Source organism: Xenopus laevis, chromosome 2S, assembly GCF_017654675.1.
Source record: "Xenopus laevis strain J_2021 chromosome 2S, Xenopus_laevis_v10.1, whole genome shotgun sequence".
Taxonomy (NCBI): Eukaryota; Metazoa; Chordata; class Amphibia; order Anura; family Pipidae; genus Xenopus; species Xenopus laevis.
This window is the reverse complement of record NC_054374.1, coordinates 1,064,972-1,137,060: the sequence shown is the minus strand read 5'-3', so window position 1 is coordinate 1,137,060 and position 72,089 is coordinate 1,064,972. Positions and strand designations below refer to the sequence as shown.

At 38.5% G+C, this 72,089-nt stretch overlaps 3 protein-coding genes across 4 annotated transcripts; 2 read left to right on the top strand and 1 right to left on the bottom strand.

The window, feature by feature from the left end:
• Nucleotides 1-24,874: 24,874 nt before the first annotated feature.
• asmt.S (acetylserotonin O-methyltransferase S homeolog) lies at nucleotides 24,875-45,340 on the bottom strand. Its single transcript, XM_018248701.2, has 8 exons — nucleotides 45,240-45,340; nucleotides 43,497-43,671; nucleotides 38,055-38,184; nucleotides 35,984-36,052; nucleotides 32,804-32,922; nucleotides 29,795-29,935; nucleotides 25,977-26,099; nucleotides 24,875-25,403 (listed from the first exon to the last, which is right to left on the bottom strand). Exons 1-8 carry the CDS (start codon nucleotides 45,309-45,311, stop codon nucleotides 25,192-25,194), a joined length of 1,041 nt encoding a protein of 346 aa, XP_018104190.1. The 5' UTR covers nucleotides 45,312-45,340; the 3' UTR covers nucleotides 24,875-25,191.
• Nucleotides 45,341-47,166: 1,826 nt separating this feature from the next.
• Nucleotides 47,167-56,418, top strand: akap17a.S (A-kinase anchoring protein 17A S homeolog). Its single transcript, XM_018248766.2, has 5 exons — nucleotides 47,167-47,321; nucleotides 48,926-49,700; nucleotides 53,206-53,354; nucleotides 54,708-54,936; nucleotides 55,159-56,418. The coding sequence occupies exons 1-5, from the start codon at nucleotides 47,263-47,265 to the stop codon at nucleotides 55,951-55,953; spliced, it is 2,007 nt and encodes a 668-aa protein (XP_018104255.1). The 5' UTR covers nucleotides 47,167-47,262; the 3' UTR covers nucleotides 55,954-56,418.
• A 7,128-nt stretch (nucleotides 56,419-63,546) lies between these two features.
• On the top strand, nucleotides 63,547-71,016 carry LOC108709070 (P2Y purinoceptor 8-like). 2 transcript variants are annotated; one of them, XM_041583310.1, is made up of 3 exons: nucleotides 63,547-64,085; nucleotides 65,042-65,109; nucleotides 69,387-71,016. In XM_041583310.1, the coding sequence occupies exon 3, from the start codon at nucleotides 69,423-69,425 to the stop codon at nucleotides 70,443-70,445; it is 1,023 nt and encodes a 340-aa protein (XP_041439244.1). In that variant the 5' UTR covers nucleotides 63,547-64,085; nucleotides 65,042-65,109; nucleotides 69,387-69,422; the 3' UTR covers nucleotides 70,446-71,016. The 2 variants fall into 2 exon arrangements, with proteins under 2 accessions (XP_041439244.1, XP_018104189.2); XM_018248700.2 differs by lacking the exon at nucleotides 63,547-64,085 and having other exon boundaries at nucleotides 64,911-65,109.
• Nucleotides 71,017-72,089: the final 1,073 nt, after the last annotated feature.

Genomic DNA, 72,089 nt, shown 5'->3' with positions numbered 1-72,089 from the left:
TGGGACATAGATCTTTATAAATATTATCAGTGGTCAAAGCATGCTGGGAGCTGTACCGCAGCAACATTTACGTTGTATTATAGTAATATTACTTGATGAAACGTTTTCTCAGCTCTCCAGTGGCTAGAATAAAATGCAAAATAAGAATTCCAAATAATCCATTGAAATATGACAAAAAAACAGCACAATGTCCTTCCTTTTAAAGGTCTGATTACAGTGTATTACCACAAAGCCAAATATACATAATAATGTCCAGATATAATATAAAAGCCAGATGACAATGTCCCAGTAAGCAACATTATCTTTGGTGAATTCTCTTGCACCAATAATTATGTTTTCATAGAGGACTTGGGATGTAGAAGGAAAGATTTATGGAGGGATTAAATCCCAAATAATATTGGCCTAATTCATTATCATTAGGTAGACAGGACAGCCATACCCTAGCACAATGCTGTTTTCTTCTATCCGTACCAGGCAGAAACCTGTAGCCTTTTCTTTCATAATTATGTAAGTTCGTTTCCAGCAAGCGAAGAGGGATTTTATTGTCAGAGCCAGAGATAAACAGAATTATCTGACTGACAATGGCACAGAGTTAAAGTGAAGGAAGTCAGTAAGGATGGCTGGTAGTAGCAAACTATAATAGATAAGAAATAAGCATAGCAGACATCCAAGACTTCTAATGGAATACGATAATTAGTGGAGAGGAAATCTAGAAATATAGATATTTGGGGCTATGTAATATCAGAATTAATGTTTGCTACAATTCTTATCACCTATAGCAGCCAATTCACAGGTAGTATTTACTTTGCTTTGGGGGAATGACAAAAGTAAAATGCTATAAAAGTGGGAACCCATGATGGGTGTTTAAAGGACAAGGAAAGCTAACATACATCAGGTCCTTGGCAGCATCTTTTTAAACTACCTGCAAATCTTAAGTGTGTTTCCAAGACTGATCAATACTTTCACGATGGCTCTGTTACCATAAGTTTATGTGAGCGTGCGGGGGGGTTACGAGCAGGGGGTGTATGTGCACGCCAGGAGTCCAGTGGGGGGTTTGCAGTTATGGTGGGGGTCAGAGTGGGCTCCTGAGACAGCAGCCCTTGTGAGCCCCCCCCCCAGTCAGACCGTGTAGATGGATTCTTATTGTGAACAATAAAGTGCAGATAAAATTGGCACATGTGCCGTTCTGGGGAAAGTGATGTTGTGGCCAAGATGGCAGGTACAAAGGATTGTTATTGTCCAGAAGTTTGGGTGCCACAAGTTCAAATAAAAAAAAAGTAGTGGAGAACTATCTATAAACAGTGATTTGTGTCAGTACTTTGTTCTACATTAAAATTGATTATAGTGTTCGTGAATGTGAGAGGGACCTTCAATTTTTAAAGCTTTATCGTCATGGCATGTACAATCACCTGATGCATTTCATGCCTCCTTCTGACCCTTCAGTGCTTCCATGCTTTGAATTTTGATTACTAAACTTTGTGACATGGAGGACCAACTTTGTATAGATGGTTTGATGAGCTTCAGTGTAAAGCCAGTGGGTATCCAAAGAACAGTACAACCATCAGTGGGGAGAGCCCATGATAAAAACATGTGAGTTTTGTATATTATACCTTCAACTAAAAGCCCCATAGGGGCAGGGATCAATGTTAATGATGTAGTGTGTCTATAAAGAGCCTTACAATGTCAGCTCTAAGTAAATAAAGAACAATTATAGTAATAATTGAATCAAGAGATCAAGTAGATGGAAGAATTAAATATTTCAGATGAGAAAACCCTCTGATGGTCTTATCATTACTTTAAATCAGGGATCCCCAACTATCTTTTACCCATGAGCCACATTCAATTGTAAAAAGAGTTTGGGAGAAACACAAGAATGAATAATGTTCCTAGGGGGTGCCAAATAAGGCTGTAATTGGCTATTGGTAGCCCCTATGTGCACTAGCAGCCTACAGGAGGCTCTGTTTGGCAGTACACATGGTTTTTATGCAGCCAAAATGTTCCTCCAAGCCACATATTGGCCACTGGGAGCCACAGCCAAGGGGTTGGTGAGCAACATGTTGTTTGTAAGGCACTGTTTGTAGAACACTGATTTAAAGCAAAATTACTCCAGAGCAGAGGCAAAATGGGGGGAATTCACAAATGGGTGAATTTTCCCAGTGAACGCTACGCAATACTTCGAGCCACTTCGGCAGGTGCTTGTTTTTTTATTTTTGTCAAGAGAACGAAATCCCCTGCAGCAGTTTTCTGTATTTTCTGTATTTTTAATGCTCAAAGTGATTCAGCCTGCAAGACGCCTGGAATAGACACATATTTCTACTGCCTTTGTGATATTTAGCAGCTTGACAGAAAATACAAAAGGTATGTGTGTGTGTGTGTGTGTGTGTGTGTGTGTGTGTGTGTATGTGTGTGTGTGTGGACAGGGAAAGTAAATGGTCACAGTAACTCTACATTTTGCCAAAAAGGACACAGCTTGAGCCAGGGACTCCTGCAAGGTTTGTATTTGTTAATGGTAGGTGTGAGAGAAAAAGGAAGACTCAAAAGAAGAAGACAGAGACTCAAAAGCCTCTCAGATGCCAACAATTATCAAGTCCCACTGTAAGGTCAAAATTCCTTTGCAGCTAGCAACATTAACAGGGGTGGGGGTGACTATTGTGTCTATGTGAATCTTTTTCTATGAAAAGTTCTACAATACGTTTTTTAAATTGAAAAACAAACACAAGATAGCAGCTGAAAAGGAAGCCTCCAAATCTGGATTTTTTGCCTCAGGACAAGTCTCCACTGAGAATCATTTGGCTCCAGTACAAGAACTCAAACAAACTGTTCAGCTATGTCAGCTTCATGTAAAATGTTTACTTGCTTCAAATGACAATATCTTTTTGCCAAGTGTAAACTGGAATATATAGTTCAATCCACGGAGGAATGTTTAGCTTGGCTGAATAGAATGCATCACATTTGCTTTTGATTAATTTGCATAACAAAGTAAACAACTGTTTTTCAATGTTTCAAGAACCCCAAACCTATTCTTCTTCTTGTCAATTTTATGATATAAACCACCTGCTCCTATAAGGACTGGGTTCATATTTAGGCAACCTAAACCTGAATCCAAAATTACTGACCAACTGCTGCAATCTATAAGGGCCTGTCAAAAAAGTCAAAAAAGTGCCAAAAACATTGGAATATAGCCGCCAGCTCACATATCAAGTCCAAAAATATATTCCAAAGCATTTTATCAAAGTTTAAAAAATTATTCTTTATACAGCATAAATATTAAAAATAGGCATACAGACCAATTGATGTTCCGCCTTACGCGTTTCGTACCCACCGGCACTTATTCACTATAAATACGTGCCGGTGGGTACGAAACACGTTTTTTGGACTTGATAAACCTAAACCTGAAGTTCAGAATCCCGGTCTCCTTCCTTAATTCCATCACAATCTCTTTGCAGATTCTACCATAAACTAAATAAACTGCTTTCACTCACCCGTAGGGTTGTTTTCTCTCATATTCATTCTACCGTGTAACTAGGGTTGCCACCTGGAAAGCCCTGTTTTTGGAAGGGTTGTCCGGGTCAAGACTTTCTGCCCAGTGTTCCAAAGTCTCCAAATCTGGAGAAGATTCTCCCTGATTGGCACAGCTTTTGGCCAGTCACCATGTCACAACCCCACCCCCTGTTGTCATTGCATAAAAATGACTCTGGAATTATGGGGAAAGTGCTGGAATGTGGGTCAAATACAAGGTCAGTTGTTAGAAATTGCACCTCAGACCTGGGAAAGTGTAGAGCACAACAGCAAAGTCATTGAATGCTTCAAACAAGTATTTTTTATAATAAATCTCAAATGATTGTGGTGAAAAAAATGGTGAAAGAAAAGTTACAATCATGTTTTTGGGGGGCTACAATCTACTTGAATCTCAAAAGAAACACGATCTTGACTATTTATAAATAAAACCCCTTATTGTCAGTGTATGACACCCTTAACTATGGGGCCTATTTATTAAACCTTGAATTTTTCTGGTCGAGTTTTTAAAGGGAAAAAACTCAGATTTTTAGAGGAAAAAATAAAACGAGAATTTTTGAAGATTAATTATGCTCCAAAGCTGCTAAATCCATAAATACTCCGGTCTAAATCAAGTAAATGTCAATGGCAGATGTCTTTTTAATAATTTTAAGATTTTTCTTGCCTTCTCTAACATCCAAGAACTAAAGGTGGCCATACACGGGCCGATAAAAGCTGCCAACAGACCGTGTCGGCAGCTTATTGGCCTGTGTATGGGGCCCCCCGACGGGCTTCACCGATCGAGATCTGGCCGAAAGTCGGGCAGATCTCGATCGGATGGGACAAAAAATCCCGTCGGATCGCGGCCGCATCTATTCGTTGATGCGGTCCCGCGATCCGACAGCCCATTGGTATTCGTTAGGTGGGCATATCGGGGAGAGATCCGCTCATTTGACAACATCGCCAAACGAGCGGATCTCTCAGTGTATGGCCACCTTAAAGCTTAATTTAGTCTGTCCTGCAATGTTCATAAAAACAAACAGCTGGCTGAAATGATGTCTTCTAAGGAATCTTTATCTAAAATATATATATAAATAAAGAAACCAACTAAAAACAGCTGCTTTCTGCTTCAAGTCTTTGTGTATTGCTGTTTAGAGCTTTAATTGGCGGCATATGTAATGTACAGGCAGTAGTTAATATCTGCAGATGGAAGCAGCACTGTGCAGGTGTGAACTGACGTTTTGCAAGATAGGCCACTTCTTTCTGAATGTTCCCATTTGCTACTGTAGGTGTTGTGCCAAATAACATAACAATTCTATCAAATCGTTAGCTGTAGATATAACAAACTGTGCAGACCAATGTTCTTATCTGAACTCAGCACCCCAACTCCTGAGCCATTGAATGTTCCTGATTCTGCAAAAGAAGCTTCCTCTGCAATTGAATAAAAGTGTCAACATATTTCTGAAATTCAATTTAGATTAGGGGCCGTGGTTAAATAATACGAGGGCAGATGACCATTTGTAAAGTGCAAGTCAAGCGTAATTGAACTTGGCTGTAGGGTTTTCTTTTATTACATACTGTTAATTAAAGCAATTTCTCTCCTTTATTGGCATCTGTGATTTGAACATTTCTTTTCTAAAATTTTAAGCATCCGACAGACTATTGCTCTCCATCAGTTCTAATGCACCGTATTCTTTGTTTCCACGTTTTCTTTGTACGGCTATTTTGTAAGTTTCAAGACTGGTTTTTATAAAAAGCCTTGTCCTGTATTCAGTTACTAGGGGGTAACCGTATCCTCCATTCACTGTGCGCCGAGCAAAGCTATATACCTACATAACGGGTGTGCGAGGGTCTACTCCAATTGTCCTGTATTGTGTCATTGACATAAATGTTAAATCAAAGGCAAATTATGTTATTTGTCAACGACAGAACAGCCTTGTCCCTTGCCTTTTCCAGTTACTTCGGGATGAATGGCGATGGAGATTCATTATCTGCTCCACCATTTCTCCCCTTTGATTTAGAGAATTTGGAAAGGCAAATTATTAATCCATTATTTACATTTTTATTGTAAATTGTGTTTTTATTTAGTATGAAAACATAACCAGTTCTTTTCTATTGAAATCTCAAGGTCATGCTTTATTTTCAACCCAAAAAGTGCACAGTGCAGAAAAAAAAAGAAAAACAACGTGTGCAGTGCAGGGTGCAATCAGTAAACCTGCCTAAAAAAGGAAGGGCTCCCAAAACATCTCCCAAAAAACTTGAGCCCAAAAGATAGGAAATTTAAAGTCTTTAGTCTCTCCTTTGCCAAGGCTAAGAATGGACCCTTTATCCCCAGGCTCGCAGCTAGGGAGGATCCATTTCTCCAAGGGGTTGGCCGAGGCATTGCTCAAGGAACTGGCATAGGTTCAAGGTGGACAAGAACCTGAGGGCCACACAGTCCTCCTCTAGGTCTCTGGGGCAGAGATACTTACAGAACACAGCACTGGTTCATACAATTATAATAAGTCAAAACAGAATGTTCTAGCACACTTAGAAAATTTACCCAGCTGCTTATCGTATCAAAATGAAATCATGCATTAAATAATGTTTCTCTTTAAGACTTTAAGAACATTGCTAATGATGCCCTATGTTATAACACATTCTAATATCCAAGACATTTTTGATACATGAGTACAGCCAAGGTATTAGAACATTCTAATCAGAAAGGCATCAGAAAGCCAAAAGCATGATTGCTGGTGGAATTGCCAACATATCCAGATGGCATCAGACACTATTCAAGTTGTTCAGCACAGAAACAATGGCTGTGCATGATGCTTCTCAAAAGGAATAACAGTAACAGAAGTAAAACAAATGAAACCATTGTTATCTATTGACAAGAGTATGGACACCCTCTTCATATCACTCACATCTTCTCTGTCTCAGTTTTTTGTTCTCATTACATTTAATGGGCTTTGTAAATGTTTTCTCTAATATGGTAACAGAATAAAAGACAACCCCCTATCAGTTAGTATAGATGTGTTTGCATTTTATTAGTTTATGAGTTCAACTTGATTTTTTTCCCATTGTGTGTCTCAGATGTGAGTACAAATTTAATTGCCAATGAAATATCACCCAGACTAAAATCAAGAGTCTCCTAGGGGAGCAGGCTCTGGAGTGTTGCCTAGTACTTGCATACAGATCCTTCTCATTGTGGTAAAGTGAACATTCTGGTATTTAGTTTACCCTGCAAGCCACTTTGTACAGTAGGTAGATGCTTTTACAGGAGTCGGCCATGGTGGCCCGATGTGAACAACATTTAGAGGGAGAAGACCCTATCCTCATTTCATGCATTGCAGACTGAATTCTGGGAGGAAAAACCAAGCTGTACTTCCCTTTCCATGCAATGTCCTATAGAGTAAAATGCACTCACTATGTTTTAAACCAAAGCCAGAGCAGTCCCTGATTACATCACAACTATAGACTAGTGCTGACTTTGTGAGGACCCATAACTGGAGTAGTTTAATATCTGAGAATTGCTGAGAAGCAATAGAGGTCATGTATAAACAGAACCACAAATCTGGCTTGTGAATGGACACTAAGGGGCCCATTTACTTAGCTCGAGTGAAGGAATAGAGGGAAAAAAACGTCGAATTTTGAATTTTTTTTTTGGCTACTTCGACCATCGAATGGGCTACTTCGACCTTTGACTACGACTTCGACTTCGAATCAAATGTCTCGAACTAAAAATCGTTCGACTATTTGACCATTCGATAGTCGAAGTACTGTCTCTTTAAGAAAAAACTTCGACCCCCTAGATCGCCACCTAAAAGCTACCGAAGTCAATGTTAGCCTATAGGGTCGAACAAAAATCGTTCGATCGATGGATTAAAATCCTTCAAATCGAACGTTTCAAAGGATTTAATCGTTAGGTCGAACGATTTTTCGTTCGCTCGTTCAATCAAACAAATAGCGCTAAATCCTTCGACTTCGCTATTGGAAGTCAAAGGACTTAAATTCGACAGTCGAATATAGAGGGTTAATTAACCCTCGATATTTGACCTTAAGTAAATTTGCCCCTAACACTTATTGATGCTATTGGATTAAGGCTTGTGCATCCAAACACTCAAAAACCATTAAGTTCGTCCTGCCCCTTCTGATAAACCATGGGTAATGGAGCCATTTAAGACTGAGAAACCCTGGAGATACCTACACCCTGAATGTGATATTAATGTATGTGTTCCCACAGCAGGTTGTATCAATAGGCACAGTAGACTTGCGCACAATGTGAACATGAACCACTCATAAATGTCATTTTAAGTCTGGCTGATGGAGATGACGCCAGCCAATTTGCAAGCACATACATGCGCAGTTGAGTTTGATTTAATGCATCAGGTTCAATTGTAGTGGGTGCAGTTCCCCACTCAGCTGCAGAGGAATTATAGGAAGAAACATTATAGGAAAAATATGCAACAAATGCAATTTGTACACTGCACTTGCAGTTATAAATAACCATTTATATGTGTTACTTGTATGTATAAGATCTGACTAGAACTGTGTCTAGTAGGACACAAGTATGATATTCTGATTAGTATCTTTCATGGGCCTTACGGCTCCAGTAGTGGAGGAGTCCGGACCAAGGAGGAAGCTTTAGGATTAAAGTCCGATTTGCGGGTAGCCATAAGATCAAGAAGTAGCATGGTCAGGATTCAGGTAGAAGTTCAGTAGGCAGGTAGCAAGGATCAATGTCAGGTCAAAGCAAGAGGTCAAAAGTCCAAGAATCAATATATCGGGAATTTAAGAATACCCAGGAACACTAATGAGCGTGACCTATAATCGGGCATTGAACCCGTGACCTGGGCAATCTTTTATTTCAAATTTTTGCACCAGATGCGACGCAATGACGTCACACGTCTGTGCGCCAACGTCAATTGTCGTAACCACGTAGTGGCTATGGGCGTCGCTATCTTAGATACAGTGCCGAAGAGCACTCTGACAGTTTCATCCCTGGCTGTGGTTTAAATGTTAGAGGATGTGTATCAGACATATTAAATTAGTAAGAGGTAGTCGCAGGAATAACTACAATACACAATCTTTATTCTAAAAATGCAAAGTTATTATAATGTGCTCCAGGAGTATACTATACTTAACTTAGTTCCAGGAGTATACTATACTTAACTTAGCTCCAGGAGTATACTATACTTAACTTAGCTCCAAGAGTATACTATACTTAACTTAGCTCCAGGAGTATACTATACTTAACTTAGCTCCTCAAGTATACTACTTAACTTAGCTCCAGGAGTATACTATACTTAACTTAGCTCCAGGAGTATACTATACTTAACTTAGCTCCTCCAGTATACTACTTAACTTAGCTCCAGGAGTATACTATACTTAGCAACACAAAGCACTAGTAAAGTTCTAGTAAGAGGTGACCTTAGACCTTTAACCTGAATGAATAAAGAAGGAATTGCCTCTACCCCCACTTGTTGCTTCTCTCCCAGAATGATCCCCTAAGTCTTCAGACTAGTCACTTTATATTACCATTTCGCCTCAGCTCTCTGCAGTGAAGAAGCTTTACCTTGTGTATTATCAGTAACTACCCAGATATTGCTTTTAGTCATAATGTCAGAATAATTAATGAAAGAAGTTACGTTCAGGACCCCAAGGTATTCCACGTATATTGCAAGTCAAATGAGAACATCTTTAACTAATCACAACTCATTCTATCCTGTCTCCTGTTTTCTATCCAAGCACAAAGAGGAGGCATCAAATGTGACTTTTCATTTATGCTATGAAGTATGGTCTCCAGTGTTTTAGCAGAACCAGAATGAATCCCCCTATTACCGTACAGGTATTATTATAAACGTTTTCTTTATAGAACAAGATGTGTCTTGCATAAAGCCAAATCATGAAGAAGCAGCAAGCACTCAATGATCCACAGACATAGTAAAAGAACTGCAGACTTTATTTTGAGCAAATACAGGATATAAAAGAGCCTTATGCATTTCATGCACTAAGGCACATAATCATAGGCTAAGCCAAAGCCTGCTGTTTCTTTATGGTATTATTCCTTTAACGTGAGTTGTAGGCCTGGTGCACCCAGACTTTGCATGTTAACTGGTGAGATCCTCTACTTGTGTGGCTATAAGTTCACATCTATAGTTTTAAGGATGAGAAAATGAATTTAGAGTAAACGTATCTGGCCTGTACGAAGCAGTTACTGTGACCTACTTCTCTTTTTATAATCAGAGTGTTGTCATCAAGTGTTTATCATAAAACCTCCCATTACCCATAAGAAAAGAATTCTTAATTTTTAGAATGTATCTGTGTAATAATAAAACAGAATCTTGTACTTATGGGTAACCAAACTGCATACGTTTGTGTTGGTGGCAAAATAATCCTTTTGGGGTTTTTGTTTACGTTCTTAGAGGAATGGCCTCCTAAATAACAGTAAAATCTTAAAATCCCATATTCAGAAAATCCCAGGTTCATCGTATTCTGAATAATGGATCTCCTGTATGGATCCCACCTCGCTTTCTTGCAATCAATTTTGAACTTCTGCTCTCGCCTAAGAGGGAACCAGGGGTTCATTTCCTGGAAAAATCGATATCATGTCTGTCTGAGAGATACACAATCCTTCTGATAACATTCCAAGCCCTTTACTCCTCTGGTCCTCATTAAAGTTTTCCCTGTACCTTCCTGGTCATTTTTCCCCTCCTTTCAGAGCCACTGTTATTTCTTTCTTACTGCTCCTCCCTCTGGAATTCTGTCCCTGAATTTCTCTGTCGGGAACATTCTCCGATCCCATTTTGAAAGAAAAACGATCTACACTTTGGAGCACTAGAGCATTAACTGTCCAGTCTTGGAAATTAAGGACAAATACCAAAACCTTCAGATTTGTGCCTGTATGTTATCCAGCCACTTAGATTGTAAGCTTTATGGGACAAGGACTTTCTACTGCATCTCTTAACACAAGTCACCAAATCTATGTAATTATACTGATTTACTCATTTATTATACAGCCTTCCCTGTTTGTTCTTTTCTATACTGTAAAATTACAGCTCTGTGTATTCTCTACAGTTTAAATAAAAAGTATAATTTCAGGTTAATAAACTTGTTGAAAATTTGAGAATCGCAATAATTTTTACAACTCTGCTGGATTCCAAGTCATTGGTTTTAGTAACATAACTTATGGCAATATTGTATTTCAGTAGGAGGATGTAACTACATGGTGGCTATGGGCACTTTATGACCCCATCCCTTTCCTTAAGTCTACATTCTTAATGTGATAGTGTCATAATTATCACTAAGTGATAGTGTCCAATAAACTGTAATAGTCTAGTAGTGTAGTTAATCTTTGATACACAGTGTTTCTTCAGATTATGTCTCTGAACAGGCTGTGAGTAGCATTTTCTTCCATATTTTTGATTGAAAGGCATTATTTAGGGTGCAGTTTCTTTCAAATGATGTTCCATTTGGGGTAATTTACTAATCTATACAGTGATGGACTACGTTTTCTACCTAAGGACTCTTTCTTTACTTAAGGAATCTTTTCCACCCAAGGATTTCTATGAGAGACAATGTATCGTTATGTGGAACCATACTGTATGAATAGGCAATTTATCTGCTGCAGTGCAAATCTGATGAACACAACATCTTAGAAAACATTATATTAAAAAGGCATTTGGCAGGGATGACATGGACACAATTTAAAGCAAATAATACATCCAATTCTGTTGGCAGAAAACCTGAAGTACCCACCAACACTGAAATGCATAATTGGATTTTAGTTGAGGGACAGTCTGTTCAGATAAGAATCCCATAGAGCCACAAAGCACTTGTCTGGCCATTTCTGTTTAGTGCCCATAATATCAATAAAGTGAGCACAGTATGTACCCACCATTCTACTGAGACTCATTACAGGGAGATGCAAAAACATTCAATACCCTTTCATCAGGGCGAATAAAAGACAAACCATATGTTGATTAAATTATTTATAATTAATAGTCTTCAAAGCAGAACGTTACAATGGCTTTTTACTAAATCGGTAAGTATGTAGGTTTATTCATATTTTTCCGTTGAACAAAGGCTTTTAGGGGACAGAGATGGGATTGTCAAAAAGTAGTTGCCGTATACAGTAGTTAGTCCATTCTAAATGGCTTCTATTTCTGCGCTCAGAGTCCGAATGGACCCCAATTAACCAGGCTTGCACCCCACTCTGACAAACTCTATGCTTCTCCCCACCCCTGATTGTGGCCACAAGAGGTATGATAGGTGCACAACACATGGGGGAGGCGAGGGGAGATATAGGCTGGATGTGAGTGGGATGGGGGGGCGGACACACTAGTCCGACAATATCTGCACAAGTTTTATTAGTGTTTATTAGGGATGTAGCGAACTGTTCGCCGGCGAACTTGTTCGCGCGAACTTCGACCGTTCGCGTCCGCCGAATGTTCGCGAACGTCGCGCGACGTTCACATTTTGAGTTCGCGTTCGATTCGAATACAAATCGTTCGACCATTCGACCATTCGAATTCCTTCGACCGCTAAAAATCGAACGATTTCCATTCGTTCGAACGATTGTAAGCATTCGATCGAATGAAAAGCATTCGATCGAATGCTTCGATCGTTCGATTCGAACGATTTTAGCGGATGTTCGAAGTTCGCAAACTGTTCGCGAACGTTCGCATTTTTTGCCGGTGTTCGCGAACGGCGTTCGCGAACACCAAATCGGCAGTTCGCTACATCCCTAGTGTTTATTAATGTCTGGGCAAACTTAGTGCATTGTATTACATATGTCTTCAATTTTGTGTCTTTTATTTGTTACTTTGGTTACAGCCATTTCATTTCAGGGGGTTGTTTATCAAAATTTGAAAATGTCTTTGTATTTTCTAAAAACCACCAAATCCTCATGGACTTCCGACCTATTTATCATTACATTTTCACAAAAATGTCACAGAAGCTGCAACTTTTCAGATTTGATGAACTTTTAATTTTTTATTTGGACTTTTAACACCATTGGAGTTTAATAAATCTAAAAAAAATTTAGTTTTTATTTCCTACGAAAGAATTGTGTTTTTCCCCTTTAAAAGTCCAACCAGAAAAATTCAGGCTTAAATAAAATATCCCCCTTAATGTCCACATAAAATACACAGATGAAGCAAACTTTGCTTTGACATCACACAAATTTACTTTGACATCACACTGATACAACATGTTGCAGCATTGATTTCAGTGGAAAGAGAGATCTGAATGGAGTGGAATGGTGGGACATTATAAGTGATGTAAGCCAAACAACAAGAGAACGTTTGCTTCATCTGTTAGTAAAATGAGTAAGTTCCACAAGTGCCCTCGTACATCTCTGTACAAGTCTTTGGAATCTTCCTTCTTATATTTTGGTACTTTAATAGGCAGATTTATCAAGGGTCAAGTGAGAATTCAAATATAAAAAATTTCGAACTAATTTTTGTGTATTTCGACTAGGGAATAGTCCAAATTTGATTCAAATTTGAAAAAAATACAAAAATTTGAATATCGAAATTTATCATGTACGTTCTCTTTAAAAATTTGACTTTGACCATTTGCCATCTAAAACCTGCCGAATTGCCATTTTAGCCTATGGGGTACCTCCTAGAACTTATTTGGAGTCAATTGGTGGACTTTGAAAAATCGAAGATTGGATGTGCTGTTACTTGGATTGATAAGATTCACCCGAAAAAAAAAATATATTTTTGTTTTGATAAATTTCGGTTGTTCTTTCTTTTAATCGAATTTCAAAGTGATGGGAGTTCCCATCACTTCGAAATTCGTCCCTTGATAAATCTGCCCCTAAGTATCAGGCCATTACCCATAGTTAAATTAAAGCTCTCCGCATCCTTTTACAAGTTTTTGAATCTCAATGACTCTTCTGCAATTAGTTTTGCCTTTCGTAGGGCATTTTCCTCATAACTTTTAATGAATCAATTATCAAATAAATGAAACAGTTGTTTGCCAGATCTGTTTATGGATATGTCATCTTAGTGAAGTCCATAAAATAAGTTCATTTTCATTAAGATGAGAAAAAGTCATTCCATGCACACGTTTTAAAAGTAGAAACCCAAGAGCACCCAAATAATGCTCAGTTCTTCAAGACTTTTCAGCACCAATAGAAAAGCTGTTTGTTACCAATAAGTTTAGTGTCTTTGGGGCTAATTTTCTACCTTAGGCCTCATTTGGCAGGCGATTTGCAAACGGTGTCCAAAACACTCCCCTGTCTTAGTATTTGGGCACAAACTAGACTATTGGGTTTGTTTAATGTTTAGATGATTTTATTGGACACCTAAGATATGATCCAAATTTCAGAAAAATACAATATCCAGAAAACCACAGGTTCAGAGAATTCTGGAGAACAGGTCCCATACCTATATGTATCTACTGGGTTATTAGTCAAGGGTTCAACCAAATATAAGTCGTTCTTACGCCAGCAAAAATTTCCATTTTTTGATTAATTGTCTATGAATGAGGTTGAAAATCCTGAATGTGCTTGAGACAATTCCAAGCTTTTGCTTGGTGGGTTTTTTTTGGTGGCTTTTCTTATTTCTTTTTTTTTTTTTTTAGTAAATTTCAATAGTTTAGAAAATGCTGTTAAGTTTTTTTCACCAGTTTTTTTTCTCAAATTAAGAAAAAACACAAACTCGATAAATTTGCCCCATGGTGTCACGTTTCTATAACCGAGTCTAGATTTATATGGAGAAGGAGGCAATGGTCCAATAGTCATTGTTTAATCCATGTATATGACTGGAAATAATTTTATTTTTAAATGGAAATAGTTAGCTTTAGCCAAGAATTTATTTTTCTGCAATGAATATGAATTGAGCTCATTTCCTGATATGGTTATTTTTCCCCAGATATTTTTCTTGAGAAGAACCTTTTTTTAGATATAGCTCAATGAGTCTATCACAGTGTCAATTTTGGACCAACACCTAGAGGCTTATTTATCAGCATTCTCATTTTAGTGGTTTTAGAGGTTTTGGAAACCACGACTAAACTCAAACTCTAAAACTGTCAAGGATTAGGTAGGGGGAGCTGTGGAGACTGAAGGGAAAGGGCGAGTCCTTGAGGCAGGAGCTGTATGTGCATAGGGAACACTTGAAGGGAAAGCAGGAACAGGTTGATGAGGGCGAAGAGTCAGTCTGGATCAGGTGCAGAACAGGACGGAGAGGGCGAAGATCAGGACTGGACTAGGCAGGAAGAAGAGGGCGACGACTCAACAGGAACAGACTGGACGGGGCAGGAGTGGAACCGGAACAGACTGGATGGGACAGGACGGTGCGGGCGTAGATCAGATCAAACTGGGGATAGAGTGCAGAGGGAGACTGGAGCGGATAGCAAGACAGGACTGGAGCGGATAGCAAGACAGGAGCAGAAGGAGATTAGAGTGGATAGCAAGAGAGGACTGGAGCAGGATAGCAAGAGAGGACTGGGTACAAGGCAGGGTCAGAAAGCAAGAATCAGGAACAGGCGAGACAAGGTCGGTACAAGGTGAAGTCAGGGCAAGGTACAAGGTGGAACAGAAGCAGAAATCAGGAACAAGCAAGGCAGGGTCAGGTCAAGGTTGGGAAGGTACAAGATAGGGTAAAGCAAGACAAGACAAGGACAGGCAGAAAAGGCAAGGAGGAATAATAAGGGAAAATGGGCAAGAGCTAGAACTACCTAGTTAGGGGCGCTGCCGCAGTACTAGGAAAACCATGCAATGCTCTGGCAAGGAGTGGTCTAAGTGCTGCCCTTAAATAGGGAAGAGTCAGCCCTGATTGGCTGATTAAACTAGGCAGCAGCTGGGTTGGGGCTGTAGATGCCATACAGGCTGCAGCTGAGCTGGGGCTGGAGAGGCCAATCAGGCAGCAGCTGGGCTGGGACTGCAGAGACCAGGTTACACATAGTGAGCAACCCTACAGGCTGCTCACCTGGCCAAATGGTTAAGGTATCGAGCCAGAAACAAAACGGTCCCCGGCTCGAATCCCAGCAATACCTGACAAAAACCACATGTCATGGTGTTTATTACGATTTTAATATAAAAAGCGCAAATGAAAAAAGAGCTGAAAAACAAAAAAAAACCTCTATAAATTTGAGTTTTTAAGACACCTTCTAGCAAAAAAAAGCCTCTAAAAGTCTGAATTGATTTAAGCTGGTCCAAAAATATCAGCGCAGCTCCCATTGACTTCTATAGGACCTCAACAACTTTTACTTGGAAAAGTTTGGTATTAGATGTTTTCATGACTTCTATATTTAATAAATATAGAATTTTTAGAACTTTTTAAAAATATAGGAAAAGCAATTAATTTTTTGAGATTCGTGAAAAAAAAAGGAAATTTGGTTGTTAGTAAATGGGCCCCCTGGTTTGTTTCTTTATATTCTCGCCATGTATGTAACATTGTGCCCTTATCTCTAGGGATGGGGATCAGAGTGTGCTGGGCCCCTCTGAAGATTTTTTTGCAGGGGGGGCCCAGCACACTCGTTACGCCAGTGTTCTTGGGCTGAGACATAGATTCTTGTTGCTATTGTTGTGCTTCTTTCCCTTTCACACTGTGTAATATAAGTTAAAGTGATATTAGTTATTGAATTTAGGGCAAATTGTTATTTTTATCATCCCCTTCTTTGACAACAACCCCATGTTTGTTAACAAGACTCATATTGTATAGAAGCATTGAATTTCTCATCACGTATTAAAAAGCTGTATTCTGCTATTACTCAAAATATGGATCCCTCATATCTCATATGTGATTTTATCAGCAAAATAGAATTGTCCTTTATGTCAAGATATGAATGTTTTTGTTTCAATGCGCATACTGTGGGTTTATAATGTCCTTTCAGTGTATGAGCAAAACAGTCCGATATGTAACACAGACGCAGAGGAAAATCTTCCACCATCTGGAAATCCAACAACCCAACCATATTTTACCTAGAGCAGAAATTCTTCACTTTATTCTAAATCTTTAAATATAATCTTGCCTTGACCATCACCCCTACTTTTTTTAAAGAAAGGTGCTTAAAGGAAAAGGAAAGGCTAAAAGTAAGTAAGCTTTATCAGAAAGGTCTATATAAATACACCAGTAACCCTCTCAAAGTAATGCTGCTCTGAGTCCTCTGTCAAAATAAACAGCACATTTCTTTCCTTCTATTGTGTACTCATGGGCTTCTGTATCAGACTTCCTGTTTTCAGTTTAAACCTCCAGGGCTAGGGCTTGAGCATGCTCAGTTTGTTCCTCTCTCCCTCCTCCCCTCCCTGCTGTAATCTGAGCTCAGAGCTATAAGTGAGTAGGGAGAGACTCAGGCAGGAAGTGATGTCACACCAAGCCAATATGGCAACTGCTATTCTAAACAAACAGAGAGTTTCTAGAGCTATTTACTCAGGTATGGTAAAACATTCTACAGAATAAATATAGCATTCTAGCTTGCACAATTGAGGCTAATCTATTGACAATAAACTGTCTCCGTAGCTTTCCTTATACTTTAAAGAGGATTTAAACTATGCATAAAACTGTTCCCCCTAGCTCTCTAAAGTAGATGACTGAAAATATAGATGCAAGAGAATTCACCAATGAGAACACAGCTAACTAGACCTTAATCAGTTAGACAGTAGTAGGGAGGACACACTGCAGTCTAGTTGTACTTTGTTTGAAGATTCCAGCTCCATTCCCTAACCCTAACTCTTGTTTTTACAGTTTAGAGTTTTGAAGATTTGAATAAATAAGTTTTTCTTTTGAGTTTGGTGAGTTTTTAAGATTCAAAAGAAAACTTGAACATTTTGGAATTAGATTTTTGACAAATGGGCCTCCCAGTGTAAAAGCGACTTTTCTCTGTACGTCACATAAAGGAGACTATTGCTGAGAATCTTTAGCTTGATGGTTGACTCACATCTAACTTGGCAGCCACAATAAAGAAATAAAGTCATTGCTATTGAAAAAAAATAAGACAAAAACTCGTTTATAAATAAAATATACATTTATTTTACATTCACATTCATATTATGTGGGTCAAAGAAATGTCACACAGAAACCCTCCAACAATCATGGTATCATATAAAATATATTGTGTAGTCATTTCTCCTAGCCCATTAAGCAATAAATGTACTGGAAAGGACAAGCGTAAGTGTGGCTTTACATCATCTGTTTTAGAAAGAAATGGCAGCCATTCATGGTAGGGGCTTAGCAACCTTCCAAGAGCATTTAGCAGCACGCTGAAATGGTTTATGGGCAAGTTAATAAACATTCCTTTCCAGATTTGGAAAACCAAATAAATGGTAGAATCTAGGCTAATTGCTCAGACATTTGTGTTTATTTCCTTCTGCCCGACACATTTAGTACCCACTGATCTTTATTATGCAAATTATATATATATGGGAATACATTATTATTATTATTATTATTATTATTCATTATTCATATAATATAACAAATTCAATTATGTTTTAGTTACATCCTTTTAGAGTTTTTTTTAATTGACCACCTCAGACTGTGTTGATTAATATATTTCCATTTGAGAGGCAGCGATTGGCTTGGCTGTATACATGCACATATTTCAACCAATGGAGTGTCAGTGGGCAGAATGGGTGACATATTTATAACGATGATAAAGCACAAAGTCTATAATGATGCACAATGGCTGCTTTTAGATTGTAAACCTAAGAAATGTCAGCATTTAAACATTGCTATTGTATAGTTCTGTAGAATTTGTTTTTGGCTGTATAAATACAGACAAATACGGGAGTCCTCTGTACTCTGCATCAATATATTTGCGACATTTTGTGCCTTCAGCTGCCAACAAAATGCCCTCCCCAGTGGTGTAACTAGATATTACTGGGCAGCACAGCAAATATCTATTGAATTTAGGGCAAATTGTTATTTTTATCATCCCCTTCTTTGACAACAACCCCATGTTTGTTAACAAGACTCATATTGTATAGAAGCATTGAATTTCTCATCACGTATTAAAAAGCTGTATTCTGCTATTACTCAAAATATGGATCCCTCATATCTCATATGTGATTTTATCAGCAAAATAGAATTGTCCTTTATGTCAAGATATGAATGTTTTTGTTTCAATGCGCATACTGTGGGTTTATAATGTCCTTTCAGTGTATGAGCAAAACAGTCCGATATGTAACACAGACGCAGAGGAAAATCTTCCACCATCTGGAAATCCAACAACCCAACCATATTTTACCTAGAGCAGAAATTCTTCACTTTATTCTAAATCTTTAAATATAATCTTGCCTTGACCATCACCCCTACTTTTTTTAAAGAAAGGTGCTTAAAGGAAAAGGAAAGGCTAAAAGTAAGTAAGCTTTATCAGAAAGGTCTATATAAATACACCAGTAACCCTCTCAAAGTAATGCTGCTCTGAGTCCTCTGTCAAAATAAACAGCACATTTCTTTCCTTCTATTGTGTACTCATGGGCTTCTGTATCAGACTTCCTGTTTTCAGTTTAAACCTCCAGGGCTAGGGCTTGAGCATGCTCAGTTTGTTCCTCTCTCCCTCCTCCCCTCCCTGCTGTAATCTGAGCTCAGAGCTATAAGTGAGTAGGGAGAGACTCAGGCAGGAAGTGATGTCACACCAAGCCAATATGGCAACTGCTATTCTAAACAAACAGAGAGTTTCTAGAGCTATTTACTCAGGTATGGTAAAACATTCTACAGAATAAATATAGCATTCTAGCTTGCACAATTGAGGCTAATCTATTGACAATAAACTGTCTCCGTAGCTTTCCTTATACTTTAAAGAGGATTTAAACTATGCATAAAACTGTTCCCCCTAGCTCTCTAAAGTAGATGACTGAAAATATAGATGCAAGAGAATTCACCAATGAGAACACAGCTAACTAGACCTTAATCAGTTAGACAGTAGTAGGGAGGACACACTGCAGTCTAGTTGTACTTTGTTTGAAGATTCCAGCTCCATTCCCTAACCCTAACTCTTGTTTTTACAGTTTAGAGTTTTGAAGATTTGAATAAATAAGTTTTTCTTTTGAGTTTGGTGAGTTTTTAAGATTCAAAAGAAAACTTGAACATTTTGGAATTAGATTTTTGACAAATGGGCCTCCCAGTGTAAAAGCGACTTTTCTCTGTACGTCACATAAAGGAGACTATTGCTGAGAATCTTTAGCTTGATGGTTGACTCACATCTAACTTGGCAGCCACAATAAAGAAATAAAGTCATTGCTATTGAAAAAAAATAAGACAAAAACTCGTTTATAAATAAAATATACATTTATTTTACATTCACATTCATATTATGTGGGTCAAAGAAATGTCACACAGAAACCCTCCAACAATCATGGTATCATATAAAATATATTGTGTAGTCATTTCTCCTAGCCCATTAAGCAATAAATGTACTGGAAAGTACAAGCGTAAGTGTGGCTTTACATCATCTGTTTTAGAAAGAAATGGCAGCCATTCATGGTAGGGGCTTAGCAACCTTCCAAGAGCATTTAGCAGCACGCTGAAATGGTTTATGGGCAAGTTAATAAACATTCCTTTCCAGATTTGGAAAACCAAATAAATGGTAGAATCTAGGCTAATTGCTCAGACATTTGTGTTTATTTCCTTCTGCCCGACACATTTAGTACCCACTGATCTTTATTATGCAAATTATATATATATATTGGTATAATCTTGAAGAAAAAGTATTTTATTACATGTTTTTATTGGTTACAAATCTCAGTCTTGTAGTGTTTTTGTAACAAAACCTCACCCTGGTGGTCTAGTGGTGGTGCGGCGGGGACGCCCGCCACGCCGTCCTGCTCCTTCAATGCCGGCTTCTTAGTGTGTGCCGCGCGCGCACTTCCGTAATTTATAGGCGCATGCGCGCTGGCATGATTACGTCAGCGCGCAATAGCGTGAAATTCAAATAGTATTTAAAGGGACATTTTTTCCTATGTCATTGCCCGTGATAGGATTTGTTTCCTGGTGCTGTTAGCTGTTGCTATTCTGTCTGAACCTGATTCTGATTACCTGTTTTGACCCCTGCCTGGCTGTTTGACTACTCTGATCTCTGGAACCTGACCCTTGCCTGAAACCGACCTTGATTCTGCTTAACCCTCCTGTTTGACATTCTGGTTTGACCTCTGCCTGTTATTTGACTCAGATTCTGCCTCATCCCATCTGATTACCCGGTTTTGACCCTTGCCTGCCTGATGATTCTAGCTATCTGCCTGCCTCGACCCGGCCTGTCTAACCACGAATCTGTCTTATGTTGTTGTACCGCGACCTTCGGCCTAACTGACTTTAACAACTGTCGTGCCCCTTTGCTTGCCAGAACTCCTCGTCTTGCTCCTCTCGAAAAGTCCAGGTGGCATCTGAGTATGCTGAGGGCTCCTCCCGAAGCCAAAGGTGGTCACACTACTGGTGAAGCCGAGCCGAGACCAAGGAGCTTGGCACTAGTTCTGGTTTAGGGTGCCGACCGTGACAGTTTTCTTGTGGAATCATGGGGGGTTTGTTAAATTGTGTTGGATATCCTTGAAGCTCTTAATTTAAAAGCTCTCCAGAGGCCAGAGATGAAAGTTGAGTTTAGGACTGGTCAGACCAGGGATGACTGTGACGTAGTTGGTCATCTTAAATATATTGACAAATAATCCCGTTTTTTTTTTAAAGGGAAGGGCCAGCGGTGTAACTACAGAGGAAGCAGACTGTGCGGCTGCAGGAGGGCCCAGGAGGTACAGAGGCCCCATGAGGCCCTAATTCTTATTCAATTTAAATAAATATTGGTAAAACAACCTCTAGATATTTTGGGGGCCTGAAAAATAATTTGCTGTGCTGCCCAGTAATATCTAGTTACACCACTGGGGAGGGCATTTTGTTGGCAGCTGAAGGCACAAAATGTCGCAAATATATTGATGCAGAGTACAGAGGACTCCCGTATTTGTCTGTATTTATACAGCCAAAAACAAATTCTACAGAACTATACAATAGCAATGTTTAAATGCTGACATTTCTTAGCTTTACAATCTAAAAGCAGCCATTGTGCATCATTATAGACTTTGTGCTTTATCATCGTTATAAATATGTCACCCATTCTGCCCACTGACACTCCATTGGTTGAAATATGTGCATGTATACAGCCAAGCCAATCGCTGCCTCTCAAATGGAAATATATTAATCAACACAGTCTGAGGTGGTCAATTAAAAAAAACTCTAAAAGGATGTAACTAAAACATAATTGAATTTGTTATATTATATGAATAATGAATAATAATAATAATAATAATAATAATAATAATAATAATAATAATGTATTCCCATAGCCAATGACTAATGAAGGAGGGTTGATTCCTGTAAATGTTCCTTCTGACCCCGGGGGAGTCACTTTATCATTCTTCTGTACATAAAATCATCTGTTATCCTGTGTATACTAATACAGAGCTAATACAAGCAATCAGTAGTACTAACAGGATAAGAATAAACCAGGCAAAGTAACATTTAAAACTGTTTTACAATAGTTCTGTAAAGCAGATATTTATATAAGGATGTGAAGGAAGAGTTGAATAAATTCCTGGTAAACCCATGATATGCAAGAGACCCTAGGGGTTATTCAGCACATGGAGGGAATGGTGGAAAAGAGATGAGAAGGAAAATTCCAGATGGGAGGAAGTTGAGGAAGAAAACCAGGAGGATACAGAGGAAATGCCTTTAATTCTCATCATCTTAGAAAATACCTTTATGTCCTCATCATTATTATTTTTTAAGTTTGTCATTGACTTCTATCTTCCCCCATATTACTGGAGACCAAAGTTTTATCTTGTGAACATTTTGTCTGCCAGTATGATCCATCTTGTATTGATTCTGCTCAAATACTCAAGTCATTAGGAAATACTCATACAATGCTTTCACTAGATTTCACAAAATTGGACCCCATACAGAATTTCTTGGTACTTCACCAGCCTCTTTGGATGTAGTACAGTTATCAAATAAAATTAGTTTTTTTTTTTTTTTTTTTTTTTTACTACTAACCAATCTAAACACTCACACACTGGCTCCTCCACTGAAAGACAAAAAAAATTGCCTCTCTTGTATCACCAGTATCCAAAATCATTATATTCTTTAATACTTAGTCATCTGAGATGGTTGTGTCATTGGAGAGAATATTGCTGTAAACAGGGACACAATAAAATAAGCACAGACATTACAAGAATTGAATTATATCACAAGCCCCTCGAGCCTCTAATATGAATTTGTTAATTACATACATATGATATGTCAAGTGAATTGGAAAATATGGCTCTATAAATGTATAAATGTTATTGTACAAGACATAAAATGATCAAGTAATAAAGAATACTCCAAAACTCTGCTTAAATTATTGAAAGTGATTGCAATTAGGGGTGGCTCTGTCCTCCATTCGACATTAACCCTTTGATCTATGTCTATTGATTTTCATGCATAGCTGGCATCACTAGTCACTTGTAGGCATCAAATGGACAACAAAATATGTGATTGCTTCTAAAGTAATGGTAGCAAATACCTTGTACAACAAATTACATTTGAAAGTATCCAATTGCTATGACCCCAATTTTGCAGGTTTAAGCCCTCAACAGCTTCTGCCTTCTTTATGTGTTACAATCTGTATTACGCAGTGCGACATTCAATTCTGTACATGTATTGTGCATTACTGAAGAGAACAGAATTGCTTTTTCAAATTCAAGAAAAAAAGAACCATACAACGATATAGAACTAGAAGGATTGTACATTTTCCCCCTGATAATTCTAAGCAGCCAAATAGGTTTATTTGCTCCAATTCTTCACCTATTAAATGTAAAAGTTCTGCGTAGGAGGAGGAACCCACTTTTCTACCAAACTTGTGCAGCAAACAGCAGAAAATAGTCTAGGTCTTCCCACAAGCAACAATCTCAACAATCAGCATTGGAGAAGCCAATATTCTTATTGAATAACAGAAATGAGATTTAGGGGCTTCAGAGAGTTTCCCTCTAATGCTACAAATGGTTCTGTGCAGCCATGTTTTTGTTTACAGAAGAGTCTCTGGACTCAAATGGATCAAAACGACACTATTTTACATGAAGATGAACTATAGAAAAACTAGTATGTCCTCCAGGTAATGGAGGCAGATTCTAATTAATGCCTTTAAAAGAAGCTAGGATGTCTTGGAGAGGCATAATATTTGAGGCTTTGAATTTCGAACTAATTTTAGGGTACTAAAAGTACTATCTCTTTAAAAAAGTTCCACTTCGACACTTTGCCACCTTAAACCTGCCGAATTGCTATGTTAGCCTATGGGGACCTCCTAGAACCTATAGACAACATTTGGCTAAGTTTTTAGAAGTCGAAGTAAAATCGTTTGTTCGATCGATTAAATCGTTCGAACCGTTTGATTCGAAGGATTTCATCGTACGATCGAACAATTTTACTTTGACCGAATATGGACAAATTAGATTAAAAAAACCTTCGAATATCGAAGTAATGCAATTCAATGGTCGAATTTTGAAGTTTTTTACACTTCGAAATTCGACCCTTGATAAATCTGCCCCTACATTTCTTGCTGCAAGAATCTACCAAGAATTGTCAACTGGCACACAACTGGCACACAACTGGCACACAACTTCACACAACTGGCATGTGGTCTGGCATGATTGGGGGCACATGAGGCTGAAACAAGCTATTCTTCTGTACTAATTAGAGTTCAGCCAGAAAAATGTAAAGTATAGTGAATTTTTAAATAGGCGGAACTTGCTTTCCCTTACTTTCAAATTAACTCTGGAGAAGCACAGCAAATTCAGTGTCATTTATTTCTCACAACATGTTTCGGATATAAATATCCTTCATCAGGTGCTTCTTACTTTGTATATAGAAATATAATTAATCTCTTAATATATGCATGGAAAGGTTTTTTTTCAAAATGAATCAGTTAATAGTGTTGCTCCAGCAGAATTGTGCACTGAAATCCATTTCTCAAAAGAGCAAACAGATTTTTTTATATTCAATTTTGAAATGGGACTAGACATATTGTCAATTTCCCAGCTGCCCCAAGTCATGTGCTCTGATAAACTTCAATCACTCTTTACTGCTGTACTGCAAGTTGGAGTGATATCATCCCCTCCCTTTCCCCCCAGCAGCCAAACAAAAGAACAATGGGAAGGTAACCAGATAACAGCTCCCTAACACAAGATAACAGCTGCCTGGTAGATCTAAGAACAGCACTCAATAGTAAAATCCAGGTCCCACTGAGACACATTCAGTTACATTGAGAAGGAAAAACAGCAGCCTGCCAGAAAGCATTTCTCTCCTAAAGTACAGGCACAAGTCACATGACCAGGGGCAGCTGGGAAATTGACAAAATGTCTAGCCCCATGTCAGATTGCTCTTTTGAGAAATGGATTTCAGTGCAGAATTCTGCTGGAGCTGCACTATTAACTGATGCGTTTTGTCCCATGACAGTATCCCTTTAAGCAATGTTTTAAGGGGAAAAAAAAGAGAGCACGCAGTTTTACCATGGCCCTTTTATTTTACCTAAGAGAAAAACATGCATCAAAGTTTTTTCATGCATTGGACCATATATAAAACCGCAAGCAGTAGATGTAGATTTAGTATAAGTCTAACTAAAGTTAAACATTCAAAATAATCCCCAGTCTACTATAGCAAATTATGTAATATGAAAATATTAAATAAGTAGTTAAGAAAGTGAAATAAAATATTCAGCTTTTTTTTCCCCAAACAGGCGCATATTAGTTTACTTTCTCCCCAATATAGCATCGTAGATCTTTCCAGTTGCTTTCACTTGAATATCCCTGAAGCCAGAATGAGCCAGAAGTTTGGTGTATTCACATGGGCTCCTTTCCCTCCCTTCTGTCTGTACCAACATGTTCAGCGAATACAACTGGGAAGTCAATGGGCCACTTCTGTCCTCGTTCAGCAGAACTTCAACTAGCAGAACCCCTCCTCCTGTTTTATACCCCAAAATAAATAAGTACAAAATATCAACTGCTCTTGCAAAAGCACAAAGGAACAGCAGATTCATTAATATCTACAGTAAATCAGGAACTTTGTACCGGTGTTAATATGTCTCATTCTCATGTTGGATAACCACCTGCCTCTGTGTGTTTCTGCCTCCGCTTTTTCATAATAAAGACCCCACACACTTCATATTCAAAGACAACAAAGTTGGGGTCATTTTCAATTGTGCTGCTCTTCTCAATTGTTTGTACAGGTATTGGATCTGTTATACGGCAACCTGTTATACAGAGAGCTCCAGGAAGGCCATCTTCCATAGACTCCATTTTAATCAAATTATTTCTGTAATAATTAAACATGACCTTGATCTCCGCTAAGGTATAATTAATCTTTATTGGAGGCAAAACAGTTCTATTGGGTGTATTTAATGATTAAATTATTAAATTATTTTTAAATCCAAATTACAGAAATATCCCACTGGATAACCAGTCCCATACCTGTTTATGATACAGTTAGTTAAAAGTACTATAATAGCAATAACTTCTGCCATTAATATGGACTCACCTGGTCTGCAGGACTTATATATTTTATTTAGTAGTTGAAGACATTTCTCTTGTGTCCAGTCATGGATGATTCTAGCCATTATATACAGGTCTGCTTCCGGAATGGGATCATTAAAGAAATTTCCTTTTGGTGGGAAAATTATTATTATTATTTCTTAAACTTTAACTTAATTACAATTATTCTTCATTTTAAACTTAACTACTTATCTTTACATTTTTAACTTTAAGGGGCAGATTTATCAAGGGTTGAATTTCGAAGTGATAAATACTTAGAAATTCGACCATCGAATGGCTTTACGTCGACTTCGAATATTGAAGTTTTTTTCACCGAATTTGACCGTTTTGCGGTCTTAGTAAAATTGTTTGATCGAACAATGAAATCCTATGAATCGAACGATTTTTCTCCGACCTCTAAAAACTTACAAAACAGGTTGTAGAAGGTCCCCATAGGCTACCATAGCAATTTGGCAGGTTTAATTTGGCGAAGTATTGAAGTCTAAGTTTTTTAAAGAGACTGAACTTCGTTTTTCGAAGTCGAACTTTTTTATCTCGAAACAAAATTGAAGTCGTAGTAGCCTATTCGATGGTCGGAGTACCCAAAAAATTACTTTGAAATTCAAATTTTTTTATTTCGTAAATTCCCTCATATTCACTTCGACTCTTGATAAATCTGGCCCTAAATGTAATTATTATTATTACAATTAACTTAAAGGCATTTATCGTCATTAGGGCGACGACAGCATAACATCACCACTGTGCAAAGTGATACACTGTACGTACATTTACTCAGCAAAATGAAGGCATTTATAGCATAGAATGTGATTTATTTTACACACTGAGTAAATGTTATTTGTGTACTTGCTTTGCTGCTTTTCACAGGTATTTAAGTGAACAAAATGCTTATTCTCTTATTTATAGCAGTTTATAAGTTAGTTTGCATTGAGGATTCATTTTAATCACATTTTTAGGAGCATAATTACTAATATGCCCTGCAAACTTTGACCCAACTCCCATCCACAGTCTGGCTTCATTTACTATCAATTTGGATCAAAAATGATCTGGGACGAGAAAAAATCGGGACAAAATCATGCAACAAATTGAATCATGCAACTTCAATTCTTTTAGACTTGAAATATTCAAATTATTGAGAAACTCGAATTCATCAGATTATCGTACAAAAACCAGTGTCAGAAGCCCGAAACTTTCGACAATCATGAAGGCAAAAATCTTTTTTCAATTGTTAAAGGGACATCTGCCATTGACTTTTACATGATTTTGTAGTATTTTTGGATTCTTATCTAAGTGTTTTTTTTTTCTCTAAACCCTACCCCTAGTTCCGGCCCTGATTGACACCAATATAATTTAAAGGAGAACTAAACCCCCTACTGCTAAAAGCCCCCATTCACCTTCTCCACTGGCTCCCTCCCTGCTTCCTCCCCGCATTGTGTTCTACAAGAATAAGGGGCAGATTTATTAAGGGTTGAATAGTAAATTTGAATTTTGGATAAAAAATTCTGGTTTCAAAATACACACATTCAAATTGTAATCCCCCCATTTGAATGTAAATTAGAATGTGAGATTTAGAAAACCTTGACCATGGAAAAAGTTCTAATTCAAATATTTGCAACCTAAAACCTGCTAAATTAATTTACTAGTCAATGGCAGACGTCCATTGAGCCATCTGAAGATGTTAATAGCCATTAATAACATTCAAGTTTTTTCAGAGGAAAATTCGATTTGAGTTTCATTCATATTTGGATATGAAACAAATTTTCTGACCGTTCCCATTTGATTGAATTTTAGACATTCAAATGTTTTCATAAATAACCTCCCATTCGAGTTGTGAGTACATTCGAATTTATTAGAGTAACAAAAAGTTCATATCAATTTGAAATTCGACCTTTGATAAATCTGCCCATTAACTTCCCATCCAGCAACACCAAGCTAATTGTACAGAGTAGTGCAGCGGAACTCAGGGGCGCCATGTTCAGTTGCTTCAGTGTCTTTGTGTAGTAAATGCCACACTTCAGCTTTTGGCACATGTGCACTTGGAGCTCTGTAAATTACTTTAATGAAATGACTTAAATGAATGTAAAAAAAATGTGAAATTTCGAGCTATTTTTTGTGTACTTACTTGGGAATAGTGCAAATTCGATTTGAATTTGAAAAAAATTAAAAAATTTGAATATTGAAATTTATCATGTACTGTACTTTGACCATGTAAAACCAGCCAAATTGCTGTTTAAACCTATGGGGGACCTCCTAGAACCTATTTGGAGTCAATTGGTAGACTTTGAAAAATGTAATTTTTTTTCTGGGAAAAAATTTGAATCGAATTCGATCAAATGTGCTATTCCTTAGATTCGTACAATTTCGCAATTGGCCGAATACGGACGTATTCGATCAAAAATGGACCTATTTGACCAAAAAAAAAACCTTTGACTTAATTTCGGTTAGTCTTTTTGAATTCAAATTTTAAAGTTTTTTTCAATTCGAAATTCCACCCTTGATAAATATGCCCCTTACTGTATTCACATGTACAGGTATGGGGCCCTGTTATCCACAATGCTCAGGGCCTGGGGTTTTCCGGATGATTAGTAATTAATACAGATAATTAACTACATGGCAGCACAGAAACCAGTGCAATTAGCATCAGAATGTAATAATCAGCAAACCTGTAGCATCAGCTTATATTACAGCCAGGGAAGCTCATTTTGTGCTGGATAATTAGTGACGAGCCCTAAGCTTAGCTTCTCAACAGCCAATCAGAGCCCACTGAGCATGTGAGTGTCACAGACACTTTCCAAGATGGTGACCCCCTGTGACAAGTTTGAAGTCCTGGATCATTGCTGCTATTGACAAGCTCAAACTTTAGCCTCGTGCAATAAGTTCACTATAGAAAATAGGACATTTTTAGCAATATTTATTTTAGGGGCTACATCTACTTTAAACCATGGCACATGTCTTTTTGTGCATTTTAAATGATATTATGGTTAACAAAAAATCACTGTGTGGCAACAGATGAAAAGAGACACTGCGCGTGCAACAAAGTGTTTGAAATGCTGAGCAACTAATAGCAAATAACAGTCACCTATTAATTAGTAGTAACATACAGTATATACTCGAGTATAAGCCGTCCCGAGTATAAGCCGAGGTACCTAATTTTACCTCCAAAAACTGGGAAAGCTTATTGACTCGAGTATAAGCCTAGGGTGAGAAATGCAGCAGCTTCTGGTAAGTTTCAATCAAAAAATTGAGGGTTTCTGCTCCCATTGGAGGTGCCGGCGTCTCATTTTTGGATGCCGGCGACTATTCTTGGACGCTGGCGAATATTCTTGGAGACTATTCTTGGACGCCGGTGAGTATTCTTGGATGCCGGCGAGTATTCTTGGACGCCGGCGAGTATTCTTGGACGCCGGCGACTATTCTTGGACGCCGGCGACTATTCTTGGACGCCGGCGACTATTCTTAGGCGCAGGCGACTATTCTTAGACCCCGGCGACTATTCTTAGACGTTTTTGCGCTTGACCCTAGTATAAACCGAGGTAGAGTTTTTCAGCATATTTTGGGGGCTGAAAAACTCGGCTTATACTCGAGTATATACGGTACAACATGTCATCTATAAACTATTCTCTTGGTTACCTAGAAACATATCCAACATAAAATGGGTTACTAAAATATTCAAATTCAAATATTGTTTTTTGTTTTCTAATAGAAATTGGCTGAGTTACTATATACGTTAAACAAAATCGTGATCATTATTTGAAATAATCTTCTTTAAATGTAAAGTAAATTCGAATGTCTTCTGTCTGACATTACCTTGAAGAAAAGCAATGTTGCAGTCTGCATCGGTTATGAAGTGTTTCTTTGCAGTTTGCACTACTTCAGGCAGATCCAGAATAGTCACTGAAGAAGAAGGATAAATAGAAAGAAGCTGCTTGGCAAGACCCCCTGAGCAACCTAAAATCACAGAATATACAAATGAGCATGAAGTTGTTTTTTTAAGAACAAACCAAACATAAAAACAGCCCTTAAGCCTCTTAGTTCTAAAGGGTAAATTTGTCCTCAGCAAAACAAATTATTACTTGAGGCAGATGAATGTTGTAACCAAGGCTTTTGATTGAGGATGTTGTCTGGTGGTCACAATTAGGCCACACATAACCCAATAGCTACCCTATGGATACTCCACAATGTGACCTTTCAAATAAATGGTTAAATAACACTAAGCCGCTTCTTGTGGCTCAATGAGTGGATCAGATCATAAGTAAGAGAAAGCTCTGGTTCCTTTCACATTCACAGCAAGTAGAGAATCAGTGGATACAAGTTTAAATTTAGACAAACTGGCTGCAATTATGAATCAGTTGCAGCAAAAAGTCTTCAGTATTAGTGATGGGCAAATTTATTCGCCAGCGTCAAAAAAATGGATGTCGACGTCCGTTTTCCCGCGAAAATGCGTTGGTGTAAAAAAAATGGATGCCGGTGTCTGTTTTTTGGCGAAAATGCGTCGGCTCCGGCAAACGGACGCCGGCAAATTTTCGCGGGTGTTTCACTAATTTATTTGCCAGAAGCAAATCGCACAAATTCGCCCCTGGCGAATAAATTCGCCCATCACTAATATTGAAGACTTTTTGCTGCAACTGATTCATAATTGCAGCCAGTTTGTCTAAATTTAAACTTGTATCCACTGATTCTCTACTTGCTGCGAATGTGAATGGAACCAGAGCTTTTAAATAATTTTAAAGGATTATTCCTTCGATCGAACGATTAAATCCTTCGAATCGTTCGATTCGAAGGATTTTAATCCAACGATTGAAGGAATATCCTTCCATCAAAAAAATTTAGGAAAGCCTATGGGGACCTTCCCCATAGGCTAACATTGAGTTTGGTAGCTTTTAGATGGCGAACTAGGGGGTCAAAGTTTTTTTTAAAGAGACAGTACTTCGACTATCGAATGGTCGAATAGTCGAACGATTTTTAAATCCCAGTCGAATATCGAGGGTTAATTAACCCTTGATATTCAACCCTTGGTGAATCGGCCCCTTGATCTCTTAATTATGACTTTTATTCTCATAATTATGACTTTAAATCTCATAATTATGACTTTAAATCTCATAATTATGACTTTAAAAAGTCGAAATTATGACTTTAAATCTCATAATTATGACTTTAAAAAGTCAAAATTATGACTTTAGATATCATAATTATGACTTTTAACAGTATAACTACGGAAGAGTCATAATTATGAGATTTAAAGTCATAATTTCGACTTTTTAAAGTCATAATTATGAGATTTAAAGTCATAATTTCGACTTTTTAAAGTCATAATTATGAGAATAAATGTCATAATTATGAGACTAAAAGTTATAATATCAACTTTTTAAAGTCATAATTATGAGATTTAAAGTCATAATTCACCATAATCTTTTTTTTTTTTTGCTGGCCCCTGTGCTCTTCCGTATAGCTACCCTATGGATACTCCACAATGTGACCTTTCAAATAAATGGTTAAATAACACTAAGCCGATTCTTGTGGCTCAATGAGTGGATCAGAGCAAAAGTAAGAGAAAGCTCTGGTTCCTTTCACATTCACAGCAAGTAGAGAATCAGTGGATACAAGTTTAAATTTAGACAAACTGGCTGCAATTATGAATCAGTCGCAGCAAAAAGTCTTCAATATTAGTGATGGGCGAATTTATTTGCCAGCGTCAAAAAAATGGATGCCGGCGTCCGTTTTCCGGCGAAAATGCGTTGGTGTAAAAAAAATGGATGCCGGCGTCCGCTTTCTGGCAAAAATGCGTCTGCGTCCAAAAAAAACGGATGCCGGCAAATTTTTGCGCCCATTTCACTAATTTATTTGCAGGCAGCAAATCGCGCAAATTTGTCCCTGGCAAATAAATTCGCCCATCACTAATATTGAAGATTTTTGCTGCAACTGATTCATAATTGCAGCCAGTATAAGGGGTGTAAGGTAGGTATATACACTAACTTTTGGCACCCCCAAATAAATATGCCTTCTCCTTTAATATAGTGAGAGGAGATGTTTCCAAAAAATACAGACACCTTTACCCAAAAATCAGACGGTTTCAACATTTAAGGGATCAAAATGAAGTCAAAAATGTTTGCATTGCTAAAAATGCTCATGGGCTTCACCTACTGATAGATATGAGAATAGCACTGAAGCAGGAGAAATACCAGAACAACCCAAGTACCTTGCAACTTAGGAATGAGCATTGAGTAGGAGTAACAATAGCTTATCTGAAAGCAGTTGCATTGGGAAGTTCTGACTTTTTCTGAAAGCTCAGGCACAATCACCCGAGATGACTGCCTAAACACCAATATTAACTAAAAAAATACATTAATTGGTAACAGAATAAAAATGTAACTTGTAGAATCAATTATTTGCAATGTACACAGTGTAATTCAATTTTTAAAAAAACGACCTCATACATCATGAGAGAATCCCTTTAAGGCTTTTCTTTCATATGAGATATGGAGTAACACATCTTTCTTTAATAAATGTATTTTGTGCAATGGGCAATTATAAATATGTATTTTGTTACAGTCCATCAGAACTTTTATCATCATTATGAGTGTGTGTGAGATCAGAATGTCCATTTCTCATGTCACATGATGGATTGAACTGATTAGTTCTCTATGGTCCCAGTCATCAGCAACATTGACTTAAAATTTTGTAAAACATAAAACATTGTCACAGACTTTTTTGACCTTTCAGAATGTGTACTTACCCACTAGGTTGTCTCATCCATGCAACAGAACTACCCTTATTTAGTTATTTCCATATAAAAGGTTGTTGTATATAAACATTTACCTCCTAAATCACAGACTTCATTGAAAGAAGATAAATCAAAGGCAGCAATAATGTCCTTGCCACATATATTCCACACTGAATCCATATGATGCATGAACGTGACCATCTCTTCTTCTGATCTAATCAATACAGAATAAACACTGGATTCATTTTCAGTTGTGCCGTAAATTTAAATAAATAGCATTGGTTCATAGTAACTGGTAGATAGTGATGGGCGATTTTGTCCCGTTCCACTTCAGCATGAATTTTTGCGAATTTCCTGCAAAATTCGCAAAACGTCGCAAAAAATTAGCGAAACGTAAATTTTGACGCTGCAAAAAAAAACCTTGACGAACCAGCGAATTTTTGCAGCAGATTCGCAAATTTATTAGTCGTCAGCAAATTTGCCGCAAATTCCCACCTGGCGAATAAATTTGCCCATCACTACTGGTAGATACAGAAAAACAGAACTATAAAAAAACTAAGAAACCTGCTGTACTTAAAAATAAAAAAAAAATGTAAATTCCCCGTCAAACACATAGGGGAAAATTTACTAAGCGGCGAAGATTCACCATCGACGGCTTCGCAGGCAGAGCAACACTTCGCCAGGCGAAAATTCGCTCAGACAACGCTAATTCACTAACATGTGGCGAAGTTGCGCTAGCGTTGGCTAATTTGCATACAACGGAAAGTTAAAGTTGAATGGACGTATATGTTACAGCAAATACATTACATTACACAAGTCCAGGGAACCTTAATAAAGACAATAGAGTTGTTATATTGCCCTACACATGAGCCCACTGTATAGTTTATGTGACATATGTTAGGAAATAAAGGGGGGAAGCCGGGTACCCTAAATAAACGTAAGCTCTTTTGCAACCTGTTATCCTGAAAAAAGGAAAAGACTCCAGTGTTTTTTGGGACCTAGAAAATTTTTCAACTAAATTTTAAGGAAGTCCTATCTACTCTATTGCACTTCGCCCGGAAGGCAAGTCTGGCACAAGAGGTAACGTTCAGTAAAATCCGCATCTTAGTGAATTTGCGCAGTTACGTCCATTCGCCAGAGCAAAAATTCGCCTGCCGATTGAGTGCGAATGAGCGCCGGCGTCAGTCTCTTTCGCTAGCGAATTTACGCCTGTGCTTGTTAGTAAATCAGAGAAGTACCGAAATGATGTCACGCTGTCGAAGTTACGCCAGCGTTAGTCACTTCCCCCTTTAGTAAATTTGCCCCATAGGATAAGACAGGACTATCCAGCATCAGTCCTAACATTGCTGCTTTCACTTTAAAAGACCAGTATGTTACTGACATCTTCTGGTTGCTTTTATTACTACATCATGAGAACCAATGAAATGACATTTTGGACATTAAAGAGATACTGACACCAGAAATAAAACTCTTTTTTTTACTATCTATCATAATATTGGCTTTGAAAGCTACTTATTTATTTGCCATAAAGTATTTGCCCAATGCCAATTACCTGTCTGATGCCCCATGTTCCTGTATGAGGGGGGGCTGCCATATTTTGTTACTGTTACAAACTCTAACTGACGGACTGAGATGGGACAAAAACTTACTTACAAAAACAAACCTCTCAGCAGAAACGATCAAGGTGACCTAGAGGTAACTTTTAATGTACATTGATATTTTAAAAAGTAGTTTTTTTAGTGTCAGTATCACTTTAAAAAGGCTCAGGTTCTTTAAATGATCCCTCCTAGTTTCCATCCAATTAATAAACGATTGCAGCCACACATAAATACAAAGCCTCCAAAAATACATGGCAATAATAAATATAAAGGTTTTATCTTTTTAAACAAGTTGCTGGGTAGCTGTGGGGCACAGCCATTCAAAGCTGAAAAAGGAGAAAAGGCACAGGATACACAGTAGATAACAGATAAGTACTACTATAGTTTATATAAACAAGCTGCTGTGTAGCCATGGGGGCAGCCATTCAAGCACAGGATACACAGTAGATAACAGATAAGTACTACTATAGTTTATATAAACAATCTGCTGTGTAGCCATGGGGGCAGCCATTTAAGCACAGGATACACAGTAGATAACAGATAAGTACTACTATAGTTTATATAAACAAGCTGCTGTGTAGCCATGGGGGCAGCCATTCAAGCACAGGATACACAGTAGATAACAGATAAGTACTACTATAGTTTATATAAACAAGCTGCTGTGTAGCCATGGGGGCAGCCATTCAAGCACAGGATACACAGTAGATAACAGGTAAGTACTACTATAGTTTATATAAACAAGCTGCTGTGTAGCCATGGGGGCAGCCATTCAAGCACAGGATACACAGTAGATAACAGATAAGTACTACTATAGTTTATATAAACAAGCTGCTGTGTAGCCATGGGGGCAGCCATTCAAGCACAGGATACACAGCAGATAACAGATAAGCTCTGTAGTATACAATGGGATTCTACAGAACTTATCTGTTATCTGCAATTTCTCCTGTGCTTGAATGGCTGTCCCATGGCTACACAGCAGCTTGTATATATAAACTATAGTAGTACTTATCTGTTATCTACTGTGTATCCTGTGCTTGCATGGCTGCCCCCATGGCTACACAGCAGCTTGTTTATATAAACTATACTAGTACTTATCTGTTATCTACTGTGTATCCTGTGCTTGAATGGCTGCCCCCATGGATACACAGCAGCTTGTTTATATAAACTATAGTAGTACTTATCTGTTATCTACTGTGTATCCTGTGCTTGCATGGCTGCCCCCATGGCTACACAGCAGCTTGTTTATATAAACTATAATAATGTAACCAAAGGAAACACACAGTTTTACCAGTGTAGGGCCACAGCACATTATTTATACATTACATAAAAACACTTTACATTGTTAATGTTCCTTTACGGAAAGCAGTGCCTAGTCATTAGTATGCATATGGACTGGAGCCTGGCTTCTTTCAAATCAGAAATTGAAGCAAGATAATTATTTGAGATGTAACACTTTCAGGTATAAGATAGGGCTTTACAATTGTCCAGCAGCAAAGGGTCAAAATAGTATACATTACAGTTTATATATATATTGTTGCTGGACAATTGTTCATAAATGTTTCTGCATATCAGACAGGCTGTTGAAAAACGGACGAAAATTTTATTTTGACACTTGAATATTAAAAATGGGACAGAATAAACATTCAGAAATAATGTATGGTGTGTTTAATGGATTACCTGTACAGAGCTTTAAATATATCCCCTGAAGATACCCCGAAAGCTCTCTCGTACTGGCTTTTGCCTTCCCTGAAAGTAAAGTAAAGTATTAGCTCACTTACTTACACCACAAATGGTCAAACAAACATTAAGGGGTAGATTTATCAAGGGTCGAAGTGAAAATTCAAGTTATTTTTGTGTACTTCAACTAGGGCATAGTCCAAATTTAATTTGTATTTAAAAAAAATGAAAATTCGAATATTGAAATGTATCATGTACTGTCTCTTTAAAAATTCAACCATTCGCCTTCTAAAATCTGCCGAATTGCTGTTTAGCCTATGGGGGACCTCCTAGAACCCATTTGGAGTCAATTGATGGACTTTGGAAGATCAAAGTTTTTTTGGGGAAAAACTTTGAATCATATTCAATCAAATTCCAAATTCCTTTGATTTGTACGATTCTAATTCGGCTGAATACGGACCTATTCAATCGAAAAAGGACCTATTCGGCCAAAAAAGACCTTCGACCTTTGTTTTTTTGTTTTCTATTCAAAATTTGACCCTTGATAAATATGCCCCTACAATAACCTCGAAATTCGGATTTAAAAATTTGATAGAGGTAAATCTGCCCCTAAATAGGCTGGTTTTGCCTCCAATAAGGGTTAATTATATCTTAGTTGGAATCAAGTACAAGCGACAGTTTTATTATTACACAGAAAAAGGAAATCAGTTTTAAAAATTTGGATTATTTGGATAAAACAGAGTTTATGGGAGACAGCCTTTCTGTAATTCTGAGATTTCTGGATAATGGTTTTCCGGATATTGGACTCTATTCCTGTATAATTAATGAACCTTATTGGAAGCAAAAGCAGCCTACTGAATATATTATTAGGCAGATTTATCACGTGTCGAATTGAAAATTCTAATTAAAATTTTCAAATTTTTTTTTTATAGCCAATACTGTCAAATTCGACTAGGGAATTGTTAAAATTTGATTTGAGTTTTTTTAAAAATTCAAATTGGATTTTCAAGATTTATCATACTCTGGCCCTTTAAGAACTTAAATTCAGAAGTTATTGGGAGCAATCCCAGCCTATTGGGTTTATTTATTGTTTACATGGTTTTCTGGTAGACTTAATGCATGAAGACCATAATTACAGAAAGATCTGTTATCCGGAAAACCCCAGGTCCGGAGCATTCTAGATAAAAGGTCCTGTACCTGTACTAGAAGCTCTGAGTCTCTAGCAACTCCTGTGATGTTACTCTGATGATGTTAATCGCGATATAGGAGCCACCTGCTGCCATGAAAAGGGGCAGATTTATCAGGATGCCCATAAAAATCTATATTTCTATACAGCAAATATTAGTTTGTAATAAAATCTATGCATCAGGGGGCAGATTTATCAAAGGTCGAGGCGAATGAAAAAAATTGGAATTTAGAGCTTTTTGTCGTGTACCTCGAATAGGGAATAGTCCAAATTCGAAACGGATATAAAAAAAATTCGAAAATTTGAATATTGAAGTTGATCATGTATTGACTCTTTATGAATTTGACTTTGACCATTCCTGCCGGGGGACCTCCTAGAACCTATTCGGAGTCCATTGGTGGACTTTGAAATATCAAAGTTTTTTGAGGGAAAAACTTTGAATCAAATTCAATCAAATGCACTATTCCTTCGATTCATACGATTCGAATTCGGCCGAAAATGGACCTATTCGATCGAAAACAGACCTATTCAACCCCAAAAAATAAAATTGTCTTAATTTCTGTTGGTCTTTTTGAATTTTGAAGTTTTTTCGATTCGAAATTCGACCATTGATAAATATGCCCCCTAATGTTCTCCAATCATGTCTTTTATGTGTGTGCATTCCTACACTGCTACTGCCAACTGGGTGTTTGATATAAAACTGTTGTATTACACATATGTCAGTATGTTTCTAAAATGATATGATCTTATTATAATAATGATAATAATAATAATAAGGTCATACTTCTCTTTAATTTGTTAAAAAAAAGAAATACAAAATCAATTTTATTGTTTTTGCAAAAACACGGTTTACGCGATTGTCATCTACAGCTTGATATGTTGTACCTTATAGCATCAGGTAAGAAGTGCCAGCACTTGTACAATGTTTGGGAATAATACATCATCATGTGATAGAGCGATCTTGGGCTTAATTGTACCAGATAAACATCAGAGACATCTGTATTTGAAAAGAAAGCTGGAAAAAAAAAAGAAAAGAAACAAATGTATCTACCGACACATCACAGGTATACTGAGACATATAATAAGGGGCAGATTTATCAAGGGTCGAAGTGACAATTAGAATTTTGAATTTAAAAATTCAAATTTAAAAGTTTAAAAATTCAAATTTCCGAGTTTATTTTAGGGGCATATTTATCAAGGGTCAAATTTAGAATTGAAAAAACTTTGAAATTCTAATTCAAAAAGACCAACTGAAATGAAGTTGAAGGTTGAATGGGTCCGTTTTGGATCAAATAGGTCCGTATTCGGCCGAATTTGAATCGTGCGAATCGAAGGAATAACGAATTTGATCGAATTTGATTCAAAGTATTTCCCAAAAAAAAAACCTTTGATTTTTCAAAGTCCATAAATTGACTCCAAATAGGTGTGAGGGCTACTCACCCTGGTGGTCTAGTGGGCTGGCGGGGACGCCCGCCACGCCGGTCTTCCTCCTCTCATGCGCCGGATCTCTAGTGCGCGCGCGGCGCACCTCTGCTAGAATTAAAGGCACAGTCGCGCTGGCGTCATCACATTGGCGCGAAATTCAAACTCCTTAAAAGGGGAATCAGTGTGTGTAATCCTTGCCCATTAATGGATCTTTTCTCTGTGAGTTTCCTGGTGCCTCTTTGCTGAAAAGCTTCTGATATCTGATTGACGATTCTGACTTCTGTAATCCTGACCTGGTAACCGATTCTCCTGTATACGTATCCCTTCTGATTGATCTCCTGGTTTGACCCTTGCCTGCCTGACTCCGTTTGTACTCTGCCTGCCCCGACCTGGCCTGATTTGACTATGCTTTCTATCTACACCTTTTACCTTCTGCCCAAAAGACTTTGAAATACCGTCGTGCCCCTTTGCTCATCCAGAACCTTTCGCTAATAAGACCTGGCGGCATTCGATTAGCCGAGGGCTCCTCCCGAGGTGAAAGGCGGCTGTTAAAGGCGGAAGCAAGAGCCGAGAACAGGGTGCTTAGCATCGGTTCTGAATTTAGGGTGCCGACCTTGACAATAGGTTCTAGGAGGTCCCCCATAGGCTAATACAGCAACTTGGCAGGTTTTAGATGGCAAATGGTCAAAGTCTAATTTTTAAAGAGACAGTACTGTACATGATAAAGTTCGATATTCAAATTTTCTAAAATTTTTTCAAATTCGAATCGAATTTGGACTATTCCCTAGTCGAAGTAAATAAATAATAGCTCAAAATTCGAATTTTTTTCATCCAAAAATTAACCTCGACCATAAATAAATCTGCCCCTAAATGTAATGCAGGGTGCATATTGTGATGCATTATTGGAGATTGTAGGGACCCAGCATATTGGATGGATGTGCAGAATATAGTGACTAGCAATCCAGACAAATCTAAAATCCTAGAATGCTTGATAAACCATAAACCATGAACAGACTGGTAGTTCATCTTCTACATACTAAGGGGCTGTAATACAACTTGGGAAACTTGAAGGATTCCAAGAAGTTTGAATTTTTTGACATTACTGGTACAAATATCACAGCCTATTGATTTTTTTCAACGTACCAATCTGTCAAAATGGAATCGACATTTTAAGTATTCAAATTCAAAGAATGTAATGATTGGGTGTAATGAATGTAAGGATATAGAGTTCATGGCAGTGCTGAGCTCTTACTCCCTACTGATTCCTAAATTCCCTAAGAAAGAACAAGCATTGCATGAAATGCTCTTCTATGGCCAAGTTTACAAATTGTTGATGCAGAAAACAAGAAGTAATAAATATGGCACTTATTGTTTTCATTTAGTGCAGAACAAGGAATTCATTTTAATTGCTTTCACTTTTTTTTACATTTCTCTTATTAATTTTGTAAAATAAACATTTTAAACATTTTAGAAATGTTAGTTTTGTTTTTGTTCGGCAAATTATGAGCCTGGTCATAAGCCAATGCCACGTGCAAGATAATCTCAGCCTACGGAAATCTGCTTCACTGCACATGTGTGTGTGTGTGTATATATATATATATATATATATATATATATATATATATATATATATATATACTGTATATAACTGTATATAACTCCAGACCACCTCCAGACCACCTTTACCCCCAACAGGAGGTCGAGGAAAAGATACCCCACCCGGAGGGGCAAGAAGGGGAAGATCGCGGAAACAATGAACACCCCTGTATTCAACCTATCGGCCCATTCTATAACTGAAGCCGAATCTGCGGTCCTACGTAAAGGTTTGACTTTTGTTCCTACTACCAGATTTGACAGATTCAAATGGGATATTGACTTTTTTCGCTTTATTCGTAATTTAAACTTAAGGGAACATTTTGGCACAACTAATGTTGATAATCAGGGGTTTGATGATCAATTGAAACTTAAAAGTAACTTCTGCCCCCCTACACAAAATGTAGCCATTAAATTGTTTAAAAAAGCGATAGACAGGGAGGTTGATACAATGTGTACTAAACAGGATAGACTCCATCAGAATTTGTCTAAAGGTGAATTGGAAGCAATTGATACATTACGTAGTGACAAATCCTTGGTAATACGCCCTGCTGATAAGGGGGGAGGCATAGTCTTGCTTAATTATTGTGACTACCGAATGGAAATACTGTCACAATTGACAGATGTTTTGATATACAAAAAATTACAGGGTGACCCAGTCTGGACATTTAAGGCCAGAATAGATAAATTGTTACAATTGGCCCTTACCAGTGGATGGATCAACCAAAAATCGTTTGATTATTTGAAACAGGATCATCCAATTTGCCCTATTTTGTATTCTCTCCCAAAAATTCATAAGAGCTTGACGGCCCCCCCTGGGCGCCCTATTGTGTCAGCCAGAGATGGCTTACTACATCCACTGGGCATATTCATTGATCGAATTTTGCAACCAATAGTCTGTTCAACGACTTCATACCTCCGTGATACCCCACATTTCATACAATGTTTACGTGAATGTAATTGGCAAGATGATACTCCGAAGTTGCTCGCCACAATTGATGTAGTTAGTTTATACACCAGCATTCCACATCAGGATGGGTTAGATGCTGTTGAAAAATCCCTTATTGAGAATGCTAACTACAAAGGGCCACCCATTCGTTTTGTCATTGAACTCTTACAGATGTGTCTTACATTTAATTATTTCAGATTCGAGAATAGCTATTACCAACAGGTGTCAGGGACCGCGATGGGGGCACCCATGGCGCCCTCATACGCTAATCTTTACATGCACCAGCTAGAGAAGGAACATATCTTATTGAAGTACAGCCATAAGATCTTATTATATAAACGATTTATCGATGACATTGTGCTTATTTGGAAAGGTGATCAGGTGAGCTTTCTTCAGATGGTTGAAGAAATCAATACTATCTCAGAAACCATCAAATTCACTGCCAACTGTGGTACTGAACTCGAATTTTTAGATCTACATCTACACTTACAAGACACTAGGGTTGAGTATTCCCTGTTTCGCAAAACTACTGATCGCAATACTTTGCTTCACTCCACAAGTTGCCACGCACCGGCACTGAAGCGCTCCTTACCTGTGTCACAATTTTGTTGTGTCTTAAGGAACAATTCTAATCAATCCATATGTGAGAAACAATTGACACAGATGAGGGAGCGATTCATTTGCCGTGGTTATGATATTAAATCATTGGATGTGGCACTACAGAAAGCGAGACTTAAAACTTCTGAGCAAACACCAGACGATCCCATTCCAAAAACAAGCCCACTTATAATGTCTACTTGTTTCACTAATATGTCTGCCTCTCTGAATCAAGTTTTCAGAACCAACTGGCACATCATTAAAGCAGACGACATGCTGGGTCGTCTCTGCCCTGATCCACCTATGATGGGATACCGACGTGGACGAAGTCTACGTGATCTTTTAGTATCCAGTGACCCTGTTCAGTGCTATAGTGAGAGTCCAACGGCGACCACTTGGCTTCCTTCCAATAAACCAGGGTGCTTCAAGTGTCCATCTTGCTTGTCGTGCAGATCTATGACACCAGGTACGAGTTTTGCACACCCCCTAACCGGTCATAGATACAAGATTCGCCATCATATCACATGCACTACAACGCATGTGATTTACCTCATTACCTGCCCATGCGGGCTCTCATATGTGGGCAAGACGGATTTAATGTTGCGACTTCGCATCGATGCGCACAGATCAGCAATCAATACGGCCTATAGAGATCAAAAAACCACTAAACCGGTGGCTAAACATTTTCTAGAGATGGGCCATAGGGTCCCAACATTAAAATTCATCGCGATTGACCACATACCTATGCCCAGAAGGGGTGGGGATAGATCTCGTCTTCTCCTACAACGCGAAACCTTTTGGATAAAAACACTAGAAACCCTCTCTCCCAAAGGTCTGAATGAGTATTGCACATACAGTTGCTTTTTGGCTAAAAGATAATATGTTTTTATTCTAACTATAATATCTTCTATTTATTATACTCATTAATGCTCTGAATTTATTTTTTGTTTAATTAAACCCCTATTAACATAATTGAGTGTGATGTCAGCAACAAGGCGGGATTTGTTAAACCTTTATATTTGCCATTTTCATTGCCTGTTTTTTTAAATGAGTTAATGCATCTTGACAAAGGTCCCAGACCATGGACCGAAACGTTGATGCTTTTATTATGTATCATACGAGATAAATAAAAGTTGAATTATACTGAACCGGAGTGCGTGCCGCTACAATCTTTCTTATATATATATATATATATATATATATATATATATATATATATATATATATATATATATATATATATATATCTATCTATATCTATATATATATATATATATATATATATATATATATATATATATATAGATAGATATAGATATATACCGTATATACTCGAGTATAAGCCGAGTTTTTCAGCCCCCAAAATATGCTGAAAAACTCTACCTCGGCTTATACTCGGGTCAAGCGCAAAAACGGTCGCCGGTGTCTAAGAATAGTCGCCGGCATCTAAGAATAGTCGCCGGCGCCTAAGAATATTCGCCGGCGTCCAAGAATGGTCGCCGGCATCCAAAAACAAGACACCGGCACCTCCAATGGGAGCAGAAACCCTCAATTTTTTGATTGAAACTTACCAGAAGCTGCTGCATTTCTCACCCTAGGCTTATACTCGAGTCAATAAGCTTTCCCAGTTTTTGGAGGTAAAATTAGGTACCTCGGCTTATACTCGGGACGGCTTATACTCGAGTATATACGGTATATATAGTACTGTATATGAATCAGTGTAAGTCACTGTAAGAAAAAAAAACAAAAATCTCTTATCCTACCTTCATTATTTTTCATTTCAACTTTCAGTAGCTTTAGTCCGACACAGGCACTAAGGAGGCGATCTGTTCCATCCGCGCTGGTGCCCAGGTGAGAAGATATAGTCAGGGCAGATAAAGCTTCATCTGACTTATGCAACAAATCAAATATTCCCAGTTCACAGGCTGTAAACATAGTCTGAAAAGTATATATTTCTGATAAGAACCATTAGAAGAACAGAATTGCTGTTTTAGCCTATGGGGGACCTCCTAGAAACGATTTGTATTAATTTGGTGGACTTTGAAAAATCAACGTTTTTTTTGGAAAATACTTTGATTCGAATTCGATCAAATACAGCCTATTCACCCGCAGTTAAAAAGTTTAATTTTTTTTTAAATAAATTTTGGTTGGTCTTTTTTTATTCAAATTTTTTTAAAAAATCTCCCCTCACCTCGATATTCGACCCTTGATAAATCTGGTTTTCAGGCATCAAATCCGAAATCCAAATCCACGATTTTATAAAAAAAATTTCCCGCACAAGACATTTTTTGAAAAATCTATTGATAAATACAAGTATGTGCGGATTTGGTCAGAGCAGTTTTCAGAAAATAGTGAGAACGTTTCAGATTTTGATAACCCCCTAAATAAATAGGAATCTTTTGTCACTAATATGGATTCATGCAGTTTGGTCAGCATCAAGTACAAGCAACTATTTTATTATTACAAATCATGATAAAAAATATAATTGTATTTTAGAACTATATTATACTTCAAAGAGACTCTGTAATTTGGCTCTTTGGATGGGTTTCTGGTTAAGGGATCCTATACCTGCACTGTATTTCAAGGAAAAACTCCTGTGCTTATATCATTTGAATATCTAAAACCTTAGTTGTGTAAGCATTTCCCTGATTTTACATTTTTCAGGATTTTACCTATATTTAATAATATATATGACATATGCAGTAATTGAATCGTTTTGTGAATTTGTGAAAAATTTAAATGTATTATATTTCAACAGTTGGGGGCAGATGTATCAAGGGTCGAATTTCAAAGTTAAAAATACTTTGAAATTCGACCATCGAATTGAAATACTTAGACTTTGAATGTCGAAGTCGAAGTTTTTTTCATCTAATTTGGGTATCCTGTGGTCGAAGTAAAATCGTTCAATCGAACGATTAAATCCTTTGAATAGAACGATTCGAAGGATTTCATCGATGGATTGAACGATTTTACTTCAAGTTCCAAAAACTTAGAAAACTGCTCTAGAAGGTCCCCATAGGCTAACATAGCACTTCGGCAGGTTTAATTTGGCGAAGTATTGAAATCAACGTTTTTTTAAAGAGACAGTACTTCGATTATCGAATGGTCGAATATTCAAACGACAAGTCGAAGTCGTAGTATCCTATTCGATGGTCGAAGTATCCAAAAAATTACTTTGAATTCTGAATTTTTTTACTCCGAAAATTCCCTTGAATTCACTTCGACCCTTGATAAATCTGCCCCTTAATGTAATAGTTGCGGGTTAAATGAACAACTATAGATAAAGCCAAAGCAACCCCATTTGCCTGAGGCTAATGCAGCAGCAAAATGTTCAGTAACTTGAAAAATGGCTACAAAAACATAAAAAGTTTGAGTCTGTTTTTAAATGGAAGATGACTGCTTTGTCGTGTGCCGTGGACTGAATTACTGAGATGATTTGAGTCACTTTGCCTATAGCTGACAAATATAACAAAGCTTAAAATAAATAAACAAAAAAAACACCTCACCTTAGAAACAAGAAAGCCATCTTTATATTCAAGGAGTTGCTGTGGATAGTCAAGATCCTGTAGGGAAGTCATGTTTAGTTGGAGTGCAAGGGATCTAGCCCTGTGTCTCTATATAAGCTGCTTTGTGGATTTTGGATTTAAAACCCAGGAGGGATTAAACAGTTACTCCCTCGTTCCCTTAACCCATCTAATGATATATTTTAGTTAAAGCAGATAAAATACAGTACATGTACAAACAGCTGCTCATTTTAATAATCATCGTCGATAATAAAGACACGGAGGGCAAAAATGGAGAAGAATGGTGTGTACAGGCGGCTCAGGACAAACACTTCTCTGTAAATGATAAGATCAATAAACTTATCCAGCAAAACCAAAAGTCCTCCTCTGATGAAGCGCCCAATAGCGCGAAACGCGTCAGGAGGGTGTGGCTAACAACAGGTAGGCAGACTGGGGGGGAGACACTGCTTTGTGGTGTGTGTGAATTGAATATTGATATGTTATTTTTTGTGGTTTATATGCACCAATAAATGTTTTTAAGCGAGAAACTGTGCATGTTTTTGATAAAAACCAAAAGTCCCCAGTAATATCTGCTTGATTGTGACTGGAGTCCAGCACCACTCTCATCCTGACACACCAACTTTCTTTGGGCAAATTGGGAAAATGCTGAGATAATATCCATCATAGCTAACAATTCCACTATCACCCCCTCTCCCAGGCCCGGTGCCTTGGGGTTATCCTAGATTCTGTCATTCACTCCTCATATCCAGTCACTTATCCCACCCACCTAAGGAACATATCCAAAATACCATCATGTATCACCCAAGATGCTGCCAAAATTCTTATTCACTCTCTCATCATATCACGTCTAGACTACTGTAACTCTCTTTTAATTGGCCTTCCCCTTCAGAGACTGTCAGCTCTCCAGTCCATAATGAACACTGCTGCGAGGCTCATACACCTCAGCAACCGCTCCTCCTCTGCCTCGCCATTCTGTCAATCCCTGCACTGGCTTCCGTTACCTTTCAGAATCAAATTCAAATTAATGACCCTGACATTCAAAGCACTTCATAACTCTGCTCCACCCTACATCTCTGAACTCATCTCTATATACTCACCCACTCGCTTACTACGCTCCTCTACTGACCTGCTCCTCAACTCTTCTCTCATTACCTCCTCACATGCTCACATTCAAGACTTTGCAAGGGCTGCACCCCTCCTCTGGAACTCTCTCCCACCGTCTGTCCCACTTTCTCCCAACCTTTCTGCTTTCAAGAAATCTCTGAAAACGCACTTCTTTCGAGAAGCCTCCCCTCACTCTGCTTAACTACCAAACGCAACACCACATACAATACCACATTTCTCACCCACTTAATTCAATCTTGCCCACTCCCACACCTTGTGTATTACTCCCTTCCCTTTAGAGTGTAAGCTCTTTTGCATAGGGCCTTCCTCACCTCTTTGTACCTGTATTGATTGTGATGTTTGCTACTCCATATATTCTATATATATAATTCATGTGATTTAGTTGTATAATCACATTTACTTTACAGTGCTACGCAATATGTTGGCGCTATATAAATACATGTTAATAATAATAATAATAATAATAATGGTGAATACTATTGGCAACCAGGAAAGAAATGTCTGTTTTCCCAGCACAATTGTGGAGGTTACCAGAGAGAAAACAGGATAATACTTCAGCTACTGAAATTCTGCCGCTGGTTTATTTCACTGCTAATGAAAGTGAGGGAAACTATTGTCAGCTCTTGGGTTATTGGCAGGAAAGTCTTTTATTTATTGCAGTGAGAGGAGAAAGCAAAGAATGAGTTGGGACACATATAGGGAACTACAGTCAGGCCGCAGCACTGGCAACTACTACTTGTTTTAAAGGAGGATCGACTCTTCCCTCCACTGAGGCAATTGACTTCCGTATTTACTGCGCTTACAGCTGTGCGGATGTGACGTCACCGCCTCGCGAGATGAGACGGGCGAGTTCGGCATTAGTCGCAAGAGCCGGATATTAATGGCGGAGCAGCGATTCGGGAGTGCGGGTTGTGCTGAGAGAAGCGGGACATTTGTGCGGTATGTCTGAGAGACTGCGGTATTTATATATATATATATAAGCGCTTAGCGACCTCCTCCCTCTTCCCTGTGACTGGAAAGGACAAGTGAACCCTAACAATGGAAAACGCTGCAATTACTGCTCTTTATTGATTTATTCACCAACAACAAGAAGTCAGGATTGTCCCCTGCCGCTCCCCGTTATTTTCTGCTCATTTCTACACAAATCCTCGTGACTTGCCTCCGTTTATTCACCAGCCCATTATAATATCCAGCAGCATAGACTCCTGATCATATAGAGATTCTACTCTAGTGTCTCATGTGCAGCGGTGTAATCACTCGGTAATTCCTGTCCCTTCTTTCTCTTTATTTCATCACTTCCTGTGACTGTTCACTTCCCACACTGAGCATGTGCAGAGTCGCTGACCCTCAGTCCATGTCTCACAGGATGTGGAGCTTCTCTGTACAACACTGAGAGGCCACAACATCACTGATACACTGACTAATGAACTTCTTCATATAAAATACACTAGTTATAGACTAATTTGCCTTTTACTTATCTTTTAAATCCTCAGATACAGTTAGCGTTGCCTCCTTTTCTGGGACAAATATCGACCTTCCTCTGTTTTTATAGTTTTTCCCTATAAATAACATTGGGCTCAAGCAGCATTTTTACATTACATTGCCCAGACTTAAGATGGCCACAGACACACAGATCCTATTGTACAAATCAAGGATTCGTTCGATTTTCAGTTCGGGTGTGGCGTGTGCCGACAGCTTTCGTCCTGCGGAGATCGGTCAGGTTTGATTTTGACCCAACCGATCCAGTCGGAGCCCATTGCACATCGTAATCGGATCGTTCATCTTAACGTCCGAACAATCAGATTACCCCCTGGGAAATTGTCGCCCTGAAGAAGAGGTTTGTCGCTGGGGTGACAAACCCCCCCCCCCCCCGAATCTGCTCGTGTGGCCAGACCCTAAAAAAATACACTTTTTTTTGTTTAATCAGTGTTTTACTTGTTTTGTTAATGAGACTTTTACACCTATAGGGTTAGACACAAGATCGTGCCCTGACTATAAAATACTAATCCCCATTAATATGATAATAATTCCCCAATGGGGCACCTACAAGAGGAGTGAAATGAAGATTGGCTGAACCAAAACAGAGCAGTTTCATCTGACACATGGGCAAGAGTTACACTGAGCTTCTCTCCATTTTTTAAATGTCGGGAGAAAATGTCGTTTTTTGCACTATTTTTATGTCGTTTGAAAGACAAATTCATAAAAATGTCTAAACTTCTTGAACTAAAATATGAAAAGTGTCGGTTGAGTCGGAATTTAGGTGGATTTCTGTTTGTGAATATGGAGAAAGTATTTTACTCCAGTTTACCATCACTTTTACTCCAATAATGGTCTCTCTCCACTTGTGTGAATTCCCCCCATAGATTATCAGCCGACCATGGATACACACATTGTTTGAACGATTTTCACTTTATTTACAGATTAACCTTTTGGTCCTAAACTTGATGTTTATCATATTATATATATATATATATATATATATATATATTCCCTGTAATAAGCAGTTGTTATTACCTGCCATTTGTATGTTTGTGTATTTACAGCTCCTTCCAGACTATGGCTGCAGCAACAGCAGTGCACGATACATCAGAAGCTGTCAAGCTCTGTGGCTCTTGTGGGCTTTTCTTAAAGCCAATCACCAAAATGCTCATCAGCGTGGCACTACCCCAGCTCAAGCAAACTGGGAAGTCCATTTCAAACTGGGAAGTAATGGAACGTCTGAAAGGCATGGTGAATAACCATCACTTTTCCACCTTACGCATTTCAAAAAGCACCATGGACTTCATCAGGTTTGAAGGGGAAGTGGAGAACAAAAGTTTGGTGAAGACTTTTCTAGCTGCGCTTGATGGGAAGAGTATAAAGCTAAGTGGATTCTCTGATATATTAAAAGTCCGAGCGGCTGAGTATAAATTAGACTTTCCCACCAGACACAACTGGGATTCTTTTTTCCGTGATGCAAAGAATATGAATGAGAGCCTTCCAGGGGAAAGACCGGATACAATTCATTTGGAAGGCTTGCCTTGCAAGTGGTTTGCGCTGAAGGATTCGGGCTCAGAAAAGCCAAATGAAGAAGTTCTTATCAAGGTCTTCAGTTTGTTTGGGGAAATACGGATGGTGGATGTACCTATGCTGGATGCCTATAGAGAAGAAATGGCCGGCAGGAGTTTCCATACTTTTAGCTTTGGTGGCCACTTGAACTTTGAAGCCTACGTGCAGTACAAGGAATACGTGGGATTTGTAAAAGCCATGAATGCCCTGCGTGGTATGAAACTTATGTACAAAGATGAAGATGGGAAAGCCGTGGCCTGCAATATTAAGGTGTGCTTTAATGCAGCATTATCTCATGTGAATAAATGAAATAACAGGCTTTGAGCATCATTGAGCAACTTGCAAATTGAGCTTTGCAAATGATTATGCTGGCATAGTAGCAATTCATATGTGCAAGTAGCGCTTCACTTCTGCTGTTCCTTGAGCAATTTAGGGTAGCGGCACACTGGGAGTTGCCAAGCGACACATCTTTGCTACTGTGGGCGACTAATCTCCCCAAAATGCCTTGCTCTTGTGAGGCAACTTCGGAAATCAGAAGCGATTCATATTCTTGTTTGCGGGAAGGCGCGTCCGCGGTAGAGAAGATCTGTTGCTTGGCGACTAATCTCCCCGTCTGCCACCAACCCTTACAGGGGAACTATGCGAAAATTAATATTTAATATAAGCTCCATCTTGCTGAAATAATAATCAAAAACTAAGTACCATTTATAAAAGAATCAAGTTACTCTTCACTCTCCCCCTCTGGGCAACCTGTCTCTCTTCAGTCTTTATGCAGTAGGTGGAGTCAGTCTTTGATTGACAGGTCTAATACATCCTTTGGTGGGTTGCACCCTTTGCCTAGGTGCTCACTCTTTGAAAATACCAGTCGCTGATGGAAATCCTGTTTCTCTGTGTGCAGGGTGTTTGCCAGAGTCTGTTATTTTGTTGCCTTTTGTTTGTACTGGAGTCGGTTATTTGAATTAATCTGCTAAGAAAGGGAGTCCCCCTAAAAGACATATTAAACCTACCTGTCAATCAAAATGTGACCCAGTCCTTGCCATGAAGAGTGACAAGTTGTGTAGAGGGAGATAATGAAGATTAACTTTATTATTTCTTAAACGGTACAGAATTTGTTTATTGATTGAATTTAGAAAATGTCTTACTTCAATGAGATGGAAGCTTAGATTCAATAATAATTTTCACAGTAGTTCCCCTTTAAAGTAACTGGCTGTGGGCAAGGTCTTCTGACTAAGGCACTGGAGCTATGAACTCTATAAACTAAGGATCAGAGAAAAGCAAAAACTTCTGAAAAATCAGCATCCTTTCCAAAAGTTTTTTAATGACATAGGCTGTTTATTTTCAATTGTGTGCAGGGGATTATCCCTTTTATGCAGGGTAGAGATGAAAAGATAATTTTGGCTAATTTTTGACCAGATGGCTGGACATATGCCCAGGTCAATTTGGCAGATAATCCATTTGGCCAATGAATGTGCACATGTAGAGGGATAGAGATTACTAGCTGCTCTCCTAATACAGCTGCCTGCCTAGCAAATGTGATTATCATTGTGTAATTGATTTGGCCTGTGATCTCCTTATTCAGCCTTAGGGCTCTTACTGACGAGCGGTTGAAGCTGCGCTCCCCTGCATTCCGTTTTTCTGCGTTCAGCCGCAGGGGAGCGCAGGAATAGACGCATTTAGCCTTTTTCAATGGGGCTGTACTCACACAAGCGCATGTAGGCGTCGAACGCAGGAAAAATGCAGCATGTTGAGTCTCAACCTGCGTTCGGCGCCTACACGCACCTGTGTGAGTACAGGCGCGTGTACTCAACGCAGTTGGAGCTGCGCTCCCCTGCATTTTGTTTTTCTGCGTTCAGCCGCAGGGGAGCGCAGGAATAGACGCATTTAGCTTTTTTCAATGGGGCTGTACTCACACAGGCACGTGTAGGCACCGAACGCAGGAAAAATGCAGCATGTTGCGTCTCAACCTGCGTTCGGCGCCTACACGCACCTGTGTGAGTACAGGCGCGTGTACTCAACGCGGTTGAAGCTGTGCTCCCCTGCATTCCGTTTTTTCTGCGTTCAGCCGCAGGGGAGCGCAGGAATAGACGCATTTAGCTTTTTTCAATGGGGCTGTACTCTCACAGGCGCATGTAGGCGCCGAACGCAGGAAAATTGCAGCATGTTGCGTCTCAACCTGCGTTCAGCGCCTACACGCGCCTGTGTGAGTACAGCCCGAATGAAAAAAGCTAAATGCGTCTATTCCTACGCTCCCCTGCGGCTGAACGCAGAAAAACGGAAGGCAGGGGAGCGCAGCTTCAACCGCTCGTCAGTAAGAGCCCTAAGGGTTGAACACACAGAGTTGCCAGAATGTTTTCACTTTCAGTCAGGTTGCCTAACCTAAGTAACCATTTTAATGCTGTGTCTGGAGCTGACAGACATTGTATCTTGTTAATAGTGTGTAAAAAAAAAACTACAAGGTTTACTTAATGATATTAGCTTTGAAAAATATGTTTTTACTTGATGAACCCAGCCCCCTTTTCTCCTAAACAGACAGCTGGATACATATGATTGGAAAGAGGTAGAATGAAAAATAATCTCATATGCTTCTATAAAAATGTGGTCATATCTTTTGAAAATGACTAGGGATGCACCGAATCCAGGATTCGGATCGGGATTCGACCGAATTCCTCATGCCTGGCTGAACCAAATCTGAATCCCAATTTGCATATGCAAATTAGGGGCAGGGAAGGAAATCGTGTGACTTTTTGTCACAAAATAAAGAAGCAAAAACATTTTCCCCTTCCCATAACAAATTTGCATGTGCAAATTAGAATTTGGTTCGGTTTTCGGCCAAATCTTTCGCAGAGGATTCGGGGGTTCGGCCGAATCCAAAAATAGTGGATTCCGTACATCCATAAAAATGACTAAGAAATATATTTCACTACTAATCTATACTAAATACATTGTTTAGCTGTAAATAATATCTTTTTGATGACAGTGTCTTTAAAGGGATACTGTCATGATTTTTATGATGTAGTTTTTATTTCTAAATGACACTGTTTACACTGCAAATAATTCACTGTACAATATAAAATGTCATTCCTGAAGCAGCAAGTGTATTTAGTTGTAATATTGGTGTGTAGGTGCATCTCAGCAGAATTCTGCACTGAAATCCATTTCTCAAAAGAGCAAACAGATTTTTTTATATTTAATTTTGAAATCTGACATGGGGCTAGACATATTGTCTGTTTCCCAGCTGCCCCCAGTCATGTGACTTGTGCTCTGATAAACTTCAGTCACTCTTTACTGCTGTACTGCAAGTTGGACTCATATCACCCCCAGCAGCCTAACAACAGAACAATGGGAAGGTAACCAGATAGCAGCTCCCTAACACAAGATAACAGCTGCCTGGTAGATCTAAGAACAACACCAAATAGTAAAATCCAGGTCCCACTGAGACACATTCAGTTACATTGAGTAGGAGAAACAACAGGCTGCCAGAAAGCAGTTCCATCCTAAAGTGCTGGCTCTTTCTGAAAGCACATGACCAGGCAAAATGAGCTGAGATGCACCTACACACCAATATTACAACTAAATACACTTGCTGCTTCAGGAATGACATTTTATATTGTACAGTCAATTATTTGTAAACAGGGTCATTTAGAAATAAAAATGACATCATAAAAATCATGAAAGAATCCCTGTAATATATTCTGGTTATAAGAAGCCAGTAATAGAAAAGCATGCCCAATCGTTTTATTGTGTCTGTTAATTTTCCTTTTTTTCCATTAAAAAGGTTTCTTTTGACTCAACCAAACATTTAAGTGAGGCATCCATTAAAAAGCGCCAGCTTGAACAGCAGAAACTTCAGGAACTGGAACGACGCAGGGAAGAGCAGAATCGGAAGGAAAAAGAAGCAGAAGAGAGACAAAAGGAGGAAGAGCGGTAAAGTTTTGGAACTAGGAGATATATCAGCTTGTATAATCTCTTAGGTGTACCTATCAGTTTCAGATTTAGAGCAGTTTACTTAGTGATGCTTTTCTTGCTGCCTTGTGAAACACAATTCCATCAGCTCTTGTGTCAGGAGTAAAAGTTGTTCTGCTGATTACTATATGAAGTCAACTGGAGAAAGGAGCCATGTAGAATGAAGCTTACTTAGTGACTGCAGACCCCAAAATGATCACTTAAGCAACACTTTATATCAAATTAAGTTCATAATACCAATTATCACACTGTGTACAATTTATTTCCTAAGAGTCTTAGGTTCATAGTGTGTTGCACAACAATAAGAAGAAGGAATTGGTGTCATGCAACTCTCTCTTACCTTGTTCCATTGCAGAGTGATGCATTCTGGGACTGTGAAGTCATGTGCTTTACAGACAATTTGTGCATCAGCCACTGTGGGAAACAGAGGGACTTCAAGCACCACAATCCATCACTTACACTAGAACTCAATGAAGGACACTGTGAGCTCAATGTGGGGTTGGAAATAGTTTGTGGTGAGGGGTTTTCTTTAAATTGTGCAATCGAGGATGTCTGTGAAGAAGTATTAGCGGAAGTTCACTTGTATGTACAACACCGTATGGTTACCTTATAAAAGCCCAACTTAAAGGGGTGGTTTACCTTTAAAGGAACAGTGCAGTGTAGAAATAAAAGCTGGATAAATAGGCTGTGCAAAATAAAAAATGTTTCTACTATAGTTAGTTAGGCAAAAATGTAATGTATAAAGGCTGGAGTGAGTGGATGTGTAACATAATAGCCAGAACACTACTTCCTGCTTTTCAGCTCTCTAACTCTGAGTTAGTCAGTGACTTTAAAGGGGTTGTTCACCTTTAAATCACCTTTCAATTAACGTTTAGTAGGGATATTCTGAGACAATTTTCAATTGTTTTTCTTTTTTTATTTGTGGTTTTTCAGTTATTTAGCTTTTTATTCAGCAGCTGTCCAGTTTGCCATTTCAGCACTCTGGTTGCTAGGGTCCAAATTACCCTAGCAACCTTGCATTTATTTCAATAAGAGACTGGAATATGAATTTGGACCCTAGCCACCAGACTGCTGAAATTGCAAACTACAGAGTTGCTGGATAAAAAGCTAAATAACTCAAAAACCACAAATAATAAAAAATGAAAACCAATTGCAAATTGTCTCAGAATATTCCTCTCTACATCATACATCTCTAAGGTAAACAAACCCTTTAAGGCTATTTGAGAAAGTCAGAAATATGAGTTGGATAAATAACTAAAATAACGGAAATTGACATTAAGTATAATTACGTTGTAACTCTTATGTGTTTTAAAGTAAACAGAAGGAGTTGGAGGAAGTAGAAAAGGAACGGAAACGCATTGAGAAAATCAGACGAACCGAAGAGAAACAGAAACGAAAAAACAAAAAAAAATTGCAGAAAATCCAGGCTGAGGAACAAAAAAAATTGCAAGGAAAAATCAGATTTGAGGAGAGAAGGCTCTTGTTGGCTCAGAGGAATTTGCAGTCCATCAGGATAATTGCAGAGCTGCTGAGCCGAGTTAAGGTAAATGCCTTTTCTATGTTCAAATTTTGAATGTGTAGGATTTATGCCGGATCAGAGATTGCTATTAAAGCACTTTCAAGCAGAGCAGCAGAAACTTTCTATTCAATTAAACAATGTCTGTAGAGTGTTTGTGTTTGAAGCACAGGCTTATATTGAGCTCTTTAGCAACACATGTATTGGATAGGTTGTATTAAGTGTCCTTTACTCTCGTCTGTGTTGCAGGCAACAAAGCTCCATGAACAGGAAGAGATGGAAGCAGAGCGATTTCGCTTATTTCAGTTAGAAGAACAAAGAAAGGAACAGGAGGCAGAACTTAGGCGTGTGGAAGAAGAAAAACAACGGGCCCAGGGACTTCAGTGCAAAGAAAGAGAATTAAGAGAAAAGCTTGTAAAGAGTTTCTTTAATAGAAGTATGTGTTCTGACGGTGAAATTCAAGACAAGTGCAATCCATTGTTTTGTTTCCCACTGAAGCCCAGTGGAAATATTCATCATGAAGCACACAAATACGTTACATCTACCTCTACTCAAACACCTTCAGCTAATGAGCCCTTAAAGCTGCACAGTCTCATTAAAAATGGAGTTTGTTGTGAAGTGTCTGCTCTGCAGGAGTATAAACAAGCCAATGTCCTACCTGAGAAAGCTCTGCACATTATGTCTTTGCACAGCATTAATGGTAACAGCACTCAACCTAACCCATCAGCTGATGTAGAGAAATCCAGCATGAAAGAGTCAGATGCTGAGCAGAAAGAACAGCAGAAACGTGGAATAAACTGTCAGACTGAGGACAAAGTGAGCAAGTCAAAACACAAACGTCATGTAAGTAGTGACCCACATAAAAAAGTAAAGAAGTCCACCAAAACCCATTTTACTGGAGACCGCAGCCCACGCCGAAAAAGTAGCAGCAGCCCTACATTTTCCAAACATAAAAGTAAACCGCTAAAGGACAGACTTGATCATAAACGCAAAAGACATCATAGAAGGTCGTACAGTAGAGAGAGAGAATCCTGGAGGAGCTGAAATGATGGATAGAAGACTCAGGATATTGCGCTATAATTATTGCATTCAGTTGGGACTCTTTTGTCATTTATTTTACAGCGGCCCACCTTTTATTTTTCACTATCATTTTAAAGTCTGTGTTTGCTGAAGCTTTTCAAGGGGAAATACTTTGGATACCTTTCTGTAAAAATTACAAAATTACATTCTTTCTCTCTATATCTGACAGTTGCACCTTTGCCTTAAGGGGTTTCTACAGTGAAATATTAGTCATATGCTACTGACATACCTGCCCAATCCTCTGCTGGTGGAAACATAGTGCCCCCCAAATACTGCTCCTGACATTCACTTTTTATCTATCACAGGGAGGATCTAGGGCTGACAATGCAAAGTTAAAGGGATTCTATCTGATGTAGTTTTTATTTCTAAATGACACTGTTTACACTACAAATAATTGACTGTACAATATAAAATGTCATTCCTGAAGCAGCAAGTGTATTTAGTTGTAATATTGGTGTGTAGGTGCATCTCAGCTCATTTTGCCTGGTCATGTGATTTCAGAAAGAGCCAGCACTTTAGGATGGAACTGCTTTCTGGCAGCCTGTTGTTTCTCCTACTCCTAAATGTAACTGAATTGAGTAGGAGAAACAGTTGTAGGAGAAAGTTGTTTTCAGGCTGATTTATTGAATGTTTCTGAAAAAACCCTAATAATCCCTCCCTTCTCTTCTACTTGCTGCTCCCTGAATTCCCAGGCTTTGCACTCACTGCACTGTAGGACAGGAACCAATCAGCAGCTAGCAGGACCTGATAGGGAACCGAAGCCTGTCTGTGCTTGTGTGACTGCAGGGCTGTGATTGGCTGTCCCCCTCCTACTGTGCTTCTGCCAGGGACACGCCCACCCCTCATTTGAAACACAGGGACCAGAGAACATCTATAGGGAGCTCCAATAAAGGGGCTATTTTTAAAAATAATAATTTTTTAGCACCATGTAAAAGCCACACCATATATTACTTATAATTGCCAACAAAATTAGGGGTTTATTTATGTCTCCTTTAATAACTCAAATCCGACTATTCGCCACCCAAAACCTGCCAAATTGCTGCTTAAGTCAATAGGAGACGTCCAGGTATCAATTTTGAGTTATTTGGAGCCTTCCTCACATTCAAGTTTTTTTTCGGAGAATAAACTCAAATCGAGTTTTTAAAATTCGAATAGTTTTTGGGAGTTTTAAAAATTGAATTTTTTTAAATAAATGTCGATGTATGGCAGTTTAGGGCATTTTTCTTTTTAAAATTGGACCTTTGATAAATGTGCTTCCTCGTGTTTCACTTTGTAAATAAGCCCATAAATCTTTTCAGCTGGTCAACGGTGCATCAATGGGTGATCAACCTAAGGGCAGAGACAGACGAGAAGATTCGGAGAGATTCAGTCGCCCGGTGACAAATCTCCTCTTCGAGCAACTGATCTCCCCAAACTGCCTCCCCGTCGGCTAGAATCTAAATCGCCGGCGGGATGCCACTTGGAGAACTTCGTTTTCCGAAGTTTCCTCATGAATATTTGATTTTTCAGGCTGTATGCAAAAATAAATAGATACTTATGGGAACATTTTGGCTGATTTAACTTTTTATACATAGGTTAAAGGATAGTAAATGTCAGTGCCAACATGTCAGCGGATTTGCCCTGAGCCGTGCTGATAAATGTGCAAATATTGTGATTTCATTTGTCTGTTCACATTCTGCAAAAAATAGCGACTTTCATTTCAAAGAGTCAGTTATTAAACCAGGACCTACCAATTTGAAAGTGCTGCACATTGCCTGTAAAGGGGCAGATTTATCAAAGGTTGAAGTGAATTTTTGTATTCAAAAATTAGAATTTCAAGCTATTTTTTGTGTACTTCGACTAGGGAATAGTCCAAATTCGCTTTGAAAATTCGAATATCGTACTGTCTCTTTAAAAATTCAATTTCAACACATTCGCCATCTAAAACCTGGCGACTTGCTGTTTTAGCCTATGGGGTGGATTCAGTCAATTGGTGGACTTTGAAAAAACAAAGGGTTTTTTTGGGGAAAAACTTTGTTTGAAATTCAATCGAATGTGATATTACTTTGATTCGTACAATTCAAATTCGGACGAATATGGACTTATTTAATTGAAAAAGGACCTATTCGGCCAAAAAAAAAGTCTACTTAATTTCGGTTGGTCTTTTTGAATTGAATTTTGAAGTTTTTCAACTTTTCAAAGTTTTTAAATCTGCCCCTAAGTGTCCTACGTGAAATGGAAACCTAGAATCTATAGGGCAGTGGCTCTAGCCACAAGCAGAAACATATAAATAACAAAATAATTCTATGCAGAAGGCAAAAACCATCTTATTTTTCCACTAAATTTATATAACTTACATCTCATGTAATATATAGTGAATAAAGTACCCCCTCTTGTAAAATATAAGGATATTATAAGTTACCAAGGAGTTTCATGACCATATAAAAGTACGAGGCCGAAGGCCGAGTGTTTTTATACAGGTCAGGAAACTCCGAGGTAACTTCTAATATCCTCATATTTTGCAACTGGGGGTACTTTATTTATTATAATACACAAATTTCAGTGAGTCATGTGACAGAAATGACATCAGAACTCACCGTTTATAACTGATGACATCAGAACTCACTGTTTATAAGGATATCATTTACAAGATATTCATGGCCACTAAAAACCTAGATAGTAGATATGCAAAAAATAAAGTCTCAGGATTAATGAATGTAAATGATTTGACTTGATTCCGTCCATCTTTACTGTTAAAATCTTGTTTTTTTTGTGCGTTTTTCATTCTTCAGATCTTTTTATAATGATTTCATTTAGTTAGAGGTTATTAATGAACATCCATCAGTAACAAAAAACCAATGCTTTAATGTACAGGATACCTTCTGTTGTTTGTAAAAAATAAATATTACTTGAAAATGCACAAGAAAACCCTTTTTGAACTCTAGGGGGCAGATTTATTAAGGGTCGAATTGAAAATTGAAATTCTCAAATTTTTTAATGGTCAAAACTGTGAAATTCAACCAAACTTGATTTGAGTCTTTTAAAAAATGTTGTATTCAATTTTCGTGATTTATCATACTTTATTAATCTGGCCCTTTTCGAATTTGACTATTCGCCGCCTAAAACCTGCCGGGTTACTGTATAAGTCAAGGTCCAGGATATCAGTTTGGTGATGTTTGTAGCCTTCCTGGCATTCAAGTTTTTTTTCACAGAAAAAACTCGAATTGAGTTTTTTATAATTCAGATTCTATTTAATTCGAGTTTTTGGATCAGTGAAATCCGTCTGAGTTCTCTAACAATTCGATTTTATATTTAAATAAATTTCCCCCAATTGAATTTCAAATTCACTCATGTGAATTCCAGATTCAACCTTTGATAAATGGGTCTGTAAATGTGGTCTAGGCAACTTTCCTTTGTCTGTTTATTAATGAAATTCAAATCCCAGCAACCCTGGTACTGCTCAGCTGACAGTATGCCAGGCCATGTACATTTTATATTACAGGTATGGGATCTGTTATCTGGAAACCCGATATCCAGAAAGCTCTCAATGCTGAAAGGCCATCTCCCGTTGTCTCAATTTTAATCAAATAATTCAGATTTTAAAAATGGATTCCTTTTTCTGTGTAATAATAAAACAGTCGCTTGTACTTGATCCCAACTAAGATATAATTAATCCTTATTGGAGGCAAAACCAGCCTATTGGGTTTATTTCATGTTTATATGATTTTTAATTAGATTTAAGATGGGGAGATCCAAATTATGAAAAAAAAACCAATTCCCGAGCCTTCTGGATAACAAGCCCCATAGTTGTATTTGGATAGTGAAGTGTCTTATGTATGACCTGCCTTCTTTATATATAATTATTACAACGACATATCCAATGTGAAAGAAATAGAAAAAGCTGTAAGAACTAAGAAGCAGATTTAGGTAATAGTCTTACAGGAGAACTAATGCCCAAAACAGGATTATGTTAGAGATGCTGCCTGTACCTTATGTTCTTCCCTTGCCAATCCAGCTAAGATCTACAGCCTCTCCCCCTCTTATGATTAGAGTCTGTAATATTGTAGTACAAGTATGGGATTCCTTATCCAGATACCCATTATCAACAAAGCTCTGATTTACATCTCCCATTGAGTCCATTTTAAGCAAATAAATACATTCTATTTTTTTTAATCTTTTTTCTTTGTACAGGTATGGGATCCATTGTCCAGAAACCCGTTATCCAGAAAGCTCCGAAAGACCATCTCCCATAGACTCCATTTTTATAAATGAATCCCAATTTTCTAAAAATGATTTCCTTTTTCTGTGTAATAATAAAACAGTCGTTGTACTTGATCCCAACTAAGATATAATTAATCCTTATTGGAGGCAAAACCAGACTATTGGCTTTATTTCATGTTTATATGATTTTCTAGTAGACTTGAGGTAGGAAGATCCAAATTACAGAAAGATCCTTTATCTGGAAAACCCCAGGTCTCGAGCATTCTGGATAACAGGTCCCATACATGCAATAATAAAACAGTAACTAGTTCTTGATGGTAACTAAGCTGCATGAATCCTTATTGGTGGCAAAACAATCCTACTGGTGTATTTAATGTCAAATGATTTTTAGCAGGCTTAAGGTATGTTGCTCTAAATTATGGAAAAATCCCTTATCCATGTGTCATTGTGGATAATAGATCATATACCCATACCTTACATAGCAATACCAAGGTTTACCTGATGCTTTTCTTGGTTTTCTTTAGGGATGCACCGAATCCACTATTTTGGATTCGGCAGAACCACTGAATACTTCGCGAAAGATTCGGCCGAACCAAATCCTAATTTGCATATGCAAATTAGGGGTGGGAAGGGGAAGATTTTTTTACTTCCTTGTTTTGTGACAAAAAGTCACACAATTTCCCTCTCCGCCCCTAATTTGCATATGCAATTTTGGATTCAGATTTGGTTCAGCCGGGCAGAAGGATTTGGCCGAATCTGAATCCTGCTGAAAAAGACCGAATCCCGAACCGAATCCTGGATTCAGTGCATCCCTAGTTTTTTTACAACATGAGCTTCCCAGCAATTCTACTTCCAGTAAAGGATTCTTCCAACCCTGCAGCAACTGCAAGTGATGCTTAAAAGATAAGGAACCCCACTAGCCTGAACTGGAACATCAGGGAAGGAAAGATGGCAGTGTGGTATTAGTTTGTTTCTGCCAGGCTGGTGCATTTGTTTCTTAAAGGAGAAGGTAAGGCTAAAAGTAAGTAAGCTTTATCAGAAAGGTCTATATAAATACACCAGTAACCCCTCAAAGTAATGCTGCTCTGAGTCCTCTGTCAAAAGAAACACCACATTTCTTTCCTTCTATTGTGTACTCATGGGCTTCTGTATCAGACTTCCTGTTTTCAGCTTAAACCTCCAGGGCTAGGACTTGAGCATGCTCAGTTTGCTCCTCTCTCCTTCTATTGTGTACTCATGGGCTTCTGTATCAGACTTCCTGTTTTCAGCTTAAACCTCCAGGGCTAGGGCTTGAGCATGCTCAGTTTGTTCCTCTCCCCCTCCTTGATGTAATCTGAGCCTAGAGCTATGAGTGAGCAGGGAGAGACTCAGGCAGGAAGTGATGTCACACCAGGCTAATATGGCAGCTGCTATCATAAACAAGCAGAGAGCTGAGCTATTTACTCAGGTATGGTAAGGCATTCTGTAGAATAAATATAGTGTTATAGCTTGCATTATTGTGGCTAATCTATTAGTAATAAACTGCTTCAGTAGTTTTACTTCTCCTTTAAAAGACATATAAAGCCTACATTTTCCTATAAGTTGGACATATCTTCCCCACCCAAGCCACATCATTTGTACTGCATATACCCTCTCCATTTACCAGCACCATCACATTTTTCTAAAACAAATTTCAGCTTTCACCCGGCGCCCATTTTCCCTCTGACACATCATCAGAAACATTGATAAAATGTTCTGCTGGGATTGATCACTGTAATGGTTAAGCTGAGCTCAGGAGAGGTGGTAAGGAGAAATAAAATAGGTTCATACAGCTAGAGTTTTTATGGGAACCAACAATGCTATCTCTTCATTGGCTGTTAGACTGGAGGGTGTGTTTAGCTATCTGAGCAGAGTAGAACTGAGCATGCTCACAACACTCTAAGGAAATCCCTGAGGGAGGATGCCGAGTGGGTTAGAGGAGGAGAAGAATTTCTAAGTGATTAAGGGGATGCTGCAGCCTTACTGTTAACCTTTTAACAATCAGGGTGGTAGTTATCTAAAGATTTCAAAGAGGCTGCTCACTGATTACATTTTTGTGTGGGGGGGGTTTACAAGTCCTTTAAGAGAAGCATTGGCTCATTAATTTGTGATTAGCACCCGCCTTGTCCTTTAAAGTTGAAACCATACAAAAAAATAGATAAAGTGTTGCCATACCCACGTTGTACCCGCTTTCAATGTATGAATGTATCACAGAATATTAGATTTGATTTTTTTTTTGCCTGTATTAATATGACTTGTCTGACCTAATACATACAGTACATAATACATAGGTAAACTCTTTAACCATCACTTGGTGATGCCAGAGAGCTGCAAATATAAATCTATTGTACTGATGTTTCTCTCCCCTCCATACAAACATCACTGCTGAGGGAACCTCATAGAACATAGAAACAGCAATTCCCATTGAGTCCAACGTAAACATGTGACTGTCCTGCAGCTCCTGCACCTCATAGCTCCTCCCATATATTACTTCTGTTAGTCCCATTGACATTCCAAGAGCCGTATGTAAGGTCAAGTCTTGTTGCCTTGCAAGTAGGGTTGTATTATTCCTGACTCTTCTGCACATGGAAGAGTATTGACGTTGGCAGCTTCCTAATCACCTCTAACCCAAAACACAAGTAATTCAGAAACAATAGATGAAAAAAATCCAAAGAAATAGGAAACAATTGCAAATAGTTCTATAGTGTGAAGGGTTGCCACTTGCCTGGGTTATTGAAAGGCTGCCCGGGTCAAAACAGCCTGCCCAATGTTCCAAATTAGGAAAACCGGGCACGATTTCCTATAATTGACTGGGCGACCGGCCAATCGGCGATCACCACATCATATCCCCGCCCCTGATGTCACAGCCTGCCTCTCCAGATCACTGCCCCGCCCCTGCGGGGACGAAAAGGGGGCAAACCCTAATTGTGTGACAGAATAAGGCTTCTCAAAATCCAAGTTAGAACTTGAACATTTTGGGGCAGATTTATCAAAGGTCGAGGTGAATTTTGTGTACTCGGACTAGGGAACAGTCCAAATTCGATTCGAATTTGAAGAAAATTCGAATATCGAAATTTATCATGTACCGTCGACTTCAACCATTCGCCATCTAAAACCTGCCGAATTGCTGTTTTAGCCTATGGGGGACCTCCTAGAACCTTTTTGGAGTCAATTGGTGGACTTTGAGGGAAAACCTTCAAATTCAAATGCGCTATTCCTTCGATTTGTATGATTCGAATTCGGCCGAATATGGACCTATTCGATCGAAAACTGACCTATCTGACCAAAAAAAAACTTTGACTTAATTTCGGTTGGTCTTTTTGAATTCGAATTTCAACTTTTTTTCAATTTGAAATGTGCCCCTTGATAAATATGCCCCTTTGAGTATGTCTTCTAATCATTTTAGATATTTGTAAATAACGTGATCATTGAGGCTCGTTTCTAAACACCGGCCAGTAACCCGTCGTGACTATTCAATGATTGGCTTTTTATTTGTCAGCCGGCTGGAGGCAGAACAATGAAAGCAAACGTTTTATTGGGTTAGGAGCCCATAACCTCACTTAAACCAATAAAGAACTAAAATCTGCTTTATAGAAATATCTACGACCACATGAACTGCACTTTCACTTCTCCATTCTTTGTTTTTCTTCTCCTATTGATCAGAGACGTCCTTCTCAACCCTTATTTCTTTCATTTTCTAATCTTCTCATTTCCCGAATTCTTATTTTCTCAGGTGGCTCTACTACATTAAAATAAGTAGCCCATATACTGATACCTGCTAGAGTGCGTGCCATTTAATAGCCACATTGTGCTCGGGAGTGCAACTACAGCAACCAACTGCAAGAAACTGTCAGCAAATCACCCTCAGCAACGACACAGTACGTTTAGTCTGATAAATGAACAAAAGCTTTGATGTGAGTGTGATGTGAGTGTGATGTTAGTGTGGTGTGAGTGTGATGTTAGAGTAGTGTAGTGTGATGTTAGAGTAGTGTGATGTTAGTGTGGTGTGAGTGTGATTTTATTGTGATGTGAGTGTGATGTTAGTGTAGTGTGAGTGTGCTGTGATGTGAGTGTGATGTTAGTGTGGTGTGATGTGAGTGTGATGTTAGTGTGATGTGAGTGTGGTGTGAGTGTGATGTGAGTGTGATGTTAGTGTGATGTTAATGTGAAGATAGTGTGGTGTGAGTGTGATGATAGTGTGGTGTGAGTGTGATGTTAGTGTGGTGTGAGTGTGATTTTATTGTGATGTGAGTGTGATGTTAGTGTGGTGTGAGTGTGGTGTGATGTGAGTGTGATGTTAGTGTGATGTGAGTGTGGTGTGAGTTTGATGTGAGTGTGGTGTGAGTGTGATTTTATTGTGATGTGAGTGGGATGTTAGTGTGGTGTGAGTGTGGTGTGATGTGAGTGTGATGTTAGTGTGGTGTGAGTGTGATTTTATTGTGATGTGAGTGATGTTAGTGTGGTGTGAGTGTGGTGTGATGTGAGTGTGATGTTAGTGTGGTGTGAGTGTGATTTTATTGTGATGTGAGTGTGATGTTAGTGTGGTGTGAGTGTGGTGTGAGTGTGATTTTATTGTGATGTGAGTGGGATGTTAGTGTGGTGTGAGTGTGATGTGAGTGTGATGTTAGTGTGGTGTGATGTTAATGTGAAGATAGTGTGGTGTGAGTGTGATGATAGTGTGGTGTGAGTGTGATGTGAGTGTGGTGTGAGTGTGATGTGAGTGTGATGTTACTGTGAGTGTGAGTGTGTGTGCTGCAGTCAGAGAAAATGACACAATGTTTGTGCTTTCTCATTGGTATTTTTCTAATCGAGTTCCTGTGGTTTATACATAAAGGAGGTGTAAAAGGAAGTACTTGGCTTAAAGCTGCACATTTTCTCACACATCACAAGTCTCTTTTTGGGGTGAGTATAATAGATCTATAGATGTGTCTCCTCATTTTATCTTCTGCGTGTTTCACTAATTCATTTAATCCTTAATTATGGTTTAAAATAGTTTATTTGATTTTTCACGATAAACCATAAAGACAATATGACAAGAAGTAGAAATGCAGGAAAATGAGTTATGGAATGAACAGTAGATAGTCAGCTGTAGGGACGAGCCCATAAAGTTGCCACAGGCTGTGCACCGACCATTGTGCTGCCATTCTCCATGTGTTAAAGGGCAAATTCAATCACTGGGATTTAGTGTCTGATCGTTGTTATTGATTCTAATCAGCAGTAGCAGCAGCTTTATACTTTGCTTTATATCATCTGTTTATGTATAAAGACCGGGGGGCGACAGATGAATACGAGGGAAGGGACATTGTGATTGAGCCAAATTCACATGAACTTGAGAAAAACTGTAACAAGGGGCTTGTTGTAAATGTCATTTTCTATTTCCATGTACTATATAAGACTCTGTCCCTGCATATATATATATATATACTGTATATTAGAGGTCTCTTACGTTTATGGGACTGTGTACAGTATGCAGTAATCTTGTGCAGTTTTAAAGGAGAACTAAACCCTCTTGCTAATAAAAATCCCCACCCTCCATAGTCCCCCCTCCCTGCTCCCCCCCACAAAGGTAAATGCCCCTAAACTGCTAATTACCCCTCATTGCAGAGTCAGTGCACGGGGGCATCTCCAGCACTTCGGGAATCTTCATTAATCAAGTGGCGCATCAGCACATGTGCAGTTGTAGGAACAGTCCAGTCCTGAACAACATGCGCCAAAAGCTGCGGGAATTGACGAATGAATCCGAAGATTCCCAAAAGTGCTGCAAGATGGCGCCAGTGAGCTCCGTTGTGCTTAACATCTTACGGGCATTTACTTGTGTGAAGACCTGTGTGGGGGGGAGCATGGAGGGGGTTTTATTAGCAAGAGGGTTTAGTTCTCCTTTAAGAAACAGAACGCTGCTCTCTTTTTTATGTCATAGTCAGTCGTGTTGTGCTGACACTTTAAAGCTTTCTTTTTTTTTTCTTTCTTTCTTTTTTTAAGTTTAATTGTTTTTATTAAGTTTTCCAAACAAGTAGGAATTTAACAAAAACACAAAGTTGTACAATGAGACATCTCCAAACTGGTTATGGAGCCTCGAGATATAGAGCAGGAATAAAATAACGTTCATAGATTATTTTAGCTTATTTGGGATCAAGTAAAAGGCACTGTTTTATTATTACAGCAAAACAAGTGATCAATTTAAAAAATTGTAATTATTTGATTACAATGGAATCTATGGGAGGTGGCCTTCCTGTAATTCTGAGCTTCCTGGATAACAGATCCCATACCGAGGAGAACTAAACCCTAAAAACAAATATGACTGGAAATACCATATTTTATATACTGAATTTATTAACCCAGCCAAAAGGGTCGGTACTCTGTAGTAGTAATAATCCAGGCAATTTGCTCTATGGTGTGACGTTATACTAATTAGGCAATAATCCAAAATTCCATAGAAATTCTTGTCTCATAAAGTGAAGTAGGTCAAAAAAATCACATCCCAAACAGAGCCCCCAGTCCACAGCCATATAATTTGGTAAAGACAAACAAAAGCAAAAGTTGGGAGAGACTTACTTTGACTTGAAAAAGAGGAGTCCAAATGGTGTATGAAAATTCTATGAAATTCTTTATTTAGGACATAATTAAGCCTGACACGTTTCATGCCAAGGACGAGCACTTACTCATAGGCTGTGATCCAGGACTTCAAACTTGTCACAGGGGGTCACCATCTTGGAAAGTGTCTGTGACACTCACATGCTCTGTGGGCTCTGATTGGCTGTTGAGAAGCTAAGCTTAGGGCTCGTCACTAATTATCCAGCAGCAGAAAATGAGCTTCCCTGGCTGTAATATAAGCTGATGCTACAGGTTTGCTGATTATTACATTCTGATGCTAATTGCACTGGTTTCTGTGCTGCCATGTAGTAATTATGTGTATTAATGACTAATCAGCCTTATATTGTGACATTTCTATTCTATGTGTACTGTATATTGTGAGTGGCTCCCTAAGCTCAGTAAGTGACAGCAGCACAGAGCATGTGAATCAGTGAATCAGCAGAAAAGAAGATGGGGAGCTACAGGGGAAATTTTTCTAAAATTTCAGTGAACCAGATTTTAATGCAGAGCATGGCCTGAACGTTATTCCTAATTGTACTTTTCAGACAGTTGATAGAATTGGAGAACACCCTTTGTTGAACGCCTCTTTATAGGTCCCTGGTGAGGCCTCATCTGGAGTATGGGGGCAGTTTTGGACTCCAGTCCTTAAGAGGGATATAAATGAGCTGGAGAGAGTGCAGAGACTAAGTGCAACTAAACTGGTTAGAGGGAGGGAAGAGTTAAATTATGAGGGGAGACTGACAAGGTTGGGGTTGTTTTCTCTGGGGGAAAAAAGGCGCTTGTGAGGGGACATGATTAGACTTTACAAGTACATTAGAGGACATTATAGACAAATAGCAGGGGACCTTTTTACCCATAAAGAGAATCACGTACCAGAGGCCTCCCCTTCAGACTAGAGGAAAAGAAGTTTCATTTAAAGGAACAGAGTAGGGGGTTCATCACAGTCAGGACAGTGAGGTTGAGGAATGCACTGCCGGGTGATGATTCAGTTAATGACTATAAGAGGGACTTGGAGGATTTCTTGGACAGACATAATACAAAGGCTATTGTGATACTAAACTCTATAGTTAGTATAGATATGGGTATATATCATTTATGTGACAGTAGGGAGGGGTGTGTGTATGGGGCTGGGTTTTCATTTGGAGGGGTTGAACTTGATGCACTTTGTCTTTTTTCAACCCAATTTAACTATGTAACTATGTAACTATGTAACAGTAACCCAAGCCCAGGGAACACATGGAACCTTGATATTCCACCATTTATTCCTGTCATTGCCTCTACTCAGCTCCACCAGGTCTCCATATTGTCCAGCAGGGCAGGTTCAGGTGCTGCATCTGAAAAACAAAATATTGGCTAAAGATAAACACAAAAGGTATCAGGGGAAGTTTCTAAAAAAACCTTCAGGGAGCCAGGGACAGGCAGCTGTGAGAGGTGATACTAAACATGTTGAACGACGTTACAGAAGACAAGGTGCAAGACATTGTTTAATGGTTGGACAAAGAGGACAGAAGTCAAGTCAGAAGTTAAAGGGGAGGGAATGGAAGAGTTCCAAAGTGCAGGAGTAATTCCATAATGGTAAAACAGTAGAGCACAACACAGGATCATTGTCATAGCAGTAAATTGTACCCAGCACAGAGTTCATGTAGGAAAGTGCATAATAACAGCTGGAGCACAACATGTGCACATAATAATCCTGAGGCTCATAAGCAGTGAGAAGAGACACATGATAGACATCACACAAAACACAGAAGGTCTAAAGCCAAGCTATGGCATTGAGCAGCTGCAATAAACACCCTTGTGCCGGCGCTCAGTCTGACCCACAATCTGACCAGCTGCTATAAACCAATATTAATACACAACAAGAAGAAGAAAAATTGCCAGTTCATAGTTTACCTTTAAAAATAATTATTACAAAAAATAAGGAGCTGCTCAATTCCAAACAGCGGGTTAGACTGAGCGCTGGCAATTTCTTTCTGTGTTTCAGGTACAAATTGTAGCCAAATATTGCCTATAGCTGCCATTCTTAGATGTATGTTAATTAGCTGGGACCTATAAACTCCCTGCTTTGTCACTGTAGCGTCTGAGTTGAGGGAACTATGGTCTTATTACTTGATTTTAAATGCGTTACAAACGTATAATGTTCACAGACAATGTAGGACTCACGTACGATGAGGGACTTTGACTTGGCACATGAGCTTACATATTCTGGCTAAAGTGTGGTACCAACACCTTATTTTTTGTAATAATTATTTTTAATGGCAAACCATGCGCTGGTAATTTTTTCTTCTTTTTATGATAAATAGGGATGGGCGAATTTTTTCGCCTTGTTTCGCTGAAAAAATGACGCCCATAGACTTGCATGGCGTCGTGCGCCAAAATAAAAAATTTCATTGCGCGACAAAATTATTTTAACGCCCATAGACTTTAATGGGCGTCGGCGACATTTCGCCGGCGGTGAATTTTTGGCGAAGCGAAATGGGTAAAATTCACCCATCCCTAATGATAAAACCACAGTTTTATTTTAAGACCAGCGGAGGGACATGCCAATGGTGACATTCGGTGTAATGTCTCTTTTCTCCATCATGTAGGCCCTCGTCTTCCTCTTCACCACATGCACAGCAAAGATGACCGACTCGCACATGTTTGAAATCACTGGAAACATTTCAGCCAATAGCACTTTGCCACAAGCTCTGAGCAATAACACACTGGAGATGCTGCAAAGCAAAATGCTGCAAACGGCTTTACCAGTCCTCTACTTGGTGATCTTTTGTGTGAGCGTTCCATTCAATTCCTTGTCTTTGGTCATGCTCTGGGGAAACCAACCTTGGACACCAACAGTTGTATTTCTGCTCAATTTGGCCATCACAGATTTGATTTATGGAATTACACTCCCCTTCCAGGTCATTTATCATCTTCGAGGAAATGACTGGCCATTTGGAGATGCTTTTTGCTCCGTAGCAACCATTTTGTTCTATGGAAACATGAACTGTTCAATAGCGACGATGGCGAGTATTAGCGTGGAACGCTTCGTTGGAATTGTACTTCCCTTGCGCTTTAAGAAGTGCATTACAGTCAGGAGGGCTCTACTAACCTGTTTATTGCTCTGGGCACTTGTTCTACTGGTGGATTTACCACTTATGCTTTCCAAATTGACATTTCACGTAGAAGAGCTACACATAGTCACTTGCTTTGATGTCTTACCAAAAAAAATGGTTTTCAGGTATTTTTCTTTTTATATTGCGTTCCGCCTTATATTGTTTTTCTTTTTTCCGTTAGTTATTATGGGAATATGTTACCTGTCAATAATTGTGACTCTTCTCCGGTCTGACACAATCCATACAGAGACAAAGAGACAAACAATTCATATTATTCTGGTGTTGTTCACTGTGTTCTTGGTCTGCTATTTGCCAAGTAACCTGCTGCTAATCATTCACTATGATTTCTATTCCAAGGGCAAGCCGCTCTACATAGAATATAAGCTTTCCCTTGCCTTGAGCAGTCTTAATTGTTGCTTGGACCCACTGGTATATTTCTTTGGTTCCAAACAGTTTCGACAAAAGGTACAGCACAAAGCAGGGTGCTGCACATCTGCCAATAATGTGCATGAAAATACAATGTCCTACAACCACCCTCTGTCTTCTTCTTAAATGCATTTTGTGTTATTCGGTTGCCTGGAAAACATCTCAATAAAAACTCATCTTCAAAAAACCTGGACATTCTAGTCCAGGTATGGAAATCAGTCCTAAAGAAGCCAAATACAGGCACGGAAGTCCAGGTAGAGCCTACGGAAACCTGTTGTCCAGAAAGCACCGAATTACAAGAATGCCGTCTCCCATAGACTCCATTTTAATCAAATAATCTAATTTTTTAACATGATTCCTTTTTGTGTGTAATAATAAAACAGTCGCTTGTACTTGATCCCAACTGAGGTATAATTAATCCTCATGGAAGCAAAACAATCCTGCTGGTTTCAATTAATGTTTATAGGATGTTTTAGTTGACTTAAGGCATGGAGATCCAAATTATGGAAAGACCCCTTATCAAAAAAAGTCCTGAGCACTCTGGATAACAGGTCGCATACCTGTGAAACTTGATGATGATGTTCCACCTAGGTATTAACCTCATTTATAGAGAACCTTCTACAACAAAATATAAATGAAAGTATTGCAAAAAATTAAATATAGGTACAGTATCTGTTATCCGGAAACCCGTTATCCAGAAAGCACCCAATTACAGAAAGGCTGTCTCCCATAGACGCCATTATAATCAAATAATCAAATTTTCTCAAAAAATGTTTTCCTTTTTGTGTGTAATAATAAAACAGTAACTTGTACTTGATTCCAACTAAGATATAATTAATCCGTATTGGAGGCAAAACCAGCCTATTGGCTTTATTTAATATTTACATGACTTTTCTAGTAGACCTAAAGTATGATGGTCCAAATTACAGAAAGATACGTTATCCAAAAAAACCCCAGGTACCGAGCATTCTGGATAACAGGTCTCATACCTGTATTATTATTAAAAAGCCGTCTGGTTCCAACATCACAATAATGTATAGTAATAACTCCTTGCACTAATGATTATAAAATCATGATGATGTATTGATGATTGTTCATGGTAGTGGGGATGTACCGAATCACGGATTTGATTCAGGATTCAGCCAAATCCGAAGCTTTTTTTTAGCAGTATTTGGTGACATCCTTGCCCTGCGCAAGCGTCAGTTTCTGCGCGCTCCTGTATGCCATTTCTGGAGAGTTTGAATTTTAGTTCTGTATTTGGCCAGATCCGTTGAGTAGGATTTGATGTTCAAGGCAAATATCAGAGGGTTCGGTACATCCCTACCTGCTAGATGATCAACCTAAAGAACTAGAAGTTTTGGTTTTTTTTGTAGTTTTTTATTTTTCAGAATTCTGAAAATTCAGCACCATATTTTTGATATACAGGTATTTTTTTTTATTAATAAACAATGCAATAAAAAGTACTAACGTCTCAAACACTAAGACCCGTCCCATTGTTTCTATTGTAAGTTTAAGATGTATCATTTGAAATATTTTCTAAATATTGAAATCCTTTGTGAGCATGCCCTCGGAATTCTCAGTATGTTCCACTCAATATTGTCATTCCTGAAGCAAAACGAATATGTCATTGTTTCATTTCTCACAAGCTACAATACCATGTATTTTTTTTTATATAACTGCAGTTAGGTCTGTCGCCTCTACGAGATTATTATGATATTGAGAGATGCTAGGTTCCACTCATTCATACAAGGCCACCCACACATTTTTGGT

What these genes read in the sequence shown, in the direction of transcription:
- asmt.S (XM_018248701.2), bottom strand. Translation starts at nt 45,311, where the DNA reads ATGACTTCCCTACAGGATCTTGACTATCCACAGCAACTCCTTGAATAT. An exon ending in TTCTTACCTGATGCTATAAG is followed by an intron (nt 36,053 to 38,054) that starts GTACAACATATC and finishes CTTTACTTTCAG; the next exon opens with GGAAGGCAAAAGCCAGTACG. An exon ending in ATATAAGTCCTGCAGACCAG is followed by an intron (nt 25,404 to 25,976) that starts GTGAGTCCATAT and finishes GGTATAAAACAG; the next exon opens with GAGGAGGGGTTCTGCTAGTT.
- akap17a.S (XM_018248766.2), top strand. Translation starts at nt 47,263, where the DNA reads ATGGCGGAGCAGCGATTCGGGAGTGCGGGTTGTGCTGAGAGAAGCGGG. An exon ending in AGAAGCGGGACATTTGTGCG is followed by an intron (nt 47,322 to 48,925) that starts GTATGTCTGAGA and finishes GTGTATTTACAG; the next exon opens with CTCCTTCCAGACTATGGCTG. An exon ending in AGCTGCTGAGCCGAGTTAAG is followed by an intron (nt 54,937 to 55,158) that starts GTAAATGCCTTT and finishes TCTGTGTTGCAG; the next exon opens with GCAACAAAGCTCCATGAACA.
- LOC108709070 (XM_018248700.2), top strand. Translation starts at nt 64,975, where the DNA reads ATGACACAATGTTTGTGCTTTCTCATTGGTATTTTTCTAATCGAGTTC. An exon ending in ATCACAAGTCTCTTTTTGGG is followed by an intron (nt 65,110 to 69,386) that starts GTGAGTATAATA and finishes TCCATCATGTAG; the next exon opens with GCCCTCGTCTTCCTCTTCAC.